Here is a 72,089-nt window from a genome sequence, read left to right as displayed (position 1 = left end):
TACCTCTCTCTCCAAAAGGGAGATGGCAGGTGGGTAGAGAAGTACTGCTGAGCAGGAGGAAGGTCAGTGCTTCCTATAGGCTCGGCCATGAGAGGCGAGAATGGGATAGAAGGCAAGATGGTTGTCTTTTACCTCCAGCCAGGCTGCATGAGACCAGGGAACAAATACGAAAATGATGCCCTGAAATGCTAAAGGGAAAGCAGGGAAATATATCCCAACTGGATCAGTCAATGTCATGGGCATGTGGGGTGGAGAACAAGGGTGAATTATCAAAGCTGAGGCTTAGAGTCCAATAAAGAGCTTAGGAAGGAGAGAGAAAGAAGCAAGAACAGCCATGGTCAGAGATAAGGCATTAACTCCTGCTCCGGTTTTGCACATTCCAGATACACTATTGTGTGCTCAGGTCCATCCAAATGTTAGAGTGATACCGAGGCTGCCCTGAGACCTCCTGCAAAGGTACGAAACCAACTGCAGAACAAGTAGGACTCGGGCTGTTCCTGTGTGCAGAGTCAAAGAAGTTTGAGTCCCGGGAGGGCGTGCTTCTTGAGGCAGGAGGGACAGCCTACAGGGCAGTGAGTTTCTGACAATGGACAAAAACGTCCCTCCAACAGTCTATTCCTCTTGCCGTGCAGCCTGTAATCAGCTGTGCTTTGTAGATAACATCGGGGCTTTCAGTATTCTGCGCTTCCAACCACCCAATGAACAAAACTCGCACTTCCCTCTAGTCACTTATTACAATCCCTTTTCAGAACTCTCTTTCCATTCTCACTTCTCCTGCTGTTACATTATACACCATTTCTTTAATAAACAGCCTCAATATTTGCAATGTCTCAGCAAGTTTTGATGCAACTTTGTTCATATCTACCACTTAAGAACCAAGTTTCCTGCTAGTCCTAATCCGTTCTAGTCTCAATTTGCTACTGAAGTGCCTTGTGTTTATTATCAGTCTGTTTATTTTCTTCTTCAACAAACTCAAAGCTGGAGAAATTAGTTGTCAAGAGAATCTTCTTGGATCCGTCAGACAACTCCCCGGTAATTCAGAATAAAGGCAGTTTCTTAACGCACCTTGTCTGAGATTTCCACCACGGAAGTTTTAAATATTCAGACTAATCTTCAATGAGCAAAATGTCTGGCTTCAGAGATGTTCCTTCTTCAAGCAAAAACCTAGACCCCCATCTGTAATAACTCAGGAGGCTGTAACAAAACACCACGGTCTGGGGGGCTTAAAACGGCAGAAATATATTTTCTCTCAGTTACCATGACTGGAAATTCAAGATCAAAGTACCAGCACGGTCAGTTTCTGTTGAGAACTTCCTCCCTAGCTTGCAGACAGCTCCCTTCTCCCTATGTTCTCAAATGGCAGAGAAAGAGAGTGAGCGAGTTCTCTGTGTATCTTCTTCTCCCCCTCCTCTTCCTCCTCCTCCTCCTTCTTCCTCTTCTTCTCTTTTAAGATTTAGTTATTTATTAGAGTGAGAGAGAGAGCACAGTGGGGAGGGGCAGAGAGGAGAGAAACCCAAGCAGACTACACGCTCAGTGGGGGGCCCGACGTAGGGACTCCATCTCAGGACCCTGAGATCAGACCGGAGCCGAAACTGAGTTGGATTTTAACTGACTGTGCCACCCAGGTGCCCCTCTGGGGTGTGTTCTTGTAAGGGCTCTAATCCCATCCTGAAGGCCCTACCTTCATGACCTCATCTAAATCTGATTATTTCCCCAAATCCTCATTTCCAAATACCATCACATTAGGGCTTAGAGCTTCGACACATGAATTTTGAGAGGACCCAGTTCAGTTTATAGCACATTCCAAAGAGCAGATAGGGGACAGTCCCAAGATTCCAACAGAACTTCCCATACAGTTTCCATACCAAACCAAGAGCGGTATGTGGCACATAATAGTTATTCAATAGTACTTGTTGAACAAACTGAAAAAGGAGCAAATGTCTAGACCTATCCTTCTAATATCATGGTGTCACATAGCAAGAATCAATAAGCATTTGTTCAGTAAATAAATATATTAATGAATTAATACTTAGTACCCACAAACTCTAGCATTGGAGACCAACCCCGAACCAGAGTTTGTTAGCTGGGTGGATCTCACTACCTATGGCCCAACTTCCTTCCTGCTCACTGTTTGTTCACTGGGTTCTTATTTTCACTGTAGAGCCTTTCGAGGTTACCTGCCCCTGCAAGGAAGACTGGTGGGGTAGGGTTTGAATGAAGCATAGCTGGATTCTAATCCCACAGCAACCATTTTATATTTGGGAGAAAATGGGTATATCGCTGAATATCCTTAACAACCATAATCTCCCTGGGGATGCAAATGCCTTCAAAGGAAGACAATTAAAATTAAATGATTTTAAACAAAATTATATTTTATGAGCTTGAAGGAACATCTCAATAAAGGTCTATTTTCTTCCGATTGTGGGCAATTTCCATTTTCTACAAATCCTGTTTCTTCTGTGCAAGTTTTCTCTCTAAAATGGTGTTCTGTCTTGGTGACATGGGTAATGCAGGGACCCTGCCCTCTTGAAGAGGTCCTAGATTTGTTCTGCCGGGTCCTTATTCTCACTGGCTCAGTGTCTCCTAGGGGAAGGCATATATCCCAAGCTCAGCCATTCAGCCTTTCTCTTAGGACTTTGCTGAAAAGAATGATGTGAAGACAAACTTTTTTTAAAAGATTTTATTTATTTATTTGAAAGAGAGAGACAGAACAAGTGTGGAGGAGGGGGAGAGGGAGAGGGAGAAGCAGGCTCCCCGCTGAGCAGGGAGTCTGATGCAGGGCTCCATCCCAGGACCCTGGCATCATGACCTGAGCTGAAGGCAGCTGACTGAGCCACCCAGATGCCCCAACAAAAGAAATTTTTAAAAGCTCATTCATTCCAGCAGTGATATCTTTAACAGTCATGAAATTTTTGTCCTGGTTCTTACCTCATTTCCCAGCCTGATTCTCTGGTCTTCCTTTCAACTACATGAACTCCCCAGTGCCGTTCTAATACATGATTAAGCAAGCCACAGTTAGATTCTCTAGTTTGTAGCCACAAATTCTAACTAAAATGCTATTTTTAAGACTTAAAAAAAAATCACTTAAGGGCATACAAGTAGCGAAATATAAAGAAGTAATTATCTTGTTCATAGGTAGAAGGATTTGATAATGTAATGATAAAATTTTTGTTTTATAAAAGCAACATAATCATAATTAAACCACCAAAGACTTGTTCCCAACTAAAATTTAAGAAGTAAAAAAAAAGAAAAATGTAACTACTAGATATTGAAAGGCATTATTATACCCCAAGTTATCAATACTGCAATACTGGATTATTTAATGAAGGATACATTAATAGCTATTTTGGAAAAAAAATGCTTCATATATCAAAATAAATTCTAGAGAGATGTAAGATTTAAGTGTGAAAAATAATCATAAAAATTTTACAAGAAAATAATATATTAATGTACTTATGTTCTTGGAATGGAAAAAGCCTTTTCAAGTATGAATCAAAAATTAAAAGTCATAAGGGAAAAGACTGATCAATTTGACTAAATATGTTTTAAAAATTCTCTGTAGAGCAAAAATACCAAACACATGACCCCTCAACTGAACTGATTCCCAGTTTCCCAACCTTATAACATCACTAGCAATTTACCATATAATCACTTTAATCATTTCTTTTTAAATCATAGGAAAATTTCTGCATCACTACTTAGTTATACAATATTGATCTAGATTCAGGAATCTGGTGACGGTCACCTTCAACTGAAACATGCATTATTGAAATATGTGTGAAATAATGGAGGTAGTGTTTGTATGTCAAGGTAATTGCTTTACATTTATTGTCCCATTGACAATAGTACATTCTTGTACTAAGAATTGATATTCAGAGGAGCAAATCTATAAAATAAGTAATACTATGATACCCATTTTACAGGTGAAAAAACTGAGAGTTGAAGAAGTTAAATCACAGGTATAGTTATTGAAATGGCAGAGTGAAGACTTGAACTCAGGTCTATGAACTGAACATGTGTTCTTAACAGCTTTATTGTACCACTGGTGCAATGGAGATAGGACAGATCTCTGTTTGGAAGGCTGAGTAAGCATAAGACCAGATGCTTCCTATTGTTCTCCCCTTCTGATAAAAAGCAAGCTTCACTACACACAAACACACATTCATTCATTCAAAAACTTTTACTGGGTACCTAATATGTGCCAAGTATAGGTTGTAGCAGTTAGTAATCCATCAGTGAATAAATCAAAGTGTCTGCTCTAAAGGGAGGAAATAGACAGTACAAAACAAGCACATAATATGCTGGATGGCAATAAATGTTATGGAAAAAAGCAATTAAGGAGAATAGAGGGAGAGAGAGAAGGCTGGGTAATTTATTATAATGGATGATCAAGGAAAGCTTCCCTATTAAGGGGACATTTGAGCAGATACTTGAGGCATTAGCGAGCCCAGCAGATATTCAAGAACAGAGTAATAATGAGCATGAAAATTTCAAATGCAAAGGCACGAGCACCCTCGGCGTGCTCGAGGAACCCCACGGAGAGCAGTGTGACTGGAGTGAGCCAAGGTCAGAGGGGTGGGCAATGAGGTCAGAGATAGAGCAGGGGCTAAACACCTGGGGAAGACGTCCACCTGCCACGTTCACGAACAATCCCCTCTAGTGCCAGTGTCTAGGAGACAGCACTAGGCTGACTTTGAAGTAGAAAACCATTTCATACTCTCGTGTTCTTGGAAGAGAGATGCACGATCTGATGGTAGACTTGAAGCCCCCACCCTGCTGTACCCAACCAGGAAGACACACTACGCCCTTAGAAGATGGGAAGCCAGGAGACATTTATGATTAACTTGCACATCTGCTAGGTAATCTCTCCCACTATTATTTTTATCAAGCAGAGTAGACTAAACAGTTGAAATGATCAATTAGCTTAATTACAACTTGGAGCCATGTTCCCTACCGTGAAATGAATTCTCTCCACTTTGACTAGGTTACGCGTTTGAGATTTACATGTGATAGTGCTACTATCATTTTGGTTTAGAATTACTCTGATTGCCCTCCTTGCTAAAAAGGCAACATGCTTAACTCTCAAAGGTTAACACATATTGGGGAAAGCGATGTCATGGATTCTGTATTTTGTTTTTTAATTCTGTTCACCTGTTGTCAGATGTCCTATGAAAGCTTGTGTTTAGAACCCGAGTCTTAGCAAAATCAATGTCAAAAGATGCATTTCACCAAAAAAGAGTAAGGGATTCAGAAGGTAACCTTTAAAAGAGAAGATTGTTTTAACTGCAGTTGCGTCATTGTACTAAGAAATGATATTCCTAGAGGAGCAAGGATTGACAAAAAACAATTTGTCTTCTATAAAAGGCCAGATAGTAAATATTTTAGGCCTTGTGGGCCATGCAAGTCTCTTTGATCACTACTCAACTCAGTGTGAAAGTAGTATGCAACCAAATAAGCACGGCTTGTTCCAATAAAACTTTATTGACAAAAGCAGGTGGCAGGCCAGTTTTAGCTCACAGGACATAGCTTGCAGACTCCTGTTGTGTGGAGCCACTGGTTACTTATCCCCACAGGTGCTTAGGGAAACAGGTAGATAGATAGAAAAGTAGCATAGCTTCTTTCTTTGGTCTCCCTGCTTATGTATATCCAAATTAAATATAATTTTCAAAAGAAGCCCAATCAAGCTGAAACTAAAATAAAGACCAAATAGAAATAATGAGTGGGGCTCAGGGCACAGATTACCTCTGCAGTCTTAGGACAATGCAAAACGTACTGATGCCTAACCCTGGCAGGGAGCACCCGACTTTCGCAGTGGGTCATAGCAACTGTCTTGTTAAGAAAGGTTTCTGGCCAGTCATATGTCCCCCCTCCTTTGTTGTGGGTGACATCTGATGGAGAATTGAGAGCATGGCGATGACCCTTGCATCACCCCTCTGACTATCACAGACTTTTCTGGCTAGGGTGGGAGAGACTTACTGGCTTTCCCCAAGCTCTGGCTGTGGAGACCCTCCGGCGTCTTCCCATCCCTGATGCCAGGCATTCCCTCCGGCATTCCAGGACTTCTGCACTCAGTTCTGAGGCTGGGCCCAGGTCACCAGGAGGGTTCTCCTCGAGGAAGAGGAAAGAGACAGAGGCAGGACTGCTTCCTATATCTGCTCAACTCACCTCTAAACCTTTAGAAGGTCAAAGTCATGCGGTATATTTCTTTCCTCCACATTTAAATAGAGGCTGACGTGGACCTGTCCACAGAGCGGGTGCTGCACGAACGTTGGTTGGAAGGAGATGCCCGAGACACTGCTACCGTTTATCTATAGATCACTCGGAGCCTTTTGAGGTCTCAGTCGTCAACAGCCCTCACTGACCTTTGCCGCCGGCCTCCTCACATACCACTTCACACGCCAGCCCGGAAATAAGCCCAGAGGTGAGATGCTTTGCATGTTGGAGAATCTCAGAATTTTGCTTTTCTGGCCCGTAGCAGATAAATGTAGTGATTCTGTCACGTGATATCACATGAGTCCTCATTAACAGTGGTGGGGGGAAAACCCAAAAACAGAAATAGAGAACATATTGTAGTCTGGGGGGACCTTGGAAGGGTACATGTTCCCTTTCACCAATAGGCTTTTTTTTTTCTTTTAAGATTGCAGTAACAGATTGTTCTCAGAAAAAGGCACAGGTTTCCCCGCATGCTAGGGGCTCTGTTGTCAACGGCATTGCCACGCCTTTGAGGCTGGTTACCACGGTTCACAAATTCCCTTCTCTACATGGGCCAGGTTAGAGTTTGCCAATGAGAGGAACTCACGGACATTTGGAACGCAGAAGTGAAGCTGAGCCATTATTCTGCAGAAGTGTTTGTAGGCAGATGTGGGGGCAGGGAGATTCCCGGGGCCTTCCAGAGAGTTCTCGAGAACCATCTGCTTTGCCGCGGCACGCTGAGCTGTCGGAGCTCCTCTAAGATTCCTAAGAATTACAGCAGCTTCCAGGCAAGCTTCTGAGAACCCACCTGCTTGGGTGCTCCTGCCCGAGCTCACCAGCGCCAGCAGCCTTGGCCTCGAGTGACAGCTTCCCTGATTCCTGCACCCCCAGATTTCCCATGAAAACCCTTACTTCTATGTGAAACCCTTTATCGGGGCTGAGCCACAGATAAGGAAGGATAGAGCAGGACATAGTTAACATCACCTTAGCACTTACTTTCCTTTTGGAAATCTGTGCGTGTTAAGGAGAGCACCCACTGATGAACCAAGGGCTGTGTTCACTGAATCTAAGATGTTCTTGATAGTAAAACATACAGGTGCCAGTAAGAAAGAAACATGCCCCTCTTACAGAGGGCAATAGGAAGCCCCTCCATAAAGCGGGCAGGCCAAACAGCTCTGTCTCCATTGCAAGTATAGATGAGAAATGAACACACCTCATGGGAAAGGAGGGGAGACTGCTAAAGGGGGAGGAAGAGAATCCCCCCAGGAGAACTTCGAACTACAAACGGCTTGTGCAGCTTTTGCAGCCTGAATTGCCACGGCCAAGACAGCCCCCCATCCCGAGGCAGAGAAGCGAGGGGTTTGGGGCTGGTGGCGCCCTGCACGACTGGCCACAGCAAAGACAGCCCTCCCTGGGACACTTCACCTTGAGTCCGGGTGCAGGAATTGTTCCAACAACTGGATCACGCACTCTGATCTCAAGAGCCCCCGGAACAGGGAGGAAAAAAACCACTGTGGGTCTTAGGATTATAAAATACGCCGGCACGTGACTGCATATACTCGCTGTGCCCTGTGAGCTTCCCACTAAGAACCAAGTCTGAGAGTAGCCCCTTCGGACTGTGGTAGGAGGCGGGCGGGGGCGGTTCATCAGCCCCGAGGTGAGACTGCGCAGCTCACAGAGACTCTGCTCTGGCCCCATCCGAGTCTCCCGACCTGCTGGTGCAGGACTCACACTCGGGGCACGCCCTCTGCACACTCCGTTCCGGCTTCCTTCGGCGACTGCCAGCTCTCCTGACTCACTGAGACATCGCACACTTCGACGCTCACCGTCCTGTCTGCTCCGCGGTCTCTCCGGTCCCTCGTGGGTGAGCGCACTCATACTTCCAGACTCAGGGGAGCATCGCCTCCTTAGGGAAGCTTTCTCTGAACATGTCCGGTGTGTGTGTGCCTTCTCTGCGCTTCCCCAGCACCTGATGCTCCCGAACAGCCCACAGGGTAGGAGCCGTACTCCTCGCTACGAGTTAAGCTTAAAATAAAGCACCTACCCCAAAGACTGGCCCACCGTTGATGCCTGTAAATGCAATTTCTCTTCTCCCTTTCTCAAGGGCCTTGCGGATTCTGTTCAATTCAGCAAGATGCACTCCCTGCAGGATGCCGGCCACAGTGCTGGGGCGACAGGGATGAAAAAAACACAGTCCCTGCCCTCAAGATGACAACTCAGGGAGAGAAAAGCAAAGCAAAGCAGCTATTGACTTCACAAGAGACAGTATTACAGGGACACATGGGATGGCCTGAGGCAAGTTGCTTGTGTGGCTCAGGAAAGGGTACCAAGAGTGGGTATCTGAAAAATATCTCAAGACCCAGTTTCCACCAGCCTGGTGGTGCAGGAGGCAAGTGGTGAGCGAAGACACCCGCGCCTGAGAAGAGAACTGTAAGAAGAGATATGATTAAACTTGCTGCAACTTTGTATCCTAGAGCTCAGCCCAGGGCCTGGCACGTGGTGGGAAGGAAGGAAGGAAGGAGAGAGGCAAGGAGGGAGGACAGGAGTGTGTCCTGCACTGAATCATCTGCTGATTATGGGCAAACAGAGCCTGTTGGTTAGTAATAAAGCATCTAAGTCAGGAGGGGAGGGAGGAAAAAAGAAAGGAAGGAAGAAAAGGAGGAAGGAATTCAGTGGGGAGGATTTTTAAAATTTGGTTTTGGTCACTCTTGTCTCATACTTTTGATCTTACTCCCATTTTTTTTATTAACCTAAGATTCCTATGTGCCCGTCAAAAGCACGGAGACAGCCCTTTCTCCCACACCAAAGCAGCAAGGACCTGTGTGCAGTTACCTGTCGGTAAATATTTAACAACACGCTCTCCGGGAGGAAGACAGAAGCCCCGGGCCTTATCACGCGCCCACGTCTGCGGGGTAGGGCCCCGTCGCGGCCGATCTCAGGCCACCACAGGACACGAGTGCTCGCAGAACCCGCAGGAGAGGCTGCAGTCAGCTCTCGGGAGCTGGTACAAACCGGCCCCAGCCCCCCGGTCTGCGTGGGAGTTTGGGAACCGTGGAAGGCTGGCAGAGTCTGGAACAGGAGCTGGAGACTATAAACACCACGCCGTGGGGGATGAGCTTCTGGAGGCCCCAGGCCGGCTTTCTGCAAGGGGCCACATCTCCGAGCACCCTGGGGGGTCCCATGGTTCACGGCCTCGACGTGGTAACAATGTAGAGATTCACCAAGGCTCAGCTGCATTTTGGGTGAAATCCGAAGTCCTTCCCAATGCCAGAGTACGGCCCTGAGCTGAGCACACAGGGGACCCCCTTGAACCTGTGTTGAAGGAATTCAGGTGCTCTCCTGTGCCTGGCAGGTGGCCAAGTCTCCCCCAGGGGAGGAAGGAGCCGAGAGGGAGGGGGGTCACAATGACAGTATCCGGAATACCTGTAAGCATCCAGGGGCAATGGGAACATTTAGAGGACATAGAGGGTATCGATGGGAACGAGGGAAGGGTAGTGGACAGAGGAGAGTTTAGGCTTATTATTAGAAATGGCTGAATGATACACGTTCTTGAATTTTGCCCTGTCCTCCTCCTTTTTCTTATCAGCTGGGAGAAAATGATGAATGGGCACAGAGGTAGTGGGAGTAAAACAAAAGAGACTCTTTGTAGTGAAACAAACAAGAGGCTGTGGTTCACATGCATAAAGTTGAAATCTCTTTCCTTCACCAGGTAAACGTGGGGCTACCTCACCCCACCCAACACCCTGCTGCTTATTCTACCCTGGATGTGATCCGAGAGTTCAGGCAGATGATCGAAATGCTGAGAGGTAGGTCCACACAAAGACTTGTACACGGATGCTCACAGCAGCGTTACTTAAAATAGCCAGAAGGTGGAAACAGCCCAAATACCCATCAGCTGATTAATGGGTAAACAAAATATGGTATATCCAGACAATGGAATGTGACGAGGCTATAAAAAGAAACGAAGGACTAATATATACTACCATATGGTTGACTCTGGAAGACATTATGCTAAGTGAAGGAAGCCAGCCACAAAGCCTTCCGTGTATGACCATATGATTCCATTCCTAGGAAATGTCCAGAACAGGAAATCTATGAGACAGAAATTAAATTACTGGTTGCCCAGGGCTGAGAGCAGGGCCGGGCGAAAAGAAGGTCGTAGCTAAAGGATATTGGATTGCTTTTGGGGATGATAGAAATGTTCTAACATTGAGTGTGTTGATGGGTGTACATATCTGTGAGTGTACGAAAAACCATTCAATTGTACCCTTTCAATGGGTGAATTATATGTTATATAACTTATATCTCAATAAAGATGTTTTTTAAAAAGCTGATGGAAGCTGATGAATGATGTATGAAGTATGACCAATCCTTGCCTCAATCCCTCCTCCTCAGTACCCCAGTCGAAGCACAGTATCATTTAGCCAAAACTGCTGAATTACGTGTGTAGGACATTTAGGAATACTGAACAATGGACAATGAAAACACATGAGAAAGAACACACTTAAAAGAAGAGATTAAAGGTAAACAGAGTGTGCAGCCACTGTCTTTCCAGTTACCCAGTTTAAACACCCAGGGGTTATCCTTGGCACTTCCTTGTCTCTTGTCCCCGCATCGGGTCCATCATCGAATCTGTGGATGGTGCCGCCAAAATATTTCAGATCTCTCCACTTCTCTCCATCTCCACTGCTAACCTAGTTATCAAGTTATCACCTAAGCACTCCAAGAGCCTCACACCCACCTCCCTACTTCCACTTCCTCCCTCTCTGGCTTATTCTTCATACCGCAGAGCAAACTTTCTAAAACCCAAATATAATCAAGTCACAATCCCCAATAACTTCCCACGGCTCTTAGGAAAAAGAGAAAAATCCTTAAGCTAGCCTACAAAGTTCTGTGTCATCTAGTCCCTACCTTAGCCTGCGAGCTACATCTTGCAAAAGCCTTCCCCCTGCTTTCACTTCTCCAGCTCCCTGGCTTTCCTTTATAGTTCTTCAGAGGAACAATGCTTCTTTATTCCACAGGGCCTTTGCACATACTGTTCTCCTGAGAAAAAAAAGCCAATCCCTAACAATTCATTAGGATCATTTTTATCCTTCGAATTTTAGTTCAAATATCACTCCAAGAGGCTTCCCTAACCACATTACAAAAAGTACCTGTGCTCCATCCCCTCCACTCAATCACCCAGCTGTTCATTCCCTTCGTAACATTATCACAGTCTGCCATGGATGGATGATTTATTAATTCTCTACTGAAATGTAAGTCTCTTCATCTTGTCCCAGACTTCCTAGTCTCTCCCACACACCGAACAAAATCTCAGCATAAATTTAAGAAATATGAAGTCATCTTTAGTCTCGTCACATGTTCTTTTTCACCTCTGCAATTCTCCAGGGCCCTGTATCTGCTTGCTGCCCAAGGCCCTCAAGACATATTCCCTAACCTGGCCTGTCCTACCCAGACAGTCTCAGGAAAAAAAGCCCTTCAGCCTTCCTTCTGCCCCTTCCCCATCCGTGTTGCCGCTGACCTCAACTACAGCATAAAAAGAAATCCATCTCGGGGCTCCTGGGTGGCTCAGTTGGTTAAGTGTCTGCCTCTTGATTCCGGCTCAGATCATGATCTCAGGATCATGAGATCCAGCCTTGTGCTGGGTGTGGAGCCTGCTTAAGATTCTCTTTCCTCCAGCCCCCCACTTGCAGGCTATCTCTCTCTTTCTCTCTTTTTTAAAGGACTTTATTTATTTGAGAGTGAGAGAGAGGAAGTGCAAGTGGAGGGGGGCGAGGGGCAGAGGGAGAGGGAGAGGGAGAAGCAGATGCTCCAATGAGCAGGGAGTCCGCTGTGGGGCTTGATCCCAGGACCCTGAGATCACGACCGGAGCTGAAGGCAGATGCTTAACCGACTGAACCACCCAGGTGCCCCCCCATCTCTAAAAAAGAAGAAATCCATATCCAACCTAATTAATTTACACCAAAGTGAGAACATGGCTAGCCCCTTAAACAGTTGTAGGAGTGATGTTTCTAGAAGAGTATCAGTGAGAGAACCCCATCCTCAGAGAGGGCAGAGGTATGTGAGGCTACTGCCAAGGTGCTAACTCCCTTGCTCTCCCAGGGACAACTGTCCTCAGCTCCCCTGGCATTTCATCGCCCTTCTCCTTCCTTTAGTCCTGCAATCTCCAGGGCTTCAGTAACTCCCAGATGGGGACAGGGGCTGGGGCAGACGCAGCCTCAACTATTTGTCCATGGGGGCATTTTTAAGCCCAGGCTCTGGATTTAGGGACAGCCTATATCACAGTGCTGATAAACATATTTTAACTCAATTTCTCCTGAACTCCATGCCCAAAACGTACCCAGACTGTTACATTGTTTCACATCAGGTGTTCTAAGGGAGAGCTGAAAAAAGAAACCACTGTAAGAAGCCAACTCCATACCTAAATTAGTCTGGATCAAAGGACTCCAGATTTTGAGTGTTTCCTGGGCCCTGTGTCAGGTCACAAGCTCAGGCGAGGTCCCCCAGGCCTGTGTCCTTTGGGCAGAGCTTCCCCAGGTCTCTTCGTTTAAGAACCATTTGGGACCCTCGTTACAATGCATTTTCTCAAGCAGCTGGCTTGCTGAGTTAGAACTTTACGGGAAGGACCACCAGGTCTATCGATTCTTACCGGGTTCTGTTCCATGAAAGGTTATGGGGAATCTCCTCCAGGAGAGGTGGTGACTAGGGGGGTAGCAGTGGTTTTGTCCTTGGTAGTTACGTTCCTTTAAGCCCTCATGGGAGTCCTACTGCTGGAATTTCTGATTCAGCAGGATGGGGCCCAAGATAGTGAATCTCTAAGAAGGGCCCAGGCAATGCGGATGCTGCTTGTCTGGGCACCCCACTTTGAGAATCGCTGCTTTAGAACAAGCGTCTTTGAAAGAATTGTCTGGGTTTGTGGCCCCCACCCCTCCCTTGCCATTCTCTCCTGAGCCCCCTCCATGTGGGATTTATTCCCTTCCACTCTCCTGAAACTACTGCTGTCAAGATCATCAGCGACCTACTCATGGCTAAGTCCAGTCTTCCTTCATCTTCCTTGGCCTATTGCTACCCCATCCGTGAAATGTTTCCTCACCAGATCCCCAAGACACCCCTCTCTCTCACTCTCCGGGTTTCCCTTCTGTGCCACTGACAGCTCCTTATCGGTCTCCTTGGCTTGGGGGCTTCTTTTCTTTATTTATATTCACTCCCTACAAAATCCAGACTATAGCTTTAAACGCCATCTATATGCAAATGCTTCTCCAATGCCCACCTCAAGCCTGGCTATCTCTCCAGAACTCTATATGAATTGTATAGATTTTCATATGTCTGGCTGCCTTGTCACCACCTCCACTCCTGTTCCGTGAGTAGGCATCTCCAACTTAGCTACAAAATTAGACTCTCTTGCCCCGGCCTCCACTATCCTGCTCCACTCCCCATCTCAGTAAACGGCAACCCCACCCTTTCCATGGCTTAGGCCAAAATTGTTTGAGTCACCCTCGTCTCTTCTCTTTTTATCACAACTCATACCCAGTCTATGAACAATCCTGTTGGATTTCAAGGCTCACCGTGGCTCGCCACCTTCACTCCCACCACCCGGGCCCAAATGACTCTTGTCTCTTTGCTGGATTCTTGCGACCACCTCCTAGATGGACCCCTGGCTTCTGTTCTTGGCCTGCTTTGCTCTAGCCTCCACGCAGCAGTCAGAGTGATCCTGCAGTAAGAAGGAGTCAAAAATCGTCTTTACGGTGACCTGCAAAGCCTGCAAAATCTGTGCATCGTCCTTGTCTCATGTCATCAGCCATGCTCCGCTCACCCAGGCAGGTGCAGCTGCACTGGGCTCACTCAGATATGCCGGACACCTCAGAGTCTTAGCACCGGCTGTTCCCCCTGCCTGGATCACTCTTCCCTTATGTGTCCACATAGCTCACCAGTCTTCTTCCAGTCCCTGATCACGTGTCATTTTCTCAGGGAAGCCTTCCCTGCCCAGGCTCTTTAATATTGTTTAACCATCCCACCTCTCATTCCCTGTCCCTTCTCATTTTCTTCAGAGGACTCCTTCACTTAATTCTCTTATTTATTGGTCTAGCTACCTCCACTGGATTGTAGGTCGACAAAGGCACAGATTTTGTACATTTTGTTTATTGATACGTCCCCAGGCATACAACTGGTATTGAAAAACATTTGTTGAATGCATGAGTGAGATCTGATTTTGATACTCGGTGCTGTACGTAAGTTATCTCATTTATCCCCATTTCCCAGCTGAAGAAATTGAGGATAACACAGTTCTATAATTTGTTGAAGGTCAGTACAACCTTCAGGGTGAGCCCTTGTGTATCCATGGTCTTCAAGGATGATGCCATACCTTTCTGACTGACTCTCATTGGACACTGGAATGTGTCCGCAAATGCCAGGTCCTTCTCAGTCCCAAGGACAGCTGAGACTCAGACAGGTCTGTTTGGTTCTAAAGCTCCCTGATTTTTCCACAATGCTACCAAATCCCCACGGTTTCCATGATATTCTGAATATGTTTAGTTAACTAAAAGCAGTTCTTTTTTAAAACCTTTTTATTTTGGGGGCACCTGGGTGGCTCAGCCATTAAGCATCTGCCTTCAGCTCAGGTCATGATCCCAGGGTCCTGGGATCGACCCCACATCGGGCTCCCTGCTTGGCGAGAAGCCTGCTTCTCTCTCTCCCACTCCCCCTGCTTGTGTTCCCTCTCTTGCGGTCTCTCTCTGTCAAATAAATAAATAAAATCTTAAAAAAATAAAAAATAAAAATATATAAAAATAAAAACTTTTTATTTAAATTCCAGTTAGTTAACATACGTAGTATAATACCAGCTCCAGACGTACCATTTAGGGATTCAGCACTTCCATACAACACCGGGTGCTCACCACAACACAAGGGTGCCCCCCTGAATCCCCATCCCCTATTTCCCCCAATCCCCCCAGTGGGCCTGCTCTGTCAGCCAGTAGGGAAATGGGTCCACACAAAAAGGCCACCTCCAGCTTCTTTCTGTAAATGTCTCCTGGTCTTGCTTTCCACCATGTCAACATTAAGATCTCCATAAACAAAAAGAAGCCTCACTTTATAAGAAAACCAAACCCAAACAAAACGTTTTCCAAGGAAGTTGGCTCTCTCCCTACTTGCCCCCATCTGCTCTTCTAGTCCCACTCGTGGGGTCTTCTCAGTCTCTGCAGAAACAGTGCTTCTGCACCATCCACGAAGAACCCGCAGCTGGAAGACTTGGAATTCCTTCTCCTGCGATTCCTTTGCTTTTCCAGAACTGCCTTGAAACACCCCTCCTTCTCTGCCCTCCCTTTCCCTTTCCTGCTTACGACTCTCTTGTCTCTCTGTTTAAATAATTATTCTTGACAAGAATGCCTCTCATTCCATTAAAAGTCAATTAAGAGTCTCAGAAATGCCTAAAAATATAGAAAGAGTATAACTTATCTTGAGAGACCTGCTGGAAGAGGTATTGCTGGTCCTTGTCACTGAGAATTGCAGTGATTCGGTGACAAATTACGTCTATTACTTAAGCAATGAATCAGAGGGTGTTGGCGAAACCCTCTTAGATATGGACAAATAAGGCATACTCCCTTGAGGAAGGGTGTACCCGGGCAATGTTCGGAGGAGAGACAAAGGTCAAGATTCAGATAATCCCCACAAGCTTGGGTCAGCACTGCTGCTGTCCCAGGGTCGGAGCTGGGGTTACTTGGAGCCATTTTTCTGAGGCCCTCTCCACTGTTTTCTGCACCTGGGGAGGCGTCTGAGTGAAAATAGGGAAAATAAACACCAAAAGAGCAGGGAGCAGAGCTGGGGCTCTCTTAGAAACCTTCCAGTCGTGGCTCCAAGCACGATAGGACTTTTTTTTTTCTTTTTTTTTTAAGATTTTATTTATCTATTTGACAGAGAGAGTGAGAAAGCACAAGCAGGGTGAACGGCAAAGGCAGAGGGAGAAGCAGGCTCCCCGCCAAGCAGGGAGCCCCACGTAGGACTCAATCCCAGGACACTGGGATCATGACCTGAGTCAAAGGCAGACGCTTAACCATCTGAGCCACCCAGGCGCCCCATGGTGGGACTTCTAAATTCACCCCCTTGTCTGCCAGCATGATCAAAAGTACCCAAATAAGGAAGCATCTGGGAAATAGGAAATAAACAGTCTTTCCATCAGGAGAGGGGTACTGTCTACAACTAACCAAGGGGCGGTCCTGGGAGGAGAAGGTACAGGGACCAATGAAGATCGGTAGCAGCCCTGGGGGCGCCTGGGTGGCTCAGTCGTTAAGCACCTGCCTTCGGCTCAGGGCGTGATCCCAGAGTCCTGGGATGGAGCCCTGCATCGAGTCCTGCATCGGGCTCCCTGCTCAGCTCCTGCTTGTGTTCCCTCTCTCGCTGGCTGTCTCTCTCTCTCTGTGTCAAATAAATAAATGAAATCTTAAAAAAAAAAATTATCTGTAGCGGCCCTAAGAATTAAGGATATAGCACTTTCCTCCACATAGAGTTAATTTTTAATAAAAAATGCAAGCCATTAAATAAATATAACAGAGTCCATTTCCCCCCATGCTATCAAATAATTTGAAAAGCAAAGATACCATGCCTCTGACTACTGATGCCCTAAACACACACACGGGCGTGGTCTGGTTTCCGAATAACACAGCCGTGCAAGGCAGAGGTTCTCCCGTACAGGAACTTGCTTGAAAGTACAAGACGTTTCTCCAGATTCATCTACCCCTTATTAAGTGCCAGCTATCTGCCAGATGCCGCACTCAGCAATTTCACGGATCTCATTTCCTAATCCTAACAACACAATTTTATGGTGATTTGGGGACAAATCCCATCATTCGATCCAAATGAGAGTAAGCCAAGGAGTTTGGTAACACCTTCCTAGACTGTGCCCCGTGTTTCACCAACAAGAGAACTAAGTGTGTCGGGGAATCCACCAAGTAGTGGATGCCAGAACAGGTTAGACACGGATGCGAGTTATGAAGGGAAACAGAGGAGTGGTCAGGGAGCGCCTCACACGACGCGGGCCCGGCCCCTGTGCGGGAAAGACAGAGGAAAGGGGGTCAAGTAGGAAGAGTCTAGGGCTGCAGCACAGATCTATGAGGGGCACGGCCAGGCTCAGGGGGATCCTCACGCCAGACATGCCCACTGGAGGCGTCACCAGTGTGTCCAGAATGGGTCTGCCTTGATGTCCCGCTGTGCTGGCTGCCTGGCTGGGAAGAGGCCCCAGGAAGCTTGGCTGGGGTGGATCAGTGACGGGGGAAGGGGATGAAATAGAGCATCCCTCTGTTATGTCCCTGCAGCAAGAGAGCCGAGCGATGTGTTTTCCTCGGTTGCCACACTGAGGGATCAGGGAATTAAAAGAAGTTTTCCTGTTCACCTAGCTTGTTTGGGGGTGACACTGTGATTCAAATCCAGGCTTTCTGGATCCATGTTCCACATTTTTCTCACTATACCAAGCAGATCCCTTATTTGAGATGGTGTGGAATTACGGAATTTTAGGGTATTTGAATTTATCTGTTAAATGTTTATTTATTTTTTTAAAAGGTCTCCTTTCCACGCGTTGCAGTCAGCCAGCTTCCAGGCTGGGGAGTCCTGCCAGCCACCAGGGTGCCCTGTGCAGAATTCTATCCAGGTTTCTGGGTATAAGCTTGAGACAAAAGAAAACATGACACCCTTGAAAAGTAACCAGCCATCATTGTACCTCAGGCATCTCTGAAGTAGAACTCGCATTCTTGTTGGAGACGCCGCATTCTGCCCTATAAAACATCTTTTCTACAGGCTGATGCCCTGAGACAATGAACAGACACATCCACTTCTCGCTATGACAAAGATCGGCTTTTCTGACACATGCGCGCTCCTCTTTCTCCCCTACGAGGGAGGAGATGTCGTAGCACAATCAGCCATCGACGTTGTGTTGTCAATGACAGCAAAAGAAAGGGTTGCTAAACAGATGCCATCCTCTGAGACTCAGCCATCCTGCAAATATTTACTGAATGCCTACTATGTCCCAGGAACTGGAAACGTGGTGTTGAACCCGGGGACAGACAAGGCCCTGTTATCATGAGATGTTCCCGCTAGTGGAAGGAGAAAGACAATAAACCACAAACAAATAATACCCGATAGCAATAACTGCTGTGAAGAACAGAAAACATTACAAGAGGCTCAAGAGTAATGGGGGAAGGAAGGGGTGCTTCCACAATGCGCCGGAGAAGGCTTCTAAGCGTGGAAACGCGAGGACGGAGCCATGCATGTGAAGATGCAGGGGGAGAGCCTCCCAGGCAGAAGGAACCTTGGGGAGGAAGGACAGCGCTGGGAGGCAGGCCCATGCGTCTGCATCTGAAGCCATGGAACAGGGGTCGGTGTGGCTGAAGCCTGGAAAGCACACGGGGGTATCATGGGTCAGAGAGTCAGATGGGGCCCAGGTCACACTTTTTTAGGGCCAGGAGACTGTGATTTCAGCCTCCATCCTGTGTAGATGAGCTTGGATTCCTATAGGCTTTCGTAGGAGCAAAGCCAAGGACATTTAGAACCTGGTCACATCTCACCTCCGCCGTAGCCTCCACTATCTCCCTCTGGAACCTCGCAAACCCTGCCAAACAGCATCTCCGTTCTATTCTGGCCTCACATGCATGTTTCCCACAGCTCTGAATCAGCTCTTAACACTATTCTGCTTAGAACACTCTGGTGGCTTCCAGGTGCACCTAGAATAAAATCCAGTCTTTACTTTGATTTACTCTCACTTTGATGGATCTCTTCTGCTAAATGTGAGTGGGGCTCCAGGGACTCCAAGGACAGTGGACCTCACTCTGCAACCCATGGCTGTCCTGCATTTAAGGGCACCTGGGCCATTCTGAGGGGCATCTTCTAAGACCTAAAGCTATGATGTAGTAATCACAGAAGTGAATTTTCCCACTAAGGGTGTTACCAATATATCCTGGTTGTCAGAAGGACCCAACAGAAGACCTTAGAAGAGGGTGCCCAGGCCTCAACAATCAGAAATTGCTGGTCTACCAATGTCATGACCCAGCTCTAACCAAGGCACTGTTCACCCCCATGATGAGGAAACGTTTAGCAACAAATTCGTTCAGCAATTATATTGACCTGCTAAATGCTGGGCACTGTACTACACACTGAATGCGATAGGGAACAAAACCACTCTCCGCCTTCAAGATTCTTACAGCTTAGTAGGAATACCAACCAGGTAGACTGGCTACAGTTCACCAAACGAGAGAATTAACAACACAAATATGGGTGTAAGTATTTAACCAGGAAGTTGCAAAACATAGAAGAGAAATGTGTTAGCTGGACAGATATTAGGATCTTGAATCCATGGGGGCTGGTGCTGGCAGGGAGAGGAGGATTTAAGAGAAGAAAGGGGGAAATGACTAAGGCCACAATGGAGGAATTGGGAGTACATGGAAGGATTCCAGACATTTCACTGAAAAAAGGTAGCATCTGGCTGTATTTCTGCCTGAGGCCATTGTCCTCCTTTGAGGCTAAAAGCACTTGCCATCTGCTGGATGCTGTTAATGTTAATACAAGAAGATTTTGCTTATGACTTCTATTCTGCCCAGGAGAGGTGGATAGCAAATCTAATAACAAGGGGAATGGAGGAAAATATGTTCTTGGGAAGCTCCCAGGCTACAATCTGACTGCTCTTAAGGCCTCTTCATGAGATAGTGGGCAAAATTTCCTTAGGGATCTTTTACCAAAAATTTTTGTATGGGGAGAAACACAAATAGATAGCAGAAGGACGAAAGTTGGGAATTTGAGAATTCTGGGACTCTAATGACCCTTCTCCTTTGTCCATCGCACTCTCTGAGACATAGGAAAGAGTCACTTGGGTAGAGAGAAGAGGAAAACAGGGAAGGTCTCTGGTGAAGGTCCCACCCTTCCTTCTGAGTTAGAATTGCTCATCTGGGTCATATTACAGAGGTGGGGACAAAGTTTCCAGAGGGCTTCATTAAAATATTTTCTGGGAAAGGGAATTGGAGGCTTCTCTCTCCATCTCGTTGGCATGGATTATTAGTTCTTGGACACTTGGGAAAGAACAATGAGTCTGGGGCGATGGGAAAGAAAGGGCTGTTCTGGGTAGAGCGCGCCCTTGTGATACCAGCTTCTAGAAAAACCATCTGGAAGGTACCTCTTCATCTTTGCGATGAGTACAAACTCTCCTACCAATCATAATACTGACGTTTCGCTATTTAAATTACGAATACTTTTATCTTGTTCGTCATTACCTTTTAACTCTGCTTATGGTATTTTTTACTTATGAAAGGACTTTATTTTTATATAGTAAACTCTACTAGTTTTGGCCTCTATAATTTCTACCTTTGGCTTTAAACACAAAGGAGCCTTCAACAACCAATATTCTGAATATTCATCTATATTTCTTCTAATTCTTTAGCACTAATCTATTCTACTTTTGTATATGACATGAGATAATGATCTAATTTTATTTTATTTTTCCACATAATTAATTTTTCCAGGACCACTTGTTTTTTTATCCATTTCTTCAGTAATATGAAATGCTGCTCCATCAGACACTAAATATTTTATATACTTCGGTGTGACAGATTGTGGGACCACAATCCTGCCAAATATTTCAGAGCCCCTTCTTCTGCCTGCCTACAGGAGGGTAAGGCATATCCTGTTCAACTCAGGGGTAGCCATAGACCTTGTGTTGGTCAGTGAAATGCAAGCAGGAATGACACATGTCACTTACGCACAGGGGCTTTGAGAGCCAGTAAGTGGCTCATTGTGGTTTTTTTCCCCCCTGGTAGCAATACCTTTACTGTTTCCAGACAGATCGTGCTCCATCAGCCCATGTCCCAGGGCGAAAGCAGCATGGAAGAGGATAAATACTTGGGGGAAAGCTGAAGAGTTGCATTAAAATTGTCTTGCACGCACTCGGTTTTAGGGCTTAGGTGTTACCTTTCCTCCACTATCACAAAAGCCTTGGCAATAGAATGGGTTCTCATGCGATTGTTTGCATCACCTTTCACAGATAACCATCTTTCTCGTCAATTCCTCCATTTGGGCCTGACTCAGAGCTCTGTGTGAAATGGTAACATTAGGTTGCCAGAAGTGGTGTGGGAAAGTGAACAATGGAATTTACCTGGGGAAATGCTGAAAGGTAAGGGAGGTGGGAAGCTGGTAAAAATTTGCCAAAATCCCATTTCCTCCAGCCACAGATGCTGTTTCTTCCTCATGAACTCAAGAGTGTTTAGAGAAGATGCTGTGGCAGTCACTATGTAAGGATGGAACTTTCTGAAAGGTGGCATTACAATTTAAACACCACTGGGTCTGCAATGATTAGATGCAAAAGCCAGAGGAGTTTTCAGCAGAAGGGTTTCTTTAATGCTCTCCCTCCATCTCAAAGTGACTTGCCCATCCCCCAAGGGGCTGAGTGCAAATCCTTGCACCAGTAACTCTGGGAGATGCCACTGAGGCCCCGGAGAATGTTCAGGTTTGCATTTTTTCAACTTCAAAACCTCTTTATAGCCTCGGGCTTAGCCAGTAAGAAGTGATGGGTTCTAGTCAGACTTGCATTTGTATATGATAAGACCTAATTCTGCGCCTCTGCCTAATTTTGACATTGAACGGCAGCCAAAATTGGACTCTCTTTTGAGCTTGAAGTTAGGGCAAACCGTACTGTTTCAAAGAGCATTCCTACTCCAACCCCCCTCCACAACCACCTCCACGGCTCTGCAGAGATTCACAGACATATAAATCAGAGTTGGCTCAGCGCAGAGGGGGATGGAGAACTGGACGCCACCCAAACAAAGAAGTCATACCCAGAACAATTAGTTACCAGCAACATCCATTCCAAACAGCGCATCACAGAAACAGGAATCTCCTAAGTTCAGTGCAATTAAGAACAGAAGCAGCTGGAAAAAAAAAACAAAAAACAAAAAAAATGGGTAAAGATTCTAACATAAAGCTACCTTTTTGCTATTGACTGAATATTTGTGTCCTCCAAATTCATATGTTGAAACCTAATCCCTCCATTGATGGCATTTGGAGGTGGAGCCTTTCAAAGGTACTTGGATCGTGAGAGCAGAGCCCTCGCGAACGGATTCGTGCCCTTATGGAAGAGACCCCGGAGACCACCCCTCGCCCCTTCCACCACGTGAGGGCACAACAAGACCACAGCCACTTACGGATTCGAAGCAGGGGCTCGCCAGACACTGAGTCTGCCAGCACCCAGATCTTGGATTCCCAGCCCCCGAACGGTGAGAAGTGAATGTCGCTGTTCATAAGCCACCTAGTTGACGGTATTTTGTTATAACAGCTGAAACAGACGAAAACAGCTTTGAACAGTACAATGAAGAGACGGAATTCTCTCCCGCTATTACACGAAACCCTACCTGAGAAAAGGACTTTCAAAAACTGTACTGGGTACAGGAAGAGTGCATCAGTGACTTAGATGATGGGAAGCAGAAAAGAGTACAAACGGGACCAAATCAAAGATACTCTCGTTACCTCCTTACCGAGAAGGGGTCCAAAGGAGCGTATTACACACGATAGCGGTTGTCGCTGTAGTCATACTGATGTGGTTGCAGACTTGATGTGGCTCTTACTCCACAGCTGAGGCTCAGCTATTCTGAATTAATAACAAATCGTTTTTCTTCATAAATTCCCCAGGTAAATAATCTCATCAGGCTTTTTCTAGATAGGTATCTGGAGTAGGTAGACCCCGCTACTCAGCGAAGTCCGAATTCCGGTGCCCAGGCTGGACAGCCCAGACGAGCCTCACTCCCACAGAATTGTGCCACAGCAAGGCTTCGTCCCGTCGGGCTGCGTGACAAGTTATACTTCACATCCACCCACTCTTTTCTTCCTCACAATGCCCTCGCAAGGCAAGCAGGAGGAAACAGAGGCACAGTAAAGCCTGGGTCACGAAGTTGGCAAATGACAATGCTTTGCCATGGAAACTAACTCATGTCCCTTCATCTAGCCCCTGCTAGCCAACTGGTAAACCCTTCCAGAACAATGCCGCAAATATTCAGTGTTCAAGCCAGCAAGGGAAGATGTGTCCTAGATACTTTTGAGGATGGCATCCAAGCTTCTTGGGGATCTCCCCTGAGCCCAGGGTTGGGTCCTCAGCAGCCATACCTAAAACACGAGATCTCAGGGCGCCTGGGTGGCTCAGTCGTTAAGCGTCTGCCTTCGGCACAGGCTGCGATCCCGGAGTCCTGGGATCGAGCCCCGCATCGGGCCCCTCTGCTGGGAGCCTGCTTCTTCCTCTCCCACTCCCCCTGCTTGTGTTCCCTCTCTTGCTGGCTGTGTCTCTCTCTGTCAAATAAATAAATAAAATCTTTAAAAACAAAACAAAAAAAAAAACCATGAGCTCTTACTGCACCCTGGCCAAGGGTGATGGCTCCAAGTGGATGCTTGATCCAATGTAGGCCATTTAAAACGTGTCAAAAGAAAGAAAGAAAGAAAGAAAGAAAGAAAGAAAGAAAGAAAGGAAGGAAGGAAGGAAGGAAGGAAGGAAGGAAGGAAGGAAGGAAGGAAGGAGGAAACCATGAGAAATCCAGAGAGAGGGCGTCATGGAAGGAAACCATGAGAAATCCAGAGAGAGGGCGTCATGGAAGCTGGATTCTGTTGGCTGTTGTAACTCTTTCAAGCAATTCTTCCCGGCTGCTGTGAGGTACTTCAGCATCTCCATTCAGCTTTTTGAAAAACACAATTTGATTTTTTAAAAATTTGGCCTAACTAATCATTTTCTGCTACTTACAACTAAAGAACCATAGTTAATAAACACGATTTCCCCAGTCTCTCCCATTCCACGTCTTAAACTCATCTTTCCACATAACAGCTCTTGCTTTTATCCAAATGCAGTTCTCTCTTCACTGATCATTTTCTCTGCATTCGTCTAACGATGCAAAGTTGGGGTACTTTCTATTTAGGCCACGTTTTCCTTGGACTCACCAACTATTGACCTTCTCAGATGACCATGAAAAAACCTAGAGGCTAGAGAGAAAAAAACACACTTACATCCTCAAGAGGAATGAGCGGACTGGCAGGACGCCAGTGGGATTGTGAAATTGCTGTTACATTAATAAACTCCTTGTCAAATTGCCTCAGTTCCTCTGAACACTAAGAAGACACTAGCAGCCTGTCTTGGGCCCACCAGAACCAGCTAGTTGACTCACATTGCAGGTCAGGTCAGTTCAGTATCCTTAAATCACCTCCCTTTTGAGTCTAGTTTGCAGTCCACATAATACCAGATCAGCAGGCCGGTGGGTAAAATAACACTCAGAAGAGTATTATGAGCTCTAAGCCTGCAAGTGGGGTTATATTTAAAAAAAAAAAATCATCAATTTAACCCTTAATCCCTCTTTGCTTGAACTCAGGGAGACAAGGACAAACTTTCGGCCGCTCTTTCATTGGATAAGGCTGAGTGCAGTGGCTTATAAATTAGAAAACTACAGATAGGGCGGTAAGGCAGCACTTGCAGCGCCCTGGAGCCTTCCTGCCTTTACAGAGCTCTGCAGGATCGTGGGGAAGCCTGAGCGGGTGTAGACACCGGAAGGCAGACGGCTGCACAAGTGCTTGAAGACCTCACATGGAGGCCTTCGCATCTCTGGGCGGTGCCAAGCGTGGGTACCAAGAGGGCATGCGACGAGCCCCTGGTGTCTCCTCCAGCATGGCTAGAGGTGTTCTTAATTGGTTTTCTATTCAGAGGCATTAAATTAACTTTAGCTAAAAATACTGCTTACTTAGTTCAACGAAGGAAAATTGGATTTAGATTTAGAGTTTCTGTACAGATGCAAAACAAGCTCTCAAGCCTTCACATTTTTTACCATAGCATATGGGCAAAGCAAAATGCAAATGACTTTGCAATTCTTGATTTGAATGTAAGTACTTTTGTGTCTGACACCAACACACTTTTTTACTTGTTCCGGTTGATATTGGGGGGGAAAGAGGAGGGTTAGGGAAATAGAATCAGATTTGGACTCTTCTAAGTTGTTAATCATCGCAGATGGGTCAACCATCTCAGGCCGGGTGAGCCAATATCAGAGCCAAGCAGATCGGGGCCTTGCTAGTTTATTTTTTATTTTTATTTATTTTTAAAGATTTTATTTATTAATTGAGGGGGTGGAGGGACAGGGGGAGAGGGCAAAGTTGGGGTACTTTGGGGCTTTATCCTACGACCCTGAGATCATGACCTGAGCCAAAAATCAAGAGTCAGATGCTTGGGGCGCCTGGGTGGCACAGCAGTTAAGCGTCTGCCTTCGGCTCAGGGAGTGATGCCGGCGTTGTGGGATTGAGCCCCACATCAGGCTCCTCCGCTAGGAGCCTGCTTCTTCCTCTCCCACTCCCCCTGCTTGTGTTCCCTCTCTCACTGGCTGTCTCTATCTCTGTCAAATAAATAAATAAAATCTTAAAAAAAAAAAAAAGAGTCAGAAGCTTAACCCACTGAGGCACCCAGACACCCCTGGACCTTACTCTTTTCATTGGATATATTTAGATACAGAGAAAGAGCACTGAGCAGGGAGTTGGGAGACTCAAGTCTGAAGCTAGACTTCAACAAGCCAACTGAAATAAGGACGTTCTCATGGGTGAGCCTAGAAAAGAAAGGCTCTGGAGACCAGGGTGTGTTTAAATCTCCTTCCAAGTCTGTATCATGCTTATAAATGGCCAATTTCATTATTATTTCTTATTATCCTAAAATTTGGAATACATTTTATCTTCAAAAGTTTTGCACAAAATCTGACCATAATAAACTCTTACTTCTTAATCCTCAGATCAATTTCCTAGTTGTTCAAAATAGTTTGATACTGATCTAGCTGGGTTTGACCAATGAGGGTCCTCCTCCCACTCCACCATCTTTTAACTCCTCCCCTTAATAAACTCTTATTTATCTAAAATCAAAACACCCCCCAAATTCAAGTGATCAGAATAGTTTTTGTGAAACCATACAATGTTCACAATGGTTACTATGTTGTAAATATCCTAAGTTAGCTTCAGTCATAAAGAAAAGATTAATTTCTGTTCAGTTTGGTTTTATGAAATGTCTTATATTCTAGTTCTCTTCCAGGGAAATTCTCAGGAAATGAGAAACAAATCAGAGTCGTTCAGAAGAGACCAAACATCTCCCATTATTCTACCAGCTTCTCTAAACCTCAGTATGAGGCTGTGGTTTGCATTGATTTTTCCCCCTTGTAAGTAAATCTCCCTTCATTTTGCACTTGCTTCATTTCCATCAGTTATTCTTGGCATCCAGAAAAGACATAATGCTTTTGGTTTCGTTTTTTACTGAAATTAGAATCCTGCCAGGCCAGCAACATCCAGAAAAGAGTCACACTCAGCTTTATTTCCTTGGATCTTGAAAGGATTGACCCAACTTGGGTGAAAAGTTCCTTTCAAGCCAAAATCATATTAGAGGAAACTTCTTTTGTTTTACAATAGAGAGTTAAGTGCAGCCATTTAACATGTTTCTCTCCTCCTAGAGAGAACACAGTACTTCAGTAAAGATGCCCAGGGTACGCCACAGGCTGGTCACCAACCACATGCTGATTAGTAAGATGCTTTCCCATGTCCAAGGCCACACAGTCTCTCTGGGGACACAGGTGAGTTCACCTTATAAGCCTCTGTCTCTGGTAAACACAATGTGCCATAGAGCAGAGAAAGGACTGGAGGAGAAGCCTCCTGACCATTATCTGCCTTCGGGGAAAACATCAGAAGGGGTTTATTTTTTCTTTTCATTCTTTCTTCTTAATTATTATTTTTTTAAGGTACTATAAAATAGTGACCAAGACAATCAGATTCGAGAGCTAGACAGGCTGGTTTCAAATCCCAACTTAGCCACTTAACTAGCTAATTGACCCTCGGCAAGTTACTGAACCTCTCCGTGCCTCTGTTTTCTCTCCTAAGAGTCCTGCTCCCTAGTGCTGTCATAAAGATTAATGCACTCAGACCCATGCCTGGCATGTAGTAAGGGTTGCTTATAGATTCTACAGATCTTAAAAGTTTTAGGTTTTAATGAATCACCCATTTAATTTCAATTAAACAACCTCAATGCTTTCACATATGGCAGAGAATGTGGACTAGCAAGCTCTCTGAAGGGTTGGCTTGGTTTCTAAGCAACCTGGCCCGAATCTACCTTTCCCATCTCTCTGCTCACGCCCCTTTCCTCCTGCCCTCCTTCCCATCCCAGCTACACATTCTTTCAGTGTTCAGGTCACCTTCCACTTCCCCATCAGAGCCTCCTTGATCAACTCAGGCTGCACCGCTTCTCTCTGGGGTGCTCCTGGGGACATCCTACCACTCTTAGGATACCTTCTGGCCTACTAAGTATTGTCGTTAGTATTTTAATACTTCTTTTCACCTCCTAGCCTCACTAGGCTGTAAATCCCTTGAAGACAAGGCTATGTGCTACTTGTTTTGGTAACTCCCACCGTTCTGAGTACAGTGGCTTCACACAGTTGCTCCCGAATTAGTTTCATCAATAAATATACAAAGTAAAAATAAACGTACAAAACCATGGAAAACAGAAGTGAAGTAGACAGTGGGTTCCGGAGTCAGAAAGACTTTGATTCTGTCCTATCTGTATTCACTTTGGAACCTTGGACAGTAATTCTGTTTCCATCTCCTCGTCAATAAGAAGGAGATAATCACAGTACCGCTCGCATAGGGTTGTTGTAGGATTCAATGAAATAATGTGTAAAAGGACCTAGAAGAGTACCTGCTATTTAGTAAGAATTCAGTAACCACCAACCATAGTTGTTGCTACAGTCTCACTACCTCCCTCATTTTTATAATTAGTCTGGGGCTCTTTTGTTTATAGGGAAACATCCCTCTACCTACTAATGACTCCTAAGGAGAAAAAATGTATTCTAATGCAGTTAATCAGTTAAGGGTAAAAATTATGATTCTGAGTTAATAAAAAAAATCTAAATATGCTAAGCTTATCTGCTTAAAAATTCAAGGAAGTAAGTTTGGTATTTTAGAAACATGTCCATCAAACTCACATTACAAAGTGTCAGCACTTCAGAGGAGTTCCCACCTATGAGTCACTTTGTTAATATGGTCTATAGTTCACCTGTCTCCAGGTGTGCAAAGGTCACTTGGCTATTTTCCCCTAGTACAGCTAAAGAGAAACAGGCACAGAGAAACATTTGGCTCCAAGATAACAGAATTAGTTGCATTCGCTTATCCAAAAAATCTATTTGTTCTCAAGTCTTCATCCAAATATCAAATGCAGAAGCAAATCTCATTTAGTTGTTTTAAGTATAACTTTTAGTAAAAGGGCGTGTCATTAAATTGAACCTTCAAAACTCCCAATCTACAAACAGTTAAGATGATGTGATTCAAATATATAGCATTCAGGTGGTCTCACTTGTTGAAAGAACGAGCTTCCACTCATTGATCAATCGGAACGCAGTCAGGAGCCAGAAGCCACCGCAGTCATTTTAATAGAGAGAAGGTAATAGAAAATCTCGTTAGCTACGCATTGAAACACAGAGAAGGCAATTAGAATGCTGTCTTGGAAGCAGCAGGGCGGGAAGAGCTCTCCCCGCAGGCCTGGAGGAACAAGGAGCAGATGTGCGGCCGCGGAGCCGAGGGCAGACATCTCGGAAGGGCCGCGGCTGGGCGGGTGCCGGTTTCTCTGTGCTCGGTTGGTTCCTCGGGCTGCTGCTGACAGCTCGGATTCTGAGCGCGGGGGAAACCTGGAGCTACAGGCATGAGATGTGCCGGTAGAACGAAGAAGCTTGGCGAGGGTGATCTGACAACAGGAGACAAAGGGCAAGAAGGGAGTCCTCCTCCCTCCTTCCGGTCTCTGTCCAGCACCTGCCATTGGCCGAGGCGAATGGGGAGCAGCTGGCAAAGCCAAGAAGTGCCCTGCGGAGAGAGCTTGGCCTAGTTGACATCACAGCGAAGAAAAAGGGTGGGTTCGAGCTAAGGTAGTAACTGAACCGGCCAAGTGCCGGGGCTACTTTGCTTTGCTTTATCATTATTTATACCCAATGTAGTGGTCTGTCTCCTATACTTTTCTTGGCTCCTAGTTGCACACTTTTTTTTCCTTAACATAATGGAGGTTAAGAAAGTTGACTTACCAATCCAAACACATGTTTTTATTCGACTTTTAGATCTTTCAGATTAAAATCAGGGCTGTTCTCTAAAAACCTAACACCAGATTTTTCACCCGGAAGCCCTACAAAATTCTGACTTATCCACTATACTTATTTTCATGAATGCTATTTATCTTCAAGGAAAGAATATATATGAATCTGTAATTTTAAATGATTGAAAGATAACACTAAGAACCTAACAGACTCTATAATGCATCAGTAAATAATTACAATGAATAACTTCATAGAGTTATTATTAACCATATATGTATGTGTGTATATATATATGTATATATATACATATATATATTCCATATATATACATAATATATATACGTATATATATTATGTATATATATATATATTGGGAATTGCTAATGGAATCTCCCTATCACTAGAACATTCTCAATGTTTTTTGTCGTTACTGTCTTTGTCATTAGTGTCTTTGTTTGAATTCTTACAAAGGATGAATTGTCGAACACATGTAATTTCTAGTCAAAAACATTAAAACTTGATTTCATTTTCCCCAAAAGTAACTAAGAAGTTGCATTTAGATTCAATGGAGATCAAATCTGAAATATTTAGTCAGAGATAGTTCTCTGCTCACTTAGGAGTACTATTGATTCAAAAGCCCTCTTAGGATGGCTGGCTATTGCCTGTGTGTCACTGAACGTGACTTTGTAGGTTAAGGTTAAAACAAGGTCTCTAATTCGAGAAGCTGATAGTTTAATCGAAAAACTGTTCCTAACATAACATAATAATAATTTTTAAAATGTTCCTAACTCATCTCAATGGGCCTGAGTCTGACACAGGTGGCTGATGGCCTCATGGCAGTGGGGCATTTGGAAGCCTGGCTGCGGCACACCTCCTAGCCTCCCCTCAGCAACCTGTGATTCTGCGACTAATTTCCCTCCAGTGGACTATGACAGAATTGGGGTGCCTGGGTCATACAATAGTCTACACGTGTCTCTCCATGTTTCTCCTTTAGCCTTGGGGTATGATGACACGGACAATGACTAGAGTGACGTCGGAGGCCATGCGTTGAGCGCAGCAGAGTGACATCACTCTGAGTTTCTAAATAACCATACAGAGCAGTGACAACCCTCTCACATCACCACCACCCCCAACCCGGACCTTCTTCCCTGGACTGTCATAGGAGAAATGCACCTTGACTACACTTAAGCTGATATACTTTGAGTCTATCTGTTACCAGAGTTTAGCCTACGCGAATACACAGTCGAAGACCAATACACTGTATAGAAGGATTTCAGGTAGTAGGGTTAGAGTTCCTAGAAGAGACAAACCTAATCTGGGTGTTAATTAATTACATCCATAGTTTATTTAGAGCCTTAATGTGCCAGGGAGAATCCCAAGAACTGACACGTATTACTAGCTGTCACAACAGCCCTTCATGTTATGTGTTATTAAATCTCACTTTGCAGATGAAAAAATGGAAGTTGAGAGCAGTTGGGGTTTTTCCTCTAAGTCATACAGCTGTAATAAATGGGGGGCCTATAATTTGAACACAGGTAGATCTGGCTCGAAAGCCAGTGCCGGCCGCGGGGGAATATGGAGATATGTGTGTTATCATGGCGGCTGGGGGAGGGGAGTGACAACAGCTGTGGGATTTTTCCTTTTCAGTAACATTCTTACAGAAAAAGAGTCCACCCTGCTCTCCTGTTTGTCAAACCAGTCTTGGCTTCTGAACTCTGAACGGCACTGGTCTTTTCGCCATCAATGCTACAGCAATGAGAGAGTTCAGAATAAATGATCAAGGTATTTAGGGCTGAAAAGGAAACAGAAAACCCAGGCTTCACCCACCATCGCAGCCATTCCTAAGCGGTAGCCCAGTCTATCTGAGAGAAGATGGAATGGAGACCAGGGAGCAATAAAGTGGATGACACTTCCTATGTATAAGGAGCCCCAGGAGGATGGGAAGGGTGAGGGGCAGTGACCTTGGCCACAGAACAGAAGGAGAAGCCCAATTAAAGGCCAATACACAGTGCTCAAGATTACCAACCATTTGCATAGATAATCAAGAGCTACCCGTAAGTCATTTGTTTTTGGCATTTGGACGGCCCCAGAGGAATTCAAGGCAAATAAACAAATGAAGGCCTGGGGATGTCTAAAGAAAACCACATCCAAGAGTGACTAGGCCTTGGGAAACCATGCAGAGCTTTGAATAGAGGTGGTGGACATGCATGGGGCGTACAGACAGTATTTCTAATGCTGTCTTTGAGCTGACATGTTTACAGTGTTAGAACTGTTTTTTTTTTTTTTAATGGAGCACATTTATAAGTCATTTATTTTGCAGATGGTCCAGTGGCCCAGATTGCCATGAAAGAGCTAAATAGAGCCTTATGCTCAGCCTGCTGTACTCCAAGACACTCTTGACGTCCTTCCCAGAAGCCTGCAGTTCTCCTTAACCAACAGTGACAGCCAGGAACCAAAAAGGTTAAGGTCACTCAGGCTGAGGGAGCCAAATGCTTTCACTGCAGAAGCAGAACGGTGTTGGAAACCGTGGATGCCCCCAGCCCTGTTCGCCAAAAGTGCCTGGGCTTGGTCTTCCCGGCGCTGTCTTCTCTCACGTCTTCCAGGCAGGTGGTCGAGGGTGGCCATGCAGCGAATTCTGGCCAGGGAGTTAGGAACAGAAGCGGCAGTGCCACTTGCAGCCTGGACCATTTCACTGCTGGTGCCAGACCCTCCAGAATTTTATTTCCTTCTGTCACGGCCACGCCCCATGAGGGACAGGGAGCTTGAGCAAAAAAGAAACTTGACATTTCAAGCCTCTGGGAGTTTGCACTGAATTGTCACTGCAGCCTGATTGCAACTTTCCTAACTGGTACCAGTAATGCTGTGCCCCTGAGTGCTCTGGTCTAGGCACTGTATGCATTCTCCTCTAATTCTAACAACTCCTCTTTGAGATGACGACTGTTATCCTCCCGGCACAGAGGAAGATAGAGAAGTACAGAGAAGTTATAGAAATTAAGGTGGCACGATGAATGCACAAGATTCAGGACCAGGAAGCCTGTCTTGGGGCCTGAGACTTAACCACTGAGCTGTGCCACCTCTTGACCAGTATCACACCTTTTCTCATGATCGCTGTGGCCAGCTTTGATCAAATCGTGCATCATCGAACACATACACATGCAAACCTGCAGTAAAAACATGTCATCACATCGAAGTCGCCATATGCTGCCGTCAAGTGTAACTCTTGTTTGCGGTTCATTGCAATTATTTTACAAGGAGGAAAAAAACGGCATCTGAAATAATTGCACCCCAGATGTCACACTTGAGTCGCCAAGTTGCATGACAATTTTTAAAAAGTAATAGCACGCCCACGAAATAAATAATGTTTAATCACGTAGGCTGTGCTTTCCACTTTCTGCAAGATCTGGGTCTATGCTCTTGAACCTGGTCTTCCTGAGTTAGAGTCATACCTTAAAAAAAAAAAAAACAGGAACTGGGAACATTATCTATTTAGCATGTTTCATTTTAGATTAAACAGATTTTACTCCCTGTTCCCTGGTAATTATATATAATTAAAAAGCACCAAGGAATGTGCATAAATGCACAATGGAGTAATAATCATGTGAACAGTGGCTTATTTTAACTCACCGCTGAGGGGAAGCTGCTTTTATTCAGATGAATTTGTGAAAGGGCTGATGAGAACATGACAGTAAGACAGAAAGGAGCATGTTCTTTCAAATGGCTCCGCTCAGAAAACACGATTAATGAAACACATCTAATTGCACCAGTGCTTCAGAAGACATCCCTACTGAACATACTTTAAAGGTCACGCTGCTATGTAACCGCTTTCTCTTCGGGGGAAACCCATCCTAGTCTTCGGAACCTTTCTGAAGTCAGATCGTCTGAGATCGCCCATCTCGAGACCCAGTGGAGCGGCTCTCATGCGTGGGAGCCGGGCGTAGGCGCCCCCTCAGGGTCGGGCTGCCCCTCACTCACGCGCATCCTCCAATCAAAGGCAAGTCAGGCAACACTGACTCCGCTAATTAGGTCATGTTTTTGCTAAAAAGCAATGTGGTGGGCACCTCCCGCGGTAAGGCGCTGAGCTGGGGCCATGGCGTGCAAAGCATAAGGGCCTTAATGCTTGCTGGGAGCTTACTCTGTGACAGGCACAACCTCGTTTAATCCGCACGACTCTATGACATCAAGACCATTAGTATCACTGTTTTAGAACAGGTGGGAATAAGGCTTATGGTGACTGGTAGCGACGGCTCTATCATGATTCTAAGCATTAAGAAGGAAAATAAAGCATGGAAAGCAGGTAGGAAGGGCTGGGGCTATCTCACGTTTTTAAGTAGGGTGGCTAGGGAATGTCACTAGAAAGTGACATATGAATAAAGACCTGAAGGAAGCGAAGAGGAAGACCCAGAACTCTGGGGGAGGGCACCGTAAGCCCAGAGGAAGGCATATGCAGGGAACTTGAGGTGGGAGGACTGGAAGGAACAGCAGGAAGGCATGTGGGGCTAGTTCGAGGAGGGAAGGAGCAGGGGATTTGTCTCAGCAGAAGAGGGCCAGAGTGTGGGGGGTCATCTCGGTCACTGAGAGGCTACAGCGACGGGGCAAGTGTGACTCTCAGTGACAGGCCAAGGCCTTGGAGCATTTTGAGAAGACGGGGGTCAGGATCTGCCAACATTGGAATCACTCTGGCTGCTGTGCTGAGAACAGACCCAAGGCCAGCAAAGAAGCAAGGGGGCTAGTCAGGACCCTATTGCAATCAATCAGGCACAAGGTGACAGTGGTCTGGGCTAGGGTGGCAACCATGGAACGTAATGGAAAAGGCCAGATTCTGGATATCCCGTATCTTAAAAGCAGAAGCCTAAGAGACAGTGGGGCCGGAGATGGCCTCAGGTCTTTGACCTGGCAACTGGGAGCATGGAGTAGTCATTCACGGAGCTGGGAAAGACGGAGAGGAGCAACCTTGGAAGCCCAGTTTGGGGCATTGAAGTTTGCAATAACAATTAGATGCCCAAGTGGAAATGTCAAAGAGACTCATAGTACTGAGCTAAAGGGATCAAACCGCTGGAAATAGAGACTCGAGCCTCATTAGCAGAAACATAGTGTTTGAAGTCAAGGGAGTAAATGAGGCCACCAAGAGGAGTGTAGAGGAACGATTGCCCAGAGGCTGGAATCTGGGTCACACGAACATCCCAAGTCTGGAAGACAAAGAGGAACCGGCAAAGGGAATTTGAGGGAGCAACCACAAAAGCAAGAAGAAAACCCCAGAGTCCAGACCGGTGATCTGGGAGTCAACCAGCCAGAGAGAAGCACATTATTGCAGCTCTGCCTGCTTCCGTGGTGTTTTGAAATACAATGAGAGGACACACGTGAAATCCTTTCCCCAAAAGTTATGATCATGTACGTCTCCAAGAACCTCAAGAGCACCCCCAGTGTGTACGCACACTAAGTATATTGATTTTAGAAGTAAGTGTACACACCCTTATTATATTGATTTAAAATGTACGAGTTTAAACAAATTCATCAACCAAAATTTATGAGGTGGAGCTCCAGGAATCATAAGACATTTAAAAATATGCAACAGGGGCGCCTGGGTGGCTCAGTCGTTAAGCGTCTGCCTTCGGCTCAGGGCGTGATCCCGGCGTTCTGGGATCGAGCCCCACATCAGGCTCCTCCGCTATGAGCCTGCTTCTTCCTCTCCCACTCCCCCTGCTTGTGTTCCCTCTCTCGCTGGCTGTCTCTATGTCTGTCAAATAAATAAATAAAATCTTAAAAAAAAATAAAAATAAAAATATGCAACAGGTTATAAAACTCACCAAGATTTGTAAACAGTGTCGAGTCACCCTGCATCCTCCAGCCATCTGACCAATCTTTCCGTGGCTGTGGCAGCTTAATAAAGAGAAACATATTTGCCATTTACGGTATCAGTGTCACTGTGGGATTTCACCTCCTGTTCCCTACCAGAGGCTACAGAGCTAACTGTGAGGAGTTAAGAACCACGAATGAGCCTGTGTCCCCGTTTCCCCTAAAGACAGTGACATCCTACATCTAGCAACTCCCCCCTCGTGTGCTGTCATATATTTATGACCTATTGTTTAGGGTCATGGTATTTGTATTCATTGGACTTAGAGCTTATAATGAACTTGTGAGTCTTTAGGTAATGCTGATGACGGACGTTCCTTCACCTATTTGGCAGAAATGCTGGAGGCAACATAAGGCGATTGTTCAGAGCGCGGGCTCTGGAGTCAGACCACCCAAGTTCAGATCCTAACTGGGCATCTATGAAACAGAGACAAGCATGGGACCTGCGTCGTGGGCTTGTTGCGAGGAGACAATGAGTTAGTATTGATAAAGCTCTCAGGATGGTGTCTGGCCCATGGGTCGGTGCTACGGGAAGGCTCATTGTATGAGAGGAAATATTTCACACGGGCCCACTGTGTGCTCGATATTGTCATAAGCACTGGGGAGACAATGGAGAGCAATACAAGATCCTTGCGTGGGGGGGGGGCCGAAAATAAGCAAGGAAATAGATAAATGGGTGTGTGTGATAGATAAATGATGGATAAATAATATAGAGTGTGTGAAGTATTAAACACACACATGCGGCAGGCAGAGGGTGGCTAGGCGTGGAGGGAGGTGAGGAAAGGCCTCTTGGAGGAGAAATCTGAACCAAGGCCTGAGCACTGACAGGCACCGGGCATGCGCAGGGGCCAGAGTTAGAGGATTCCCAGCAGAGAAAACCACAGAAGCAAAGAGATACAGCCATGAAGACAAAATAGCCAACTTGATCTCAGAAAATAAACCATCTAATTAAATGTGGGGAAGGCATATGAGTCAGACACGCAGGGCCAAATTAAGCCATTCAGGAACAGGCAGGGAACATATCCATGGGGGAAACTTTCACACTCCTGGGCAAGTCTCAGAATGTACTGATGAAGTATTGATCAAGCTTGATGCTCTAATGTAAAGATACATCTAACTTCTAATGTGATGTGCCTGCCCATCGTTACAGGCTTTAGAAGCATGCCTCCTCCTTTCACCCACACACCCTATGTTCTTTTTTATATGTGCTTTGAACCAAGGCGGGACAAGGGAGAGGGAACTTCTTCCCCTGTATGAAATGACCTTCCTGAATGTCTGATTTTCCCACCTGTATCTGCTGCTTCAAGTCCCTTCTGCCAACGGCTGAGGGAATGGCATGAATTCAGACAAAAGGATTACCGGGTCCAAACTTTTCTGAGACTGTCCTCAAATACTATGTTCATAGCCCTTGAGGATCACGCAGCTAAAGAAGGCTTTCTGCCTCAGCCTCCCACGGCCTTTCTGCTAACACGGCCTGACGAATGAGCTCTCGCCTTTCTGCCATCCCCAGCCCTTCGCTTTCTTTTACTTTTGACAGCTGTGGGCCTTTCGGAGAAGCCAAACAGGTTTCAAAACCAGTTTAGTCCCAGCAGACCGACACAGTGGGAGCTCACCTCCAGACCCAGGGATCTGGGGCAGGGCCCGCCTGGGCACTAGGAAGTCAGCCCAGGTTCCCAGAGAGCCCTAGGCACCCCGTCTAAACAGATACATCAGTCTGCTCACTGAGAGAATAAAGCTGGCTCTCCCAATATAATTACAGGGTGGCTGATTTATTATTCTGAACTTCGGTGCATGGCAGGGGAGTGTTATTTGTGCCAGTTTCTAGTATTGGGCCAAAAGATGAAATACCACGCTCGTCTAATTGGTTCCAAGGATCCATTTGCACAAACGGAGCTCCTGCATATGCCAGCGTGTGTCCAGGGATTATGCCACGTGGCTTAGTCTCTCTGGCAAAGCCCGTTCAAGAAGGAAATTACAAGTCTTCATATATTCAGAACCATTTAATAGCTGGCAAGCTGCTGCCAGCCACCGAAGCTATTGCCAAGTCTACTAAAATATCTTCAAGCGTCCATCCTGGTCAATAAATAAATAAATAAATAAATAAGTAAATAAATGTACCACAAATGGCAGCTGCTATGTTTTGTTTAAAAGAAACACACGCACACACACACACACACACACACACACAAGCATTTATCTCTAGTCCTGGTCCCTGTCAGTGTCAGCATGCTAAACCCCAGATGGGTAAAGAACACCTCGTGAAGGGTTGTGGAAAGTCCTGTGAGGCCCCGGGGTCAGACCAGGGAACGGCCGAGACAGAGATCAGAAGTACAGCCCCTCCACCTGACAACTTCGCGTCCTTCAGCAAGTTTCATAACCTCCGCAAACCTCAGCTAACTCATCCGTGAAATGGGAATTAAATGTGGTCATGGTAAGTGAGTGGTTCTAGCCAAGTCACATGGACAAGAAATGTATTCGATGAACAAATGTGTCTCAACATGGCAGGGGTCGAATGATAAATCTGCTATATTTGGAAGTTCTCTATGAAACATTTTTTACATTATGTCTACCTTTCAATCGTGATTTAAAAATTAATATAGCCAAATTCTAGGTCAGTTGAAAGACCCATTTGGATTAGATTGTAGGGCTCAATCTGGAATCTGTGTTTATGATTATACGTGGGCACCACGTGGGACTACTTGATCTGTCATAAGCTAGAGTGACTAGAAGAGAACAGAGTTGATATCAAGGAAGCATCCGTGCCAGGTGAAGGTCCGTGATGCCTGAGGATGTGTGCATCAAGGTTCTAAGAGTTCGGAACAGGGAAACGTGGTGGGAGATCCAAGTGGCCCCACAACACCGGTCCCATAGGCACCAAAAAGGCAGAGCGTAGCAGTGAGTTATAGTTAAACTCACAAACCAGTGTTTGTCAGGTTTAATTCATAGTATTATTTTGATACTTAACGGCTATGTAGTCTTGTTTCTAACATGCAAAATTGTTTTGAGGTCAGGGTGTTTGTAAGTAGTAAAGACACTGATACCTGGCTTTCAGCTTTACATATTTAAGTAAAAATAGAAACAATTCGTATCAAGAGTGGATATTTATTCAAATTTTTCCCATAGAATGAGTTCATAAATTATTCAATTTTCTGAAACCCAGTGGTACCTCATCACTATGAGTATGATTATTAGGAAGGAAGTAAAGAAACGACGCAAGGAATAAACAGCCTGATACCATTTTAGGTGAGGCAGTAAGCAGCTGAAGTGATGAAGCGGTTTATGATATTGCACATATATTATGACTAACATAGTGTTGAAAAAATTTTGTCCAGGAAAAACAACATAATGGAATACCCTAAATCATAATTGTTCCATTTAGGTGACAAAATTATGAATAATATTTTTTTCTATTTTAAAGCCATTGTAATTTGTCTTTAGTGGATATGAATTTTATAATCTTAAAACATATGTCTCAACCGTAAACAGCCCCTATAGGATGAGAACAGCTTGCAACTAATACGGGCTGATTCCAGATCAGTCGCTGAAGGAGGGGCGAGAAAGCCCCTTACTTCCCAGCATGGACATCTCAAGCCCCTAGACCCTGGTTTCAGGAGATTCCTGTACTGGGCACGTCAGATCCTTAAAGACTCCCCTGGTAGTGCCAACAGATGTGATTTACAGGGCAAGTTTCTCTCTTAAAACACCTTTCTGGGAACTCTCATTCTTTTTAGTACTCATAAGTTCCAGGAACTGTCCGTCTGTGCAGCAGTGCCGGTGGTCCCCCTCCGCGGTGCGCTCCCTTGCAATGTCTCCAACGGCCCACTCCTGCCAGAGAAATAGGCCTGTTGGTTTGCTTGTCTCTCTAGCACCCCTTTTGGTCACCTCTGCCTTCTTTCTGGCGTTTTCCCCCATGCATTAGTCACTGCCCCACGCCCATGCCAGACCTTCCTTGGCTGGGCTTCCCGTGTCGTGTGCCCATTTCTCCTCAACCCTTGCTTTGGATAGCATGGTGGGAGCTCCTACCTATGCCAGCTGCTCTCTTCAAGTGCCTGGGGCTAACGGGGTGACACACAGGCACACACACATTTATTTACTTGTTTGTTTGTTTGTATTTTAAATACTCTGGCTACCCAAAGCACATACATCAGTCTCTTTGGAAGTTGGCCCTGACATTGGTGATTCTAATGTCCAGCCAAGATTGGGAACCACCTGATTCCAAAACCACCCAAAGCTGAGGCCTCACGGTGAGGGACTGAAAACACACACTCTGAAACTAACTGCCTGAAGTGAATCGTGTCTCCAGCAGGAAGCTGCTAGCTGCATAAACCTTGGGCAATTTCTATCCCTTTGTCCACCCTTTCCTTATTTGTAAAGTGGAGAGGTTGCTGATGGTGTATCTGCCTGGTAGGGTTGAGGCGAGGACGCAGTGCAGTAACACCGTGAAGTACTCAGGGCAGCCCGACGCACAGCAAGTGCTTCCTGCAGGCTGGGTCTTCAGACTGGTAATTACGACTCAGCATCCTGTGGTCATCTGGCTCAGGGGGACCCAGGGCGGCAGCTTCAGGAATAAGGAAGAGGAGAAGGACGCCTGGGTGGCTCAGCCGGTTAAGTGCCTGCCTTGGATTCAGGTTATGATCCCAGGGTTCCGGGCTCAAGTCCCACATCGGGCTCCCTGCTCATGGGGGAACCGGCTTCTCCCTCTCCCTCTGCCCCTCCCACCACTTGTGCCCTCTTTCNNTCTCTTAAATATATAAACAAAAAAGAAAGAAAGAAAGAAAGAAAGAAAGAAAGAAAGAAAGAAAGAAAGAAAGAAAGAAAGGAAAAAGGAAGAGGAGAATTGGATCTGCTCTTTGGATCTGGATGGAAACCTGGGCAGTTTGTCGGGTTCTCCTTTTCCTCCGAAACAAGGTGTTAGGAACGCTCTTGTGCAGAACGGACCTCTCCCGGTCGCCAGTCCCCACCAGGGGCTGCTGCGAAGGATTCTGGGGAGTCCCGTACATCAGAAACACTTGTCTGGGCCACTCCTAGGAGGCCCCACAGATCTTTAAGATAAGCGCCTGATGGGAGCTTTTCATATCTGCAAAATCCCATTTCTGCGACCCTCTCACGAACGGGCCTGATTTTCGGGGGCGGCGGGGGGGGGGTCTTTGGCAAGCCTCCGGGTGCCCAAGGCTGGTGAGACCTGGGGGGTGCGGCCCTATCCTGCCAGGGTTTCTCCCCCTCCAGTTGACTAACCCTCACTTCGGAATAAATGCCCTCCCACGCTCAATGTGCAGCACACCTGTCAGTGTTTGTTTTTAACTGACAGTGTTGATTTAGCGTTCGGCCCAGCAGGGGATGTGGTTACAGGGCTATGATAAGGGCTGCGAGCAGCTCTGCGCGCAAGAGGGAAATGCCAAGTTGGGTAATGAAAACTGAGCCGCCCCATGGCCCGGCTTAAAAATATCTTTCCCGAAATTATGAAAGCACCACAAAAACAAAACAAAGCTCAAATCATCCCTCTCCCCCAGAGCCGATCTTCCTTCCCCACACTCCACCACCCCGGAAAGCAGGGCCGCTTGGTCTGAAACTCAGGGGAGGGCGTCCTGTGTTCTCTTAGTTCTTGCAGCTCTCCCTTGAGGTGTGTTGGCAGATATCACCCCGCCCCCTGTGCGTCGCTTTCCTTTCCTCTGCCGTGGAGAGAAGGGTTTAAATGCGCTGATCTCTCGTATTCCTACCAGTTCCCCATCAGCCTGCCTATCATGTTGGTGAATTCGCTGATTCACTGACGCAGAATGCATTCAATTACTGAGCTCATGAACTAGCATCAGGCAATGTGGGAAACGGGGGAGGGGAGGGGCCCCAGAGTAGGCCAGGCACTGTCCCTGGAAGCCAGTGTATAAACAAATAGCACAACCAAGGGTATTTGCTGGCAGCGACATATGTTTAGGGGCAAGGGGATTTTCACAAATCAGATCGGTCGTTTTTCATAAAGAAGGCGACTCTTTCCATTGAGCGTTGAGGGGTGAATAGGTGCTTGCCGAGGTGGGGTGGGGTGAAAGGGGTGACCTTACCGGCAAAGCTTCAGCAAAAAGTGAACTGCAGAAGAGCATGGTGGGGCGAGGGAATTGCAAGCCCTTTAAGGGATCAGAAACCTACATTGTGGTGTGTGTGTGAGAGAGAGACAGAGACAGAGAAGAGAGGGAGGGAGGGAGGAGAGAAGGAGGCCAGTAGAGAGCAATGCTTTTGGATACCAGGAGAGATGAAAAGTGGGTAGAGGCCACATCAAAGCTGTACCATATAAAGGCGTTCAGAGTTTAGCCTGCAGACACAGAAGAGCCAATGACAACCCGTTGTAAGCACACCTCAGTCAAATTTGGGCCAATTAGAAACCTCATGCAAAATAGTTATTTGTGCAAATAATTAAGAGATCAGAATGGGTGCTTTATTTCATTTGCCACATTTTTTTTTTTTTTTTTTTGCAGTGTTAGATAACAGAAGCGCAGTGATACAATCCTGTTTCCTTGTTCGCTTCTTAAAGTGGCAGCACTGGAGGCTTCGAGATGTAAGTTTCTAAGTTGTTGGCTTTAACTTGCAGCCTTCTTCGTAATGCCCCTTCCATTTAGACGATACAGATTGAAAACCTGTCACTTCCTAAAAGCTTTCAAGATTAATTCTGTTGTGCTCTTGCCACTCCTTTACTTTCTTTTCACCCTCTGTCATGCATTTTTCTTCTTTTTTGTGTGTATACCTTGATTATCACCTGGCAAGCAGAGATTATATCATGAATATTTTATAACCCCATAGTGCCAGCATAGAAGAGCCTATTAATAGCGGATTGACTTAAAAGAATATTCCCACACTCCTAGCCCATGCCTGGCATGGAGCAGGTGCGACATTACAGGAAAGCACATATGCTGTGGAGTCAGAAGGTGCAGAGGTTTAACCCTTGGCTGGGTCACTTAGTCATTAGTGGGCCTGGGCAAGTCATTTCACTCTGAGCCTCAATATCTTCATCTGTAAAGTGAAGTTAATAATATGGTGAAAGGATTTTTTTAAAGAAAAGATACAATCACGACTCTCATACAGATACAAAATGAACACATGCCAAAGATTTTATTTAACAGATAAATGTTAAATTGGTTCAAAGGAGAAATAAAAGAAGCACAAATTTATCCGGTGTAAAGAAAAGTTGGAATGAGTTTACAAATAGACAGAAACTGGCTTTTTCCAATGAGGGGTTGAGTGGGTGGAGAAGCCAATTTAATTCCATCCAGCCAGTATATATTTGTATATCTGCAGACGAGAATCATTTGCATTGCTATCGGTTATCTATAACCTGCAGAATAGTAAAATCACTCAAAGACCACGAAAGGCTCAGAGATATGAATTGAATCCTTTGAAAGAGTGCACACTAAAACAATGTACAATCTTCTAAAGAAGCACAGACTTCTCTCTGTAACACCTAGCTGGCATCCTGTGGTTGCCAGGGATTAGATCTCACATCTGTGGACCACCTTGCATAGTTCCCAGAATGTACCAGATGCCCAAGAAATGATAACTCCTTTTCTTACTATTAATATGTAATAAAAGAAAATCGATTCTTCGCTAAGTTTTGCTTGTCTAACCAGAATGTGTCTTTTTTCATCACTGTCATCTAATGGCATCCAGAAGAGTGCTCGGTACTGGCTTAGTACTCGGTAGATTATATGAAGGACAGTATTCTGATGAACTTTGAAATCAATTTTGAGAACAATTGATGATTAACCTTGTGAGTTAGGGGAGATGGAGAGGGAACCTCAATGACTTCTGCCATCATGCTGAAAGTCAGTGGACCTCGGGTCCCATTCATGTCGAATGAGGCTGGTTGAGCTGTACTCTGCTCTGAGCCCTCTCCCCTGGAGGCCAGTGCGAGTCCCGTTGAAATGAGCATTTGCTTTGCCCTGGGTCTAAGTCCTTATTCGAACACAGCTCTCACTGATGCCAGCTGGATTTCCCATGTGCCTGCTGTAACATCCAGTAATGTCTTCCTCAAGGAACCAAACCCAAAGGAAGATGGCGCCACTGTTGCTGGCAGTTCCATTCTTTTTTTTTTTTTTTTAAGATTTTATTTATTTATTTGACAGAGATAGAGACAGCCAGCAAGGGAGGGAACACAAGCAGGGGGAGTGGGAGAGGAAGAAGCAGGCTTATAGCAGAGGAGCCTGATGTGGGGCTCGATCCCATAACGCTGGGATCACGCCCTGAGCCGAAGGCAGACGCTCAACCGCTGTGCCACCCAGGCGCCCCTGGCAGTTCCATTCTTATGGGAAGCAGACTAGGACAAATAAACTCTGTTTCCTGAACTCACTCATTTTAAATGATAAAGAAGCCGAGACAAAAGGGGAGCTCTGTAGAGTGCGTGTATGTGTGCGTGTGTGCACGGGCACGTGGTTCAATAGTAATAAATAAAACAGCCAACCCAAATTTAAAATCATGTTCCTTGCATAAAGCTAAAATAATTTTCTGGTGGCAAAGAGGAATGTGGGGATGGGATATGGATAAAAATCAGGTGTATCTTGGAACTGTCTCTGATTTTAGTGGTTCGGACCCCAAAGTGGTTCCACTTGTCTGGTCCTTCTTTTTTTCTTTTTGAAAACCTTTCATGTTAGAATGGTAATAAGGAACCATCTAATTTGTACTCAACTGTGGACTTGGCTTCTAATAATTTTCAAGAGTTACAGAAAGACAGAAATGTTTCTGTAAGCCAGACAGAGTTTCTGGAGCCCCAGCCCTCCTTGAACACCTTCCAGCACCCTCCTTGGGCCTTGGAGGAATGCTGGCCTGAGACAAACTTAACCTATGCCTACCCTGATTCCCATAACTGCCCATAAGTCTTCCATGCATAGAAAGAGCTCTTTGACGAGAAGGAAAACTGTTGTGAGGACAGGTATGAGCCAGGGTGGTGGGAAAGGAATGTTGGCTTTTATCGGGAAACAACACTTGGGGCACCTGGGTGGCTCAGTCGTTTATGTGTCTGCCTTCGGCTCAGGTCATGATCCCAGGGTCCAGGGATTGAGTCAGTTCCCTGCCCAGCGGGGAGTCTGCTTCTCCCTCTCCTCCCTGCTCGTTCTCTCTCTCGCTGTCTCTGGCACTCTCTCTGTCTCTGTCTCTCAAATAAATAAATAAAATCTAGGGGAAAAAAACAACACTCAGCTGTGGGTAAAGGCAGGGTTGGTCTTTTGATTTTGGGGCTATCTGCAATTATTTCATGAGTTCCTGAGAAAGATCCATTCTGCCAAAAATAACTTCACTTTGCAAGAGAATGCCAGAAAATCCACAATTTTGAGTTTTAGTTCAGTGACTCAACCATCTGTTAATTTGCAAGGATACATGTCTCCAGTTCTTGGATTCTCAGGGAAAGAAACAGCCATCTAATCTAGTGATTCTCAACTTTTTGGGGGGTGACGGATGCCTTTGAGAACCTCAGTTTTGCACCCAGAAAGATGTTTCCATGCATGCCATGTGAGTTAGACTTTTCTCCCATTGCAAACAATAGAAGCATACAGTGGCTAATTTAAGCAACACAGGGATTTAATGGAAGGAAATGCAGTGGGAGAGGAAACAGGTCTAGAAAGCTTTGGGATCTAGAAAACAGGATTTAATTCCTAGTGGGCATGATTTCTTCTGTGCTGCCAGTGAAATGAATCAGATCAAGCCATTTCCACCCCCCTTGTTGCAAGAAAGATTTCCCAAGAGGAATAATATTTGGCCTACATTCGACCCTTCCCCATCATGTGAGTGAGGGAGCCGTGGACCCTTGGCCCAGACCCTAGCTCTGAAAACTGGGGTCTAAAAACCCCTGTCTAGGCTACACCCTATGATCAATATTTAAATATTTAATTCTCTAACATACTCCATTTCCTGAGAGTATGTGTGTTGTTAGAGGACCTAACATTCAAGAAAAATTAGGGTACCTGACAGAAAAAAATAAGAATGAAGATACCAGCAAGTGACAAGAAGCAAATAAAGAAGCTGGGAAGAGTAAAACCAAGCTTTTCCCTGGCCCGATCCTAGCTTAGTAACCTCCATGTAAAGACGTATCTACTCTGTACCGGTCACAGGCTCTTATGCCACAGATCTGCTGGACATGCCCTGGGTCCAGTGGTGTTACAGCATCTAAAGTCTCAGGGAGGATGAGCACGAGAGACCTACTGTATACAGAGTGATGCCCTGGAGTGAGTGGTGCTCAGCGAGCCTCTGGGCTTGACTTCTGATCTGGTGGTGTGGGTACAGTGCCCGAGAAACCCATGGTGGGAGAGGAGAGTCTTGCGTCCATCTCAGCAGGCAAGTGGCACGGACCTAGCCTTGAAGTGGCCTGGGATACATACCCTGAGGACAATGGACACACTGGGCATCTCTAAACCTGCTTGTTCTGTACATGGCTATGGGCTCTAGGGTGAAATGAGCTTCTCTTAGATGACTTCACTGTTTCGGACCTTCATAACTCAATTTCTGAATAGGTGGTACAGGTACCCTGTGAGGCCCACTATGACTATTGTCCCCTCGTTTCTTCAGATGCATCTCAAGCTCCTCTCACCCTCACGTATTCACCTTCAGCTACATGGGCCTCCTTCTAAATGTCTCATCTTCATAAGACCTCAAGACTTCATCGTGTGCGGTACCCACACCTTTGTGCCCCCCCCCAACTCTGGCTAACTCCAAGTTATTTCTCAGTCCCAGCTTCAGTTTTATCCCTCACAGGAATCATCACTGATCTAAATTAGATTAGGCCCCCACCTGTCAGCTTGTACTTGTTTTTCATGGCACTTACCATACTGGTAAAGTTGTTCTATTCTATTATGCTCCTGCCTCCCTAATCTGATAAATTCTGGAAGCATACAGGCCATACCTGTCTCCTCCACTGCTGTGCCAGGCACATGGTAGGTGACCACTGAGTATTTGTCCAATGAATATTGTGCAGTATTATACTGAATGGGAGGAGCTATCAAAGACAAATAGTAGAAAGGGGATTAGTTAAGATAGTAAATCTAGAGAATGATATACATGCTAATAAGTGTGGAGGTGGAAACAGATATAAAACATGAGATGCTAACCGAATTGTGGAATAGCTTCCATTCTTTCGACCTCAGGAATGAAGGGAGCAGAGAAAGCATATGGAATGTAGCCAAAGAGAATTAAGGCTTTAGTTAAAGCTAAAAGCTCATATATCACATTTGGTTGCCCTGGCAACAGAACTACCACCTTATGATAATGATATTATAATATGATAAAACAAATACAGATAATTTAACAATTTATCAGAAATGGAGAAACAAATGACCTAGTTAGCTTCACCATTGGGGATAATCTCAGGCGAAAGCTTGGAGGGGGCTCCGTGTTGGAAAGAATGCTGTCCTAGAACTTGAGCTGTCTACAAAGGGTTAAACCAAGTCGTGGAATTTGACACCAATTTTTAAATGTATATGGGGAAGCGCATAAGGCTATGATCAACTAAGACGGTTTTAAATAACAGAACAAGATATGAGACCTGCCCTGGATGCCAGTTATCTTTTAGCACAATCATGTTGTGGAACCCACAACTACAAAACCTCAGTGGCATGACACAATAAGCATTCATTTTGGCTCACAAGTTCATGGGTCGGTGAACGGTTCTGGTGATCCAAGCCAAGGATGGCTATTTTGGCTGGGCTCACTCGTAAGGGCAGCTGGTGAGTTGGCTGAGCGCTAGCTAGTCTAGGTTGGTCTCAGCTTGGATTGACGCTACCCTGTACCACAGCTGTCTCATCCTTCAGCACACCAGCCTGGGCTTCTTCGCAGAGTGAAGGCAAAATTCCAGAAGAGAAATGGAAGCACACAAGGTCTTTAGAGGCCCAAGTTTGGCACACTGTCACTTCCACCACATTTTATAGGCCAAAACAAGTAGCAAGTCCAGTCCTGATTCAAAGGGTGGAGAAATAGAATCAACTTCTTGATGCAATGACCGGCAACGTTGTATTGCTAAGGCTACAAATACAAAGAGGCTATTGATTGTGCCCAGCAATGCAATTCACCTACCATACCAGAAATCAACTTATTATAAAGCTACAATAACTAATTCAGTATGATACTGGCATAGAAGCAGATAAACAGAATAATTATATAGTATTATGATCCAAAAGAAACTCACATGATAATAAAATACCATGACAGAGGCGGCACTGAAGATTCTCTATGGGGAAAATGATAGACTTTTCAGCAAGTGGTATTGTGACCATAGGCTATTCAATAGGGGGGAAAATTGATCTTTCCCTCACATCAGACTCAAAAATCAGTTCCAAGTTTATTAAGGATTTAAATGTAAAAAGAAAACTTTAACACTTTTAGAAGAAAATATAGGAAAATTTCTCTATAGCCTGAGCATTGGGAAGGATTTCTTTTTCTTTTTTTTTTTTTTAAAGATTTTATTTATTTATTTGACAGAGATAGAGACAGCCAGCGAGAGAGGGAACACAAGCAGGGGGAGTGGGAGAGGAAGAAGCAGGCTCATAGCGGAGGAGCCTGATGTGGGGCTCGATCCCATAACGCCGGGATCACGCCCTGAGCCAAAGGCAGACGCTTAACTGCTGTGCCACCCAGGCGCCCCTGGGAAGGATTTCTTAAACAAGACACAAAAGGTACAAACCACAATAAAAATATAGATCAATTTTATTACATTTTAATTTATAACTTCACAATGAGATATCACTTTACACCTGTAAGAAGGGCTAAAATCAAGAACACAAGAAATAACAAGTGTTGGAGAGGATGTGGAGAAAAAGGAACCCTCGCGCACTGTTGGGAATGCAGATTGGGGTGCAGTCACTATGGAAAACAGTATGGAGCTTCCTCAAAAAATTAAAAATGGAATTACCATATGATCCAGTAATTCCACTACTGAGTATTTACCCAAAGAAAACAAAACACTAATTTGAAAAGATGTATGTATTCCTATGTTTATTGCAGCATTATTTACAATAGCTGAGATATGGAAGCAACCCAAGTGTCCACCCATAGATGGATGGATAAAGACAATGTGGTATATACATGCAATGGAATATTACTCAGCCATAAAACATAATGAAATCTTGATATTTGCAACAACATGGATGGACCTAGAGGGTATAATGCTAAGTGAAAAAAATCAGTCAGAAGAAGACAAATACCATATGATTTCACTCAAATGTGGAATTTAAGAAACAAAACACATGGACAAAGAAAAAAGAGACAAAAAACCAGACTCTTTTTTTTTTAATTTTTTATTATGTTATGTTAGTCACCATACAGTACATCCTTAGTTTTTGATGTAGTGTTCCATGATTCATTACTTGCATATAACACCCAATGCTCTATGCAATACGTGCCCTCCTTAATACCCATCACTGGCCTATCCCAATCCCCCACACCCCTCCCCTCTGAAGCCGTCAGTTTGTTTCCCAGAGTCCATAGTGTCTCGTGGTTCCTTCCCCCTTCTGTTTACCCCCCCTTCATTCTTCCCTTCCTTCTCCTACCGATCTCCCTGCTATTTCTTATGAAAAAAACAGACTCTTAAATACAGAAAACAAACTGATGGTTACCAGAGTGGAGGTGGGTGGGAGGAGGGTGAAATAAGTGAAGGGAATTAAGAGTACTTAAATTGATGGGCACTGAGAAATGTATAGAATTGCTGAATCATTATACTGTCCACTTGAAGCTAAAATAACACTGTATGTTAATTATACTTCAATTTAAAAATAAATAAATAAGGTATAAAAATATAGATAAATTTGATTATGTTATAATGTATAACTCCTCTACAAAGAAACCTCCAAAAAGTGAAAAGAAAAGCCCTAGTCTTCAGGAAGATATTTATAAAGCAAATAATGGAGAAAAGATTAGTATTATAGTACCGGGAATTAATAAAGAACTTTCCAAAATCAATGAGAAAAAGATAAGTCAATAGAAAAAAATAAATGAAAATTAATAAGCAAAGAAAGAGGTAATTCACAGAAGAAGAGATCTGAATGGCCAATAAGCATGTAATAAAGCTATTGATCTCATTAGTAAATGGGCAAAGACAAATTAAAACCATAATGAAATATCATTTCACAACCATTAATTTGGCGATGATGGTGTAGGCTAATATCAAGAGTTAATGTGGAGGGGCGCCTGGGTGGTGCAGTCGTTAAGCATCTGCCTTCAGCTCAGGGCGTGATCCCGGCATTCTGGGATCGAGTCCCACATCAGGCTCCTCCGCTGGGAGCCTGCTTCTTCCTCTCCCACTCCCCCTGCTTGTGTTCCCTCTCTCGCTGGCTGTCTCTCTCTGTCAAATAAGTAAATAAAATCTTTAAAAAAAAAAAGAGTTAATGTGGAGCCACTGGAACTCTCATACACAGTGGGTAGGAACTGAACTCAGCATAACTCTGCGGAGAGCATTTTGGCAATATCCAGTAAAGCTGAGTATGCACATTTCCTGTGACCCAACAATATATATCCTAGGAAGTTTCTCATAATTTTCTCATGAAAATATTCATTGTAGAATTATTTGTAGTGGCAAATGGGAAACATCCTAAATGTCTTTAAATAAGAATATGTATATTCACCCAATAGAATACACTACTACGGTAAAAACAAATGAACTAGAGGAAATACATCAACACCGAAAAAGTTCACAAACACAATGATGAACAAAAAAGCAAGCCACTGGAAGACATATACAATATGATAACAGTTATATAAAGTTTAAAGACATGTTAAACCACACCGTACTGTTTAGGAATACATACATACATAATAAAAGCCTAAAGATAGGCATAGGAATGATACGTAAGAAATTCAGGATGGTACTGGTAGTTAGTTACCTCCGGGCAGCAGGTGAGGTTATAAAGAAGAGAAGGTCATTGGGAAAGATACAAGGAGGTTTCAACCGTATCTGTAATGTTACATTTCTTTTCTTCTTCAGATTTTATTTTTAAGTAACCTCTACACGTGGGGCTCAAACTCACGATCCCGGGATCAAGAGTCGCACGCTCTACCGACTGAGCCATTCAGGTACCTGCAGAATGTTATGTTTCTTAAGCTGGGTGATGTTAACATGAGTGTTTTTTAAATATTATTCTCCATGTGCTACTTGTGTGTCTGATATTTCATTTAAAAAATCAGTAGATATTTAAGAGTCTTGCCATGAAAGAGATTAAGAGATGATGGTGCTGGAGGAAGAACTCACCTAACGCCAGGACTTTAGCTTCTGTGTATACTCACCTTTGGGTCTCCTCACCCCAGCTTCTCTCTCTTGCTCACAGAACTTGTTCTGTGACATTAGAGAAATACAGTAGTAAAAAGATTCCATGCTTAAGCAAGTTTAAAAAGCGCTGGGTTAAACGAAGTTAAATAGAATTCTTTTCTGCAAAACTTGCCGGAGTATTTGAGACGCTAGTGGGTGTCATGAATCTCCGAGAGGGACATAGAGTAACCCTGGCACCATTTCTTCATACAGGACATCAGGGCAACAGTTTCTATGAAAGATATTTTGGGAAATGTGCCCCCAAAAGTTTCCTTTCCCAGTCATCTCTCTCTATCCCTATATCTCAGTCTGCCCCCAAATTCCACTTCCTTTTCGATACCTGTGTCTTTTTCATTTCATTTCCACTTCTCCACACAGCTCTCCCATGTCTTTGTCTCCTTTTCATGGAAGCAACATGGCATCATGAAAAGAACACTCAGTTTGAAATCCTGGCCCCCGTGCTTCTTAGTGGAGGGGAGGGGGACCCTGGTTTCTGTGCCTTGGTGTGTCTGTGCACAAGATGGAGAGAGTCATCGAATCCCTCACCTCATGACTTGTTTGTACAGAGTTCGTACATACAAAGTACGAACTTGATTGTTTCCTGAACTTACTAAATGTTGACTATTATTTATATGGGGGGAATAATAGTTTACCTGTCTTAATTGACTATTTTTGGAGACAATATTGGTTTCCTAGGACTGCACAACAAAGTACCACAACCTGAATGACTTAAACCACCAAAACTTACTGTTCTGGAGGCCAGTAGAAGTCCAAGATGAAGCTGTGGGCTGGGTTGTTCCTTCCTTCTGAGGGCTGTGAAGGAGAAATCTGTTCCACGCCTCCCTCCTAGCTTTTGGAGGTTTGCTGGCAGTCTTTGGTGTTCCTTGGCTTCCGTTGCACCACCCTGCTCTCTGTCTACATGTTCACAGTGTTCTCCACGAGCACAGGTCTGTCTCCACATTTCTCCTTTTTATAAGGACACCAGGCATATTGCACGCCAGGCCCACCCTACTCCAGCGTGACTTCGTCTTCACTAATGATATTTGCTATGACCCCTTTTCAAACGTGGTCACCTTCTGAGATGCTGGGGCTCAGGAAGTCAACATTAGAATTTTCAGGGGACACAATTCAACCCTTAACAGAGACCAACTAAAATAACATCTATGAAGGTCTTGTTACGTTCTTGCAAGGGGTTACAAACTGGAAGATTCTGTGTTTGTCACCGATGATCACATCTTAAAGCACCTAGTAAGCTATGTCATGGCAGCACACAGCCAGGACTTGGCTTGGGCACCAGCTTTGACAGTTTTGGGGAGCGATGTGAACAGAGCTTATCCAGGGACTCTTTAAAGCAAGTGCTCTGTTGGGTTCTAAATCTATCCTCAATAATTGATTGCTTTACCTCGGCTAACAGAGAAAAATCCATTCTGCAAAGTTACTAGATACATGGGGTTTGTATATAAAAGGAGCTACAGCAGTATGTGGAGAGATTAAATAATTGCTTGGAGGCAGGGATTCGAAGAAATTTCCCAAATTAGCCGGGCTGTTCCATCATTAAACTGAACAGAGAATCCCGCTTTTTCTATGTGCAGGCTCGTGCTATGCTGACCTCAAATGCATGTATGTTCTCACTGGGGGAGTCCTACAACATCATTTGCCCTAAACAGGAATGACATGAGGCCACCCTGAAGCGAGCAAGGCTGTTCCTGCCAAAATGACCTTGTTGTTATGGTGAAGCAACATAACACGGTGGTAAAAAACCTGAATCCTGAGGTTCAGCGCCTGGGTTTATGTCGTGGGTCTAACTGTGAGGTCTCAGGCAAGAGATTTCTGTGACCTTTGCCGAATAACCTGACTCACTTGATAGGGCTGCTATGAGGATTAAACCAGACAATCTATGAAATGGAACAGTGTCTAGAACATAGACTATGTTTAGTAAATGATGGTTATTATTACTGTCTGTAATGACAGAACCTCAGAAAAATCACTTTAAGATCATCTTTCCCTTTTAAATTGTGGGAAGTAAAAATAATGATACCAACCAACACCACTAACTTTCATTTCTGCATATCATCTTATAGTTCCTAGGATACTTAGGGTGAGATATAATTTTGTATTGTGCTATTTAAATGTAAGCAGATTCTGTGTTCTTACACAGTTGTTCTTTTTTTTTTTTTAAAGATTTTATTTATTTATTTGACAGAGAGAGAGACAGCCAGCGAGAGAGGGAACACAAGCAGGGGGAGTGGGAGAGGAAGAGGCAGGCTCCCAGCAGAGCAGGGAGCCCAATGTGGGGCTCGATCCCAGGACCCTGGGATCACGCCCTGAGCCGAAGGCAGATGCTTAGTGACTGAGCCACCCAGGCGCCCCTTACACAGTTGTTCTAAATGGTTGTATAAGATTCCATTACATTAATACACCGAACTTTACCTAGTAGTTTTCTTATGGTTAACTATTTGGAATTTTTTTATTTTGATACTGTACGTACCACTGACTAATATCACTTTGTACAAATGAATAATTTTTTTCTCATTAGGACAAATTAACCAGGACAGTCTCCCTTAAACTTCTACCTAAGGGCCTTTGCTTCGGTTGACTCCTCCTCCATATCATTTTGACCTAAATTACCTTCCTTATAATTTACTCCCTCAAACTCCCCAAACGCTAGTTACAAAAGCCAAGTCTCCATTACTGTTTCTTATTCTCCCTCTGCAGATTCTAGGCTCCCCATACTGTTCCTTGCTGTGTCACATACCAGATACACTAATCCTCCCTCTCCCACTTCCTAGAGCTCACAATCCACTTCCAGGGGCATCAGGTAGGGGGACAACAAGGTTAGGGCCATTGGCTCCAATATACTCCCCCTTCTTACACTGGGCGTGTTCTCAGAGTCTAAAAGGGAAATAATGTAATTCTTCCTAAAGCATCCTTCCTCCTGTTCTGTGTCTGCCAAACTCCTACTCATCCTTCAGCACTCATCTCAAATGCAACAACCCCCAGGCATATCTCACTGCTCCATCCTTACTGTTCCCAGGGTGCTTGTTACATATCTTGGTGTTCTCAACAACCAACAGTGATTGTACACTGGAGATGCTCAAAAATGCTCAAAAAAACAGTGACGGTACATTATAAATGAGTGTCAGTTATGGACAGACCTGTGTATGAGAAGTTAGAAACTGCTTAAACTGCCTATTGTGACAGGATTGGAGCGTAGTGGCTGATAGAAAAGACACTGAAATCAGATAGATCTTGATTTGAATAGTATCTCTGCAAATGGCTAAGTAGGAAACCTTGGGAAATGTAAACCATGCTCTTTGAGTCTCAGTCTCCTCATCTGCAAAATGGGATCATTTCTGTCAACCTTCTTGGAGGGGTAATATGCAGATTCAATGGATTCACAGACGCAAGGCACACAACAAACACATGGTTTCAGTGGCAGCTATTAAGATTAGCAAAAAAGATGCTGGAAAGTCAAGCTGGCCCAAAATATTGTCCCCCACTGGGTTTTGTCAGTGGACCTTGGATTCTCACCTGTTAAATATAAATGGGGGCAGTACCATTAGCTTACCAGGAAGACCAAGGAACCCATGTTTTCACTGAGGTTCTGGTATTAATATTGATGGGTACATTCTGCTCTGGTCTCTTACTATTTTTTGCTCATTTTTATCAGGGATGTTCATTTAACGTGAAGGGTTGCTAAAGGCATACCCCCTCCCGTCCTGTCCAACTCCAGCCCATTTCCTAACCTTTTCCTCAGCTGATTTGTTGTCTGAGATCCATCTCATCTTTGTCTTTTCTTTGAATTGTGGGTGGTTTCTAGCCAGTCCAACTAAAAGTGTGAATTCAATTTGTGATCTGGAAGGACTGACATTATCAAGTCACAAACCACCATGACTCATTGGTGGTGACCAATAACTATAAATAATTTAATAAAAGATTACTGACCCCAAAGAAAGGTATCTGTTACTAATGGATGAGGAGGAAGCATAGTGAGAAAATGGAGATCTAAATGTACCCCCAAAAGGTGGCCCTGAGCAGCAACAGGGTGGCAGACTGTAGGCATCTCTTGGGAACGGAGGGGAGCATACACAATGGGCAAGAAGGGAATCTAGGGGAGGAGTGGTGGCCCCCTTCAGGTTTTGCCAGGAATCAGCCTTCCTGTGCCTAGTGACAGCCAACACTCATGTGCTAGGTTGGTGAATGGCTGCAGACTCTAGGGAAGCCAACGCCACCTGGGTTGGATCAAGCTTGCAGGCGTTGGTACCACTGGACCAGTGCCTGGTAGTGCAAGGCACGCCTATTATAGGCTGTCAGACCGTCCAGGGGCAAGGAAAGATATGTTTGCTGGCCCTGGGAAGGCTCTTTAAGAACTCAAAGCTTTGCATTTGATTAAGGTGCACGAGATACAAGACAGAGTATTAAAATGTAAAAGTCTGCTAAGGAATAAAACCAAAGCAATGCCAAAGAATTTTAATCTAAATGCAGACACGTAATAAAATCATAACGCTGTTTGCTTGGCCCAGATGCCTGAAGCATCTTGAAAGAAGTCACATTTCTGCACCTGAATAATGTTAATGTTGGGGTTAGAAAGACTTAGAGTGAATATGGAGAAATTTGAGACTGCTAAAAATCACTTCTGATTACAATTAGTATTCTAGTAAATCAACCAAATATTTATCAGAGAATTGCAGTGTAGAAGGAGTAATACTAAAAAACAATGATGATGACAACAACCAATCTTTATTATGGTACTTTATAGTTGACACCAAGTTTTTACATGGTGGATGGTGCTCATTGAGCTCCAAATAATATGCATGTGTGCAATCTGGTATGAGGCATGATTTTCGCCCCTAAAAGGCTTACAATCCAGCAACAAAAGAAAGACATGGGCACAATGTAATATAATACAAGCTGGATGATGATAAAAGCTATGATAAAGATAATAAATTATGATTTTCAAGGACTGGGCCACATAAAGGAAGTATAATTTAAAATGTACTTTGAACTTTTGATAGGTAGAGGTGTGAGACAGACATTTTGAGCAAAGAAAACATCACGTACAAGGGCAGGAAATGGAAAATTGCAGCATGTGTTCAAAGAATGATAGGAAATGCAGGAAGAGGAGGTTGTGGTGGACATCTGTTACTTTTGCCTACTCAATATCCATTCTCTATTCTCTTCACAGTGGTAAATATTTCCTCTGGGAAAACCTATCCATTCCCTATTCTCTTCATAGTGGTAAATATCTTCTCTGGGGAAACCCATCTACTCTTGGTATCTCATGAGTGGAGTTGACCCTACTCCTGGATCAGGACAGGGCAAGTGATCATCACTTGACCAATAGCTACCTTCCATCTCCCTGGGTATAGCAATTGCTTCAAAGCTGGGTACGTGACTCAAGTTATGCAATGTCCCAAGGCTAAATCTCAAGAATTTTGTTGGAATTTTAAGGAAGAGATGTTCTCTTTCCGTGAGATCGGTAGCCATAAAGAATAATGAAAACTTGGAATTTCCAACAGTCTCTCTGAGGAGAGTACCTGCCATAGGGAAAGGCCAACACATTTATACACCTGGATCTTGTCATGTCTAAAACAATCTGCTCCTTGACTTTTCTAATACAGGAGATAACACATTCCCCATGTGTTTAGCCAGTTTGAATTTTTTTCTGCAATGCAGAGCTGAAGACAGAGAGTACCTTGAGTGCCCCATCATGGGAGTTCATTCTCTGGTCAACAAAAAGTCACAGGATGTTTTGGAAAAGTGATGGATTTTGAATTTCATGCTAAAAACAGTCTGGAGGCTGTGTTGTAGATGAGAAAACCAAGAAAGTGACTTCCTCAGAGGCAAAGCCAGTGGTAAGAACTGTTGGCTCTTTGTGTGTTCCCTTTGTGAGTTCCATGGCATCATCATTTCTTCCTTTCTGAAGCTTAATGTGTACTAGCATTTTTCTAAGCACTTGTACACATATTAACTCACACGATGCTCACTCCAACCTATGAGAAATGTCCAGTAATTATCATTTAATACTCACATTTACTGTATGAAGAAGGTCCAGCTATTATCCCCATTTTTCAGAAGATGGAACTGAGGCATAAGGAGGTTAGCAAACCTCCAAGGTCCCACAACTAACAAAGTGGCAAAAGTAGGATTTGGACTTTGGGAGTTAGGTCTCAGAACCTGTCTTCTAAGGAGACAACTGCCAACACCATAAAGTCTTGGACATGCCAAATTATCTTCCCCAGTGGCCTGTCCTTTCATTCCACCAGCCTGGATGTCCATATATAGAATCACCTTTTTGACCTAGAAAATGAAGTTGGAGGTGTTACTTCAAGAACATTCCATTTATATTGTTACTTGAGTAAGGGAATAAGATGCTGTCCTTTTCACATCAAAACAACAAAGCGTTAAGGGAGACAGGTAAGTTTTGAAGACAAAAATGTGGAAGTTGGGGCAGTATTTGGGGAAATGCCAATTTTCCCTGTTGTTGGCAGAAGGGCATCTGGTGTGCAGGTGAGCAAAGAAGGGGGGGAGCAGAGAGAGATTTTGCCTCCTAACAAAAATCCCATATCTCCTTCAAAATGCAGATTTTTGTCAAAATTCCCAAAAGCACATTCTTGCAATGTTATGCTCACTTCCATAAATGGCCCTTGCCTGTGTTGTTTCAGTCAGTCCCTGAATACGAGGAGATGAAGTCAGGCCTCTCAAGTACTGTCACTGTCAAGTACTTTCTCTTTGCCAGACCTTCCCACAGCCCCAGATGGTCTAGCTTCTCCTTCCCTGTCATTTCCTGAGGGGGTGGGAGGGAGGAAAGAGTTAGAAAAGAGGCAAGAAGCATAGAATTTGCCAGTACCAGCCCTGACTCTCACACAACCCACCCAGTAGGGTGGGTTTCAAACAGACCATTGGTTGGTAAGTGGTTGAAGCTTGGCCCTGTGCCCATGCCTCCCCGCCTGCCCACAGTCCCCTGCAGGAAGTACCACCCACTTCCTTCTCACCTCAGGCTATCAGTTCTCATAAAGTTCTCATTACATTTTCATTGCATTGATATAAATGATTAAGTATGCACAGAGGTAATGCCTTCCTTGGTCACTGGGGTGATCACATTAATGGGAGCATTTTGGGGGAGAACTTGGAGGAGACATCGTGCTTCTGGAGTCACTCATTGAACAAATATTTATTGAGAACCTATAATATACCAGTATATCACCATGCTGGAAATAGAGTGGTGAATTGTCATGGAATTTTATTCTTGTAAATACACAAGCTTGTGTCCGGTGGTAAAAAGTGCTATGAAGAAAAAGAAATATCAATAAAAGAGTTCGAGAGTATGGGATTTTAATTTAGGAAGAGTTGTCAGGGGTGTCCACGCTGAGGGAGTAGCACTGAGACAGCGGGCCAAGTGCAAATTGGAGGGAAGATCACGTCAGGCTGAAGGAAAGGAAGGTGAGGGAATCATTGTTGAGGATAAGAAGGCTTGTGTGGCCGGAGCACAAGTGGGGAACAGTCATTAGAAATGAAGCTGGAGAAGGAGCCATGGACCAGATGAGAATTTTGTATTAGATTCTTAGGGTAATAGTAAGTCATTGGAAAATTTTGCACAGAAGAGTGATACGATATACTTTCAGGGACACTTGAGGCATTTGAGGAGACAAGCAAGGAGGCAGGAAGACCAGCTGGGAGGCTTTGTAAAGGCTCAGGTGAGAGACGAAGTTGGCCTGGACCAGGGTGTAATGGTGAAAGTGGGTAGAAGTGCTAAAATGCAGGATACACTTTGAAATTAGACACTTAAATCTCACTTTGTGACTGTATGGCGGAAACCTCTGGTGACTGTATTACTTGCCTTTGACTCACCTCTGATTTCAGCTGAGCCTGTGGTGGACAGTTCCCAGGAGCTCACTTTCACCTGGTACTACTTTTCCAGTACCAGCAGAATCCGCTTGGCCTGTAGGCAGGCTCACAGAGAGTGCAGGGCAACCTTCAACCAACAGGGGACTGGAGTCATCTAAATGCTCCAGCTTTCTTCCAGGTGGAAGGTTCTAGAAGGCATTCTAGATACTTCTCAGAGGTCTGCCTACATCAGTGATCTTGAACACACACCCTCATGTGAACCTGTCCTTTTCCCCTTGCTTTCCCTGCTCTCTCACTCCTTCCTCCTAGGATCACCTCCCACATAAATTGCCTTCACTCACTTCCTTGCTTCAGTCACTGCTATGGGGGAACTCAAGCTAAGATAGGGAATTTGCGTACTCTACTATTTCTCATTTGCCAGCAAGTCCTGCCTCTACGAAACAGCTATAGTTCTCTCTCCATCCTCAATCAAGGCTCTTGAGAAGAACATCCAGGAGATACAAACCTCATATTCCAGTTTCTAATTTTCTTCCAAGGATCTGTGAAGTTTGCAACCAGAAACAGCTTTTCCTCAACTCCTTCAAAACATCCATCATCCATCCCCACTTCAAAGGTCGACATCTAGAGCCCCACTTGTGGAAATTTAACATGAAAACAATTGTACATTATAGGGAAAAATAATCAAGAATCTCTTCCAGTCAAGAGAATATGGGATACTGTAAGGAAGACATAGCCTCAAAATATATAAATGACTTTGTAATGGACCTGAATGGACACCATGCCAAGTTTATAAATGATAAAAAGACAGGGATATGGTTGAGTGATAATTCGACTGAGAGATAAAGTGCTTAAATGGGAGCTGGCAAGAATCACTTAAAGCGCTTTGGCTGGTAGGTTCTGGACGTTCTTTATTAGAAATGACTATAGATTAAAGAGATATGAGACAAGTAAGTAATACAAAGCAGAAGAAATCCTTAAATCAAAATAGACATTTTAATAACCATGCTTTAAATAAATCCCCCCTCTGAAGTTTTCTAATGTTGAACAGCTGCAAATAAATATGACCCCAGGAGAAGCTAATCAAATTGTTTAATAATGCAGGAAACAAAAGAGCAAAAAGGAAACTGGAACAACCCATTTTCAATCCCACCAGGATTTCAACTTCTCTCCCTCTTCTGCTCTACCTCCCAGCCGTCAAAACACCCTACAGGTTGGGCCGCCTCCTGGTTAAGAACTATGGAGCCAGCCAGCCAGCCAGACCGGGTTTGAATCTCAGCTCTGTCCTAGTTCATCTCTGTGTGCCTGGGCAAGTAACTTAACCGTCCAAGCCTTAGTGTTCACATCCATAAAATGGGACTAAACGACCTGATAGCATTTTTCCAAGAGTTAATTGGGCGACTACATGTGAAGAGAGAGTAAATACTCGATGAAGTATCAGCTGTTGCTATTATGATTACCACCCTGCTCAAAAAAGCAGAAGAGAACTAGAGAAGAGAAATAGAGAACAAAACACAGGCAGACAGAAAAGAGAACAGATGAGGAGGATGCCCTGGAGGTAACTAAGTTTGCCATCCGAGTAGGGACAACAGTCAGGCAGTGTGCCCAGGCAGGCTGGGCAGCCGGCCTCAGTTTCGATCAGTCACTACCAATGCTCCAACGAGCTGGTGGATCACTATTCAACCACAGGATGTAAACCTTTACTACCCTGTAAGAAATCAATATGGCGACACGTTTCCAAGGCCATGAAACTATGAAAGCTTTACCCCACTCCTGGGCATTTATTCAAATACAAAAGAAGAAAAAGCTATGGATGCACCGAGGCTTATCTATGTTAGGTGTTCTCTATGAAGGCAAAACAGCACAAGCAATGCTAACGTCCAGCAACAGAGGGGTAGTTCAATTCATTGTCAAGCCTGCCGTCGGTGGAAATCATGTAGCATTAAAATTATAATTACGAAAATCAGAAACCCTAGAAAACGTGAGGTGCTTATGGTATAGCGGTCAGCCAAAAAAGGTAGCATTGTGGAAATTGTGAATATATCGGATACAACGTGAAAGTTACACGTGGGTAGGAGCAACAGAACGTGCTAGAGTAACTGTGGCATTAAGAATTCTTTCTTTTTCCAAACTGTTTAGTATGTTTGTTATGATTTTTTAACAATTAAAAGGGGCTGGGATTTGGGGGAGAGAAATGGCTTTCTCTTCCCAAAACCCCATGCTTAGAGACAAGGAACAATATCTATAGCACATGGGCCAGAGTTCTCCTCCTCCCAGAGACACTATTATCCCACTGGGGGCTTTTGTGCAAATTAGGAAAAGCAGCCCCTGTCAAAAAAATCTTCCCTAGAATGCAGACATTTCTTTTGTGAGCTCTGTTCACAGCCTTACCACCCTCCATTGGAGGCTAGTGAAATAGGATTCTTCCAGGAAAATGTTGGCAGGATTACCAAAGGGGAAGCTACTGCAGACCCAAAGAGTCATTATTTTAGGCAGTATGCAGATGAGAATTAGGACAATGGCGGCTGAGTAAACAAATATGAGTGGGATAAAAGCTGAATTAGACAGTATAGAAATAAGATCTCTTTCCCCTTGACATCAGCAAGTTGGGTACTTTCTAAGCATTCCTCTTCTGCCTACTGCAGATTATATTTAGACTGAACCAAGAAAGATACTGCACCCGAGATCCCACAAAAAGCTTGCGATGTGAGTCCCAGATGTAGAAGGAAGTGAATTTGCCAAACCACGCTGTCTGCACTTTCCTCAGAGGCAGCGCCGTTCCAGGCCTCTGATGAAGGGGTGAAGACAGGTCTCCCCGGTGCTGGGGTCCTGGGTCCACCGCAGCGGAAGCGCTTGGTAGCTCTCCTCGTTCCATGTGCACCAAAGGAGCCCAATATGGATCCCAGGCCCCTCCCAAGATGGCTCGCGTCTTTCCGAGGAGCCTGCCCCTGTGTAACACCGTCCAGGAGCACATAAGACATTTTCTGTCAAAGGGAGCTTTTATATTCATCTCCCTGCGGTCAAAGACTGAGTTTTTGGAGCCATGGCCCCCCAAATATTTGAACAGTATGACCACTCAGGTGTACTGAAGAAAAGCAAGAAAATAGAGTTTAGGCTCCGGGTGAAGAATAAGGGAGAAAGTTCTTGCTCCCTGGCTTGGTTTCTCTACATCTCCGATCCCGTCAGACTTCGCTGGCAAGTTTACCCTGACCCGTGTGTGGAACTACTTTCACCGGAAGTTTGAACGCAGTGGGGTGGAGTTCAGGCCTGCAAGGCCCCCTGAGCCCCGACGCAGGGCGGCGCAGCCCCAGCGCGCGGCGGCCTTCACTAGGGAGCAGGTTTCTGGAGTCAGCATGTCAAGACCCTGCAGTCTTCCCTTCGGCCCGCTCAGCTCCAGCTCGTGGTTCCTGACGGCCCAGGACTCGCTAACACGGAGAGCCTCTTGTTTGTCTGGACGGTCCAGTCAGACCTGCCCGGTGCCCCAACAATAGGGCGAATAGGTGATGAGACTGAGGGCCGGGGGATAGACCCCCTTCCGGCAGCCATAGGACACCCCTTGCAAATCTGCGGAGTTCTTTGCCCTTAGCACCCGGATGCTTTAAATGTTCTGGAATAATTCCACTTCCGTTTTGTGCTTTGGTAAACAGAAGGCGGTCATCAGGAAGGTATTAATACAAATGTCACTGTGCACGTCACTCTCCCCCAAAGCAACAGCAGCCTGTTCAAATGCCAAAGGATATCGAGAAATTGGTGAGGAGGCGCCGGAGACAGAAGCCTAGCTTTTCTTTTCCTGGTCGTGCAGCAGACCGCGCACTGTCTTGGCGGCCCTCCAGCTCTGCTTGCTTTTCTGAAAGTTCTAGGTACCCAGACTCTGCCGTGCTGCCTGCTCATTCGAAGCACATTTGCCCTCTGCTTGGGAGGGGACGGCCTTAAATAAAGCCCTGGGGGGAGTCCTGGGCAGACTTCGGCACGCTCGCTGCCCTTTCTGGGAAAGAGAGAGCCACGGTTCTGAGATGTGCTTGGGGCTGGCAGTTCAACTTTCAATCAGTCACAGCTTACTAGCCAGAAGGCTTTCACCTCCACAACCTCCAAGGAGAAAGTTTTCAAAATGGAAACGTCTCCCTGATCTTCTGATCCACAGCTTGGGAAAGGGAAGCTAACAAATGGTGACAGCAAGCTGTGTTGTTCTCTCCCCGCCTTGCCTCGTTCTTCCTCTGCCCGGGAAAACATCCCCCCACCGTCAAAGCCAAGTCCAGCTCTCCCTCTGAGATTCAGATCATATCCCTTCATTCAACAAACATGGCTGATGCGCCCACTCTTGTGCCATCACTGAACTGTCAGCCTCCCAGGAGAGAGGCCAGCTAAAGAGTGCATTTCTTATGTGCACTTCTGGGGGGTGTATCTGTTATGGGAGTAACCACTTGGATGAGGTCGGGGGTTACAGAAGGATGTCACTCCTCCCCAAATCCTTCCTGGCTTTTCCAAGGCCATCCTTGCTTCTTCATTCTCATGTCTTCTCTAAGGCACATACCATCCCATCAGGTCACTTCACGGGATTTCCGTGTGATCCCCCACTCCTGCCATCCCTGCCCTTGCGTTAAGGGGTCTTCACAGTCATGGATTATCTCAGTCAATTACCCGGTAAATGTTCAATGAATGAAAGAAAGAAATCTCTACAGAAGTAACTGTTGTCTACCTGACCTCAAGTGGGATCACTAAACTTAAAAATCTTTGTTAGGGCAATCCCAGAAGTGAGAGCATATTGTACTCTCTCGACCAGGAACAGGTAGATGAGCATGGCTGAGCAGGTGCGCAAAGGCTCAGTCAGGTGGTCAGTGCAGGGATGGGTGAACGGAGGCAGCAAGGTGAGGAAAGAGCAGTGAGTTCCTCGAGTGGTGCTGAATCCGGGGGTAAACCAGCTGGCAGCAAGGGCTAAGATAGAGGCCAGTCTGAAGGCAAGTTTCACACAAGTATTTCTGAATCGTTCACATCCTAACTACAGAACACGTGTGAAAGTTATTTCAATGCCAGAAAGACATTTGAAATCTTATTAACCTCTTTGCACAGAATGCCAAATGCAATATCTTGATGGTAATTAGCCAACCCAATGCAGTAATGAAACAATCAGGCAAGAATGCCCTAGCACAGTGCTTCTAAAACATCCGTGTATTAGCTGAGTATCTTGATAAAATTCGGATTCTGATGTAGAAGTCAGGCGAGGCGGAGAATCTGTATTTCAAGTTTCCAGGTTCCGTTGGTCCACAGATCTCATGTTGAACAGTCAGTTCCGAAAGATCAGGAAGAACAAGTTGTGATTTTGACAAAACGCACTATTACTCTTCTTTTTACATTTTCACTATTTATTGAAATTTGATTATGGAATTAATATATAATCATTATGGTGAATTTGGAAACTGTAAGATGCACAAAGAAAAAAACTGAATCATCTTCAATCTCATCACCCAGCCATAATCTGTAAAAACATTTTGACCTGTTTCCTTCTCATCTTTTTTTCTGTTTTTCCATCATGCCCTCCTTAAATTTTTTAATCTTGATTTTATTTTCTTTTGAAATTGTGAGTGCTTCATAGGCGGTTATGTTATTTGAAAACATATTTTATAGTAAGCCAATCAGCAAACATTTAGGAGGGAGCCACAAACTCTTCTAGTTACTTAGGGTACGGCAGTTAAAGAAAGAGTCCCTGCCCTTGTTTTGTAGTGAGGGAAAACAATCTGATATACAATCAGATAATAAATAAGATTAAATGGATACAATTCTTATTTTAAATGACTGCATTATATTTTATTTTATACTTGATCACAATATAGTGAACCTCCTTCAGATATGTATATGTATATATGTATATATGTTACATATATATATATATCTACCTTGCTATTATATACACATCTATATATCAATTCTTGCATGTACTCCTGATTTCCTTCAGATAAATTCCTTTTAAGTGGAATTTCTGAGTCACCGAGAATGTGCAATTTTTAAGTTTTTGGTACATATTGCCAAATGGAACCCCGGCAATGTTGTTCCACACACGCTCCTACCAGCAATCAGGAGGGCGCCCCAAGAGCTTCGTCACATTTTTTCAGCATTAGTTGCCATTTATTTTTACATTTGTCAAGTTATTTTTATTTAAATTCCCTTTATACCTCTGAGGTTAAGCGTTTTCACGTGCACAAAGGCCATTTGGTATCTTCTTTTGTCAGGCGTCTTTTTGCTTTGCCCATTTTGCCTTCGAAGTATTGGTCTTTTCTCCTTATTAACTTCGAACTGTTCTTTCTGTATTAAAGATATTAACCCCTTGCTACACATTTTGTAAATATTTTTCTAGCTTATTATTGATCTTTTTACTTTGTTTCTGTTTTTTACAAAAACATGTTAGAAGTATGTTGCTTAACCTCCACATTTTAGGATTTTCCAGTTCTCTTTCTGTTATTGATTACTAGTTTAATTCTGTGGTCTGAGAGCAGGCAATGCATGATTTATATTCTTTTAGATTTGTTAAGGTGTGTTTTATGGTCCAGAATGTCATCTTTCTTGGTGAGTGTTCCATGTGAACTCGGGAAGAATGTGTATTTTGCTGTTGTTGGATGAAGTGGCCTATAAATGTCCATTATATCCAGTTGATTGATGGTGCTGTTGGGTTCAACTAAGTCCTTACTGATTTTTTGCCTGCTGGATCAGTCCATTTCTGATAGAGGGTTGTTGAAATCTTCAACTGTGATAGAGGATTCATATCTCTCTCCTTACAGTTCTATCAGGTTTCGCCTCACATGGTTTGACTCTCATTTGTTAGGCCCATACAATACACATTGAGGGTTGATGTCTTGGATAACTGACCCTTCCTTACTATGTAACTCCCTCCTTTGTCCCTGATAACTTTCCTTGCTTTGAAATCTACTGTATGAAATTAACATAACTACTTTAGCTTTCTTTTTTTTGTTTTGTTTTGTTTTGTTTTTTTAGATTTTATTTATTTATTCGACAGAGATAGAGACAGCCAGCGAGAGAGGGAACACAAGCAGGGGGAGTGGGAGAGGAAGAAGCAGGCTCACAGCGGAGGAGCCCGATGTGGGGCTCGATCCCATAACGCCGGGATCACGCCCTGAGCCGAAGGCAGACACTTAACTGCTGCGCCACCCAGGCGCCCCTACTTTTGCTTTCTTTTGATTAGCATTAGCATGGTGAAGTTTTCTCCATCCACTTGCTTTTTATGTATAGGTGCCTTTATAGTTAAAGTGGGTTTCTTGTAAAAATATGCAGTTGACTTTGTTTGTTAATTCACTCTGACAATCTCTGTCTTTTAATTGGTGCATTTAGGCTATTGATGTTCAAAGTGATTATTGATACAGTTAGATTAATGTACACCCTATTCATTCCCCTCTTCTTTGTTCCTATTTTGTCTTGCATTTCTCTTCTGCCTTTTCTGGTTTAATCAAGCATTTCATAAGATTCCATTTTCTCTCTTTTCTTAGGATATCGGTTATATTTTTACCTCTTTTAGTGCTTGCCTTAGAACTTGCAATACATACTTACAAGTAATCCAAGTCCGCTTTCAAATAACACGATGCCACTTTGCGGGTGATATAAATACCTTACAGTAACAAAATAATCCTAATTCTTCCCTTCTGGCCTTTGTATCTTTGCTGTCGTTCATTTCACTCATGTGTAAGTACGCGTACGAGTATGTATACGTATATATGCATGCTTGTCTATGTGAGCATACATAATAGAATACATTGTTATTATTTCAAATAAACTATTATCTGTTAGATCAATTACGAATTAGAAAAATGTGTTTTGATTTTACCTTCACTTATTCCTTCTTAGTTGTTCTTCCTTTCACTATGTAGATCTGAGCTTCTGACCTATATTATTTTCCTTTTCTCTAGAGAACTTTTAACATTTACTGCAAGTAGTAACAAATTCCTGTAATTTTTGTTTGTCTGAGAAAGCCTTTATTTCTCCTTCACTTTTGAAGGAGAATTTCACAGGGTACAGAATTCTAGGTTAGTGGGGTTTTTTCTCTTAACATTTAATATATTTCACTGCCCTCTCTTCTTGTTTGCATGGTTTCTAAGTAGAAGTCAGTATAACTTTTGTTCCTCTTTAAGTAAGGTGTTGATTTTCTCTTGCTTCTTTCAAGATTTTTTTATCTTTTATCTACTGTACTTTGAAAATGATATGCCTAGGTGTTGGGTTGTTTTTGTTTCATTTTGGGGTTTTGTGTGTTTTTTGTTTTCTTGGCATTTATATTGTTTGGCGTCTTCCGAGCTTCTTGGTCTGTGGTTTGGTGTCTGACTTTAATTGAAGAGTAATTCTCAAGTAATCATTGTTTCAAGTATTTCTTCTGTTCCTTTCTCTCTCTTTTCCTTGAAGTGTTCCCATTATGCATATATTACATCTTTCGTAGTTGTCCCACTGTCCCACTGTCCTTGGATAGTCTGTTGTGGTTTTTTGTTTTTGTTTTTGTTTTTTCAGGCTATTCTCTTTGCTTTTTAGTTCTGGAGGTTTCTATTGATATATCCTTAAGCATAGGGATTCTTCCCTCAGGTGTGTGCAATCTACTAATAAGCCCATCAAAGGTATTCTTTATTTCTGTTAGAGTGTTTTTGATCTCAAGTGTTTCTTTTTGGTTCTTCCTTAAAATTCCCATCTCTCTGCTTACATTGCCCATCTGCTCTTGCATGCTGTCTACCTTATCCATTAGCACTCCTGGCATATTAATCATAGTTGTTTTAAATTCCCTGTCTGGTAATTCCAACATCCCTGACATGTCTGGTTCTGATGTCTGCTCTGTCTCTTCAAATTGTGTTTTTTGCCTTTTGGTATGCCTTGTAACTTTTTCTCATAGCCGGACATGACAGACCGGGTAAATTGAACTGCTATAAATAGGTGGCATGGGATGGGGAGAGAAGTTCGATGATCTCAGTCTTTTAGTGAGCTTATGTCTATAGACTGTGAACCTCACAAGTGTTTCTCGGTTTTTTCTCTCCACCAGGTGAGACAGGGTGGCTAGATTGGGCTGAGGTTGGGTATTTTCCTTTTCCCACGTGGAAGGCCAGAGCCAGCTGGAATTTGGTGTTTCTTTTCCCCTGGGGTTAATTAGGTTCTGATAATATTCCAGCAGGTTAAGCACTGGCTAACTAGTTTCTGCTGAGGGAAGGCCTTATTAAGAAGAAGGGAGAGCTCTGGCCCGTTTCAAAATGGCTCCTTTCCTCTCAGCCTGATGGAAGCACATGAAAGTTTTTTATTTACTGTGAGAACCCGGTCAAGCTCCTGAACATAAATCTCACAAAACTGTGGGGGCCCGTCTATGACTGGGTCTCCCTAGAGTTTTTGGCGCTTAGAGTTGTCTACACCGGGCCTCCAAGAATTTATCAGTGTAGATGTTCATACCGTGGCACAGGATCCCATGGCGTTTCCACCCGTGATTCTCCACCCTGGTAAGCCGTGACTCCCTGTATTAGCCCATCTGTTTCTTTAATCCTGGGGGCAGCAGTTTGTCCTGTGTCCTCCCCTCTCTTACAAAATCCAAGAAGAGCTGTTGGTTTTCCAGTTTGGTCAGATTTGTACTCGTTTAGACGGAGTGGCAGCTTCCAAGCTACTTACATGTGGGACCAGAAACTGGAAATCTGTTTCTGTGTTTTAAAAGCCTGTGTAAGTTGTGAATTTTTAAGTGAGTCACAGTTATGAACCTTGTCCACTGTGAATTTGGTCTTTGTTTCATATTTGGAATAGCCTTGCCCACAATAAGGTGAGAAAAATACGGATCCATGTTTTTAGTTTCATAAAAGCTTCTGATGTTATGTGTATATGGGAAGGTTAGAAGGCAGTGTTGCCTTCCAGCCTCTATTCATCTCTCCTGTGCTACAGTTTTTCTAAAACTGGGTGTGCAACAGGCTTCTCTCTAGAGAACCAGGAACAGGGAAACACTGAAAGTTGACATGCTTCATGATAGTAATAGGAGTTGAAAGACCAACTTCTCTTTGTTCCATTAGCATGCACACTTCTCCATAGGAAGGGTACGATGAGGTCTTTCATCTATGCTTGGTACATGTGGTAGACAGAACAATACTCTCCAAAAATGTATATATCCTTATCCCAGAAACTTGTGAATGTGTTACCTTCTGCGTCAAAGGACTTTGCAGATGTGATTAAGTGTAAGATCTTGAGATAGATTATCCCAGAGGGCCCAAAGTAATCACAAAGTTCCTTAAAAAGGGGAGCTGGAAGGGTCAGAACCAGAGAGGCAAGGCAATGAAAAATATAAGCAGAGGGCAGAGAGAAAGAAAGAAACTTGAAAATGCTATGCTGCTAACTTTTAACATAGAGGTAAGGGCCATGAGCCAAGAGATGCAGGTGGCTTTTAGGGGCTGGAAAAGTCAAGGAAATGGAATCCCCCCTAGAGCTTCCAAAAGGAATCCGGCCATGCGGACACCTTGGTTTTAGGACTTCTGACCTTCAGAACTGTAAAATAATAAACGTGTGTTGTTTAAGCCACTGAGTTTGTAGAAATTTGTCACAGCAGCAATAGGAAACTAATATGGGCTTGTCAGAGTACAAGTCAAGTACAGGCCAAATCCCCGCAGTGGTTCCTGAATACTGTTGCTTCCTAGCCCGTGTCCAATGTAGTTGCTACTGCCAGGATAGTAGGATTGATTTCACCGCCATTGCAAGGTCTCAGAACACTGATATATCTTACCCAGAAAGAGCCGGTTGGAGTCGTGCCTAAAAGTAAAAGGCTAGGAACTTGAGGCTTTTGGTTATCCTTCTTGAATCGGCCCAGAATATTCCTATGAGTCCTCAGAATATTTCATTCTGATTAGTTTCTGATAAGGACAAAAATTGCGTATCTTTTAGGGTTACTGTGAGGATTAAATGCACTCATACATCCAGGTATGCCCCTTAAATCATTGTTTCAAGTAAACATTAAAACATTGCCTGGCAACATCTTTAGCAGATGTTAGTTGTTATTTGTATTCGTGTTCTCCAGAGAAACAGAACCAAGAAGATGTGTGTGTATATTATATACAGAGAGGTTTATTTTTAGGGATTGACTGACCCAGTTGTGGGGTCTGACAAATCTGAAACCTGCAGGGCAGGCCTAGGGCATAATTAATGAAGTCTTGAATTCAAAGGCAGGCTGGAAGCAGGATTTTTGTCCTCCCTTGGAGATTTCAGTCCTTTTCTCTTACAGCCTTCCACTGATTAGATGAGGCCCATGCACATTATGGAGGGCAATCTGCTTTATTCGAAGTCGACTGATTTAAAATTTTATCTTGAGAGTCAACCTCTCAAAAAAAATCTTCAGAGCAACATCTAAACTGATATTTGACCAAGCCTCTCAGTAGCATAGCCTAGCCAAGTTGACGCATAAAATTATCCCACGGTTATTTGTTTCCTGTCTTATTTCAGTGGCTGAAATTTCCAGGAAAATATAAAATGGTGAAAGTAATACTGGGCACCCTTATCCTATTTCCAGTTCTAGCGAGAATCTGCACTGGGTCTTCTTTTGGTATCTCTAGTAAGTAAAACTGAGAAACTGTTCTCTAACCCCACTTCAGTGTATTTTTAATCCTAAATGGGTACCATCTGCTAAGACGATTATATAATTTTTCTCTTTTGACTTATTGAAATATGTTTTATTTATAGATTTCCTATTAATAAACCATTCCTTGCATTCCTATGGTAAATCTTGGTCAGATTGTAGTCTTTTCAGATGCTGCTGAATGCAATTTCTTAGTCTCTCAGTTCATTTTCAGTTTGTATTCTTAAGTCAGTGTCCGTGGTCTGAAGGGTTTTATTTTTCATTGTTTTGGGACGGAAGTTCTGTTTGCGTGACCTTTGTTAAAATTTGGTATTTTTATTTTTCTCTCTTCGTAAAGTGAGTTGGTAAGCATTCCATGTTTCTCTGCCATGTATCAATTCACAAAGCATGGGACTAAACATGTTCTCGTGGCAAGATACATAGACTGTTTCATCACAAAAGTAATTTGGTGTTTCCTTCCCTTGCAAATTCCCTTCCATTGACTCTGTATTAACATACCAATTCGATATTATGTTGCACATTGATTCAATATTTTTTAAAAATGTACATTTTCCTTACAAAAACATGACATTTCTTTTTATTCTTTTGGATCTCCTATATACTTTCTGTAACTCTCTGGAAAACTCCCTCTTAAAAAAAAATTCCTTCGTAGAAATAGCCAGCTGTTATTCAAGAGGGTGGCCATCCAAACCCCGGTCTCTTTATGAGTCATCCTGCTTTAGGAGTCAATCCTATATTCTTTGACAAACGGTAACTTTCCTCTTCAAAAGTATCCTTGTGTGGAGCTTCTCCAACACGGAGACCAGCTCAGGCTGACTTGTTTTACACTTCATGTGGTTTCCTACAAAACAAACTCAAACAAAAGTGTAAAATATGTGTGGCCATTCCTGGCTTTAAAAAAAAACAAAGTCAAGGCTTGGCCTGGGTGGTCTTAGGATGGTGCAGAACTCAGGTCTTTCCTTCAGGGGTCTGAGCTTCCACTTAGAGGTCTGGGTGGCTTCTGTTTAAAAGTGAAGCCAGCAGTCGGAACAGTAAATTCTGATTCAGAATTTAAAAGCCTGCCTTACACACTGCGTGCTGCCCTCTTCACGGCAGATGGCCGAGATGATGATCTCCTCTGCTCCCAGACTCCAGCGAGGCCAAGAGCCAACTACAACATTGGTCCAACATTCAGTGAGGCCAGGCTTTATACTTAAGCTTCTTTATATTTAACTCTTATTTGCTTTCTGGTGATAGATTCTTAACTGGTCACACAAAGGAGAATTCTTTCCACAAACTGGCATCATTCAAACAGTGTCCTGGGGCACATTAGTGAGGTCAATAGGTGTTCTAAGAGGGAAAAAAGATTCTGTCTTCAAATAAACCTGGGACAACCTGGGTGAAACAAAACTCTACTGACTTCTTTACTGCACAGCTCCAGAGAGCTGTGAGTACCTGGATGTTCCCTGTGACCTCTGAAACTTGCCCCACAACCAGGACGTGTATTAAGATTTTCAAGTACGCCGTTACTGGATGGAATATATTTTGAGGAACATTATCTTAAGGAATCACCATTATCATTATCATCTACACTGAGTGCTTATGAGATACTGGGTACCATGTTGGGGATTTTACATGCTATATCTCACTTAATCCTTGCAACATCTCTAGGAGATGGGCATTATTCTATTCATCGCACAGTGGTGTGCAGGCTAAGTAATTGGCCCCACAATGACAGCAGCAGTGAATCACAAATCCTAGTTTGCAGCCAGCTCTGTCGGACTCCAAAGTCTATGTGCCTAACTAGTAAGCCACATTCGTTGTAGCACCATGGCACTTTGAAATAGTCCCCTCATAAAATAATACACTGCATTACACTAGCATATGCCTTTCCTCCTACTCGGAGAACTCTCCTATCCTCTCACGCCCTGAGAGCCGGCCTGTCAGATCCTTCGGTCAGTGAGCACCTTCCCACCGCACTGCGGCCACTCAACCAATGAGCGGTGCACCAGGTGTATCGGGAATGTGTGTTGTTTTCTTCCTCTGCCTGACACCTGCGTGTGTCAAGAGTGTCTAAATGACGGCACCAGCCCCCTACAAAGAAACAGCAAAGGACACCAAGCTGGATCTTAAAATTTGATAGCATCTTCAAAGACATAGTGGAGGAAACAGAAGGTAAAGATTAGTGGGCAGTTAGGGGTTGGTGGAAATCCTTTGGCAAAGGAAGGGCACCTCTGAGGCCTGAAAGGAGGGACCAGCCATTGTGTGAAGCTCTGGCTGGAGGCTTGCCCATAACTTCAGGATCTGAAGA

The sequence above is a fragment of the Ursus maritimus genome, unplaced genomic scaffold, assembly GCF_017311325.1.
Source record: "Ursus maritimus isolate PB19 unplaced genomic scaffold, ASM1731132v1 scaffold_21, whole genome shotgun sequence".
Classification (NCBI taxonomy): Eukaryota; Metazoa; Chordata; class Mammalia; order Carnivora; family Ursidae; genus Ursus; species Ursus maritimus.
This window is presented reverse-complemented; position numbering follows the sequence as displayed.